We start from the raw sequence: 72,089 nt of genomic DNA, 5'->3' as shown, positions 1-72,089 counted from the left end.
GATTTTGACCGATTCCGAGTTTTTTGGCTGATTCCTAGTTAGACGTCTTGGTTCCTACTCGATTTCGTTTAATCGGCCGCCTATACTGATTTTTGCAACACTGGACCAAATGATTAGAGTACAAGTTGTAGAGCCAAATGTACACCCAAAATATTAATACTAAATAAAACCATTAATAAACCATAAATACCTTCAATATTGTAATTGTCGTTTTTTTTTATTACGGAGAAGTTTAAGGGTGAACTTTTCTTTGTTTCCAAGAAATCAATTGGTATTGGGAATGAAGTTGTCTGTTGCGTATCCGGATCGAGTAATTTTAGAAAATATTGGACCTAATAACAAATGTATGGAGCCACGAAAAAGGATGGATAAGCAAAGCGAACACCAAATTAATTCTTGAAGTTTGGATATGATCGGTACCAATATATGTTCGGTTCGGAAATCGTGTCATATTGTTTTGGGCATCCACAATGCAACGAACAATTTTGAACTTAATGAATTATCACATCATCTATCTACTATTCATACAATTCTACCAATTTTTTCATGAAAAAATTAATAAATATACAAAGAGAAACTTTGTTTTTTCACAAAACAAATAAATAAATAATCATGTCATGTAGTGGTCATATAACCACTCCACAATTGAAAAGCTTTTTTCATATGTGTTATATTAAACCTGTTTATATTATTATTTCTTTATTTTATTGGAAAAGCTCCATGAAAAAAATTGTTAGCTAACAAGTTTCTTTGAAATTTTTTTGAATGAAAAAACTCTTATTGTAAAAGTATGTTTGACATACTAGCTGAATAGTTAACTCCTAACTGAATAGTTAACTGTCAGTTGAAAAGTTAACTGTTACATAAAAAGCTAGCTAAAATTGAAAAAATAACTGATAAAAATAATTGTTCGGTAAAACTAATTGAAAGGTATAAAATAACATAAAAAAATATGTTTTTATAATTAATTAAGACTATATTTGAAAAAAAAATTTAAAAAACTACTAAAAAAAACTAGTCTAAATAGTTTTATAAAAATATAACTTATAAGTTATTTTATAATTTGCTAAACATAACAACTTAAAAAAAAAACATAAAATAGTTTATAAGATAATTATGACGCGCTAAATACAATCTAAGAAAAAAGTTTTCATAGATTTTTAAAATAAAAAATCTCTCCAAAAAGAAAATCCAAGACCATTATTTCATTGAATACCAATCATATCACCTCATTAAAATATACTATATAATCCATATATATACTCTTATCTTAATATAAGGCAACCCTAATATTCCCTAAATAACCATAAAATACATGAAATGAGAATGAATCAGTACATAAAATTTATAACAGATGTACCGTGAAATTTAACCTGAAACTGGCGTGAGAAATTCATGTTCCATTTAACGGGGATGGAGATGCTCCAAAACGTTAATTCTAAAACGTTAATGAATGATGGTACGAAAAGCAGGAGACAAGTAAATAAAATCTCATAGGTGCAGAGAGTAGGACAGAGGACGGCGGCGCGTTGTCGTGGACGGGTGGTTGGATAATTCTGTCAGGCATAATGGCATCATCAATGAGATCATTACTACGCCTTTCCACCACCCCCTTTAACCCCCACCCCCACCCCCACCCACTTACTGCCCCAATTTCACCCAAAGAAGATGAAGTTCATGAAGCTAGGTTCAAAGCCCGATACATTTCAAGCCGATCATGAATCCAACTCAATCAGGTATCAATAACACCTCATTCTCCTTCTTCTATGCCTCTTCTTAGATTAGATTGAGGACAATGCGTGAATTTATTTACGGTTTCAGGTGTGTTTCATCTGAACTGGAGACGGATTTCACTGTCACAGTTGATGAAGTAAAATTTTATCTTCACAAGGTAATAATTATGACACTATTGACTTCAGCGTTGAATATTTTCGTGTATTTTAATGGACATGTTGAGCGAGCTCTACTGTCAAGCTTTTATGCTGAAGAACATAGTTTCTGTTTCTGTTGTAGTTTCCGCTTTTGTCGAAGAGCAATCGATTGCAAAAACTGGCATTGAGCGCAAGCGAAGAGGATTCCGACGTCGTTCATCTCGTCGATTTTCCTGGTGGACCTAAAGCTTTCGAGATCTGTGCAAAGTTCTGCTATGGAACAACGGTTTCTCTCAGTCCTTACAACGTCGTCGCCGCCCGTTGCGCGGCGGAGTACCTCGAGATGACGGAGGATATAGATAAAGGAAACTTAATATTCAAAATCGAGGTGTTTCTCAAATCGAGCGTTCTTCGTAGCTGGAAAGACTCCGTCATTGTGCTGCAAACGACCACGGCTCTTCAACAATGGTCGGAAGATATAGAGATCACCACGAGGTGTATCGAGTCCATTGCATCAAAAACAGCTATTGATCCTTCGTATGTTAATTGGTCTTATACTTACAATCGTAAACTCGCTGCAACGAACAGAGTCGCCGAGGTTGGTTCCGTACCGAAGGATTGGTGGGCTGAAGATCTGTGTGAACTGGACATCAATGTCTATAAACGCGTGATGATGGCTGTTATATCAAAGGGAAAAGTGGAAGGCGACGTTATCGGAGAGGCGCTGAAGACGTATTGCCTGATGTGGTTGCCGGACTGTAATGACCCATTCGAATCTGATGACGCTCATGTTGAAAAGTACAAATCACTGGTTGAATCAATGATTTTCTTACTAACTCTGGATAAAGGAGTCGATTGTTCATGCAGTTTCTTACTGAAACTACTTAATGTCTCGATTCTCGTCGGAATTGATCCATTGATACGTGACGATTTGATCAGAAATGTTAGTTTGAAGCTCGATGAAGCATCTGTTCATGATCTGTTGATTCCGGCCGAGCATCCTCAAACCACGGTCTACAACGTTGAGCTTGTGCAGTTCCTTGTTGATCGATTTTTGAATCCGAAGAGTGTTGACGAAGAAGAGGAAACGAAGGATTTGGTTTTGGTAAACCCTCGACGCTGCACCACCGTCGGCCGTCTGATCGATGGGTACCTTGCAGAAGTCGGTCGTGATAAAAACCTGACGCTCTCTGCTTTCATGACTTTATCACGATCAATCCCTGACTCCGCAAGACCAGTTCACGACGGACTGTACGGCGCCATTGATGGTTACTTGAAGGAGCACCCGAGTTTGACCAAAGAAGAAAAGAAAAAGGTATGTGAGTTGATTGACGTCAAAAAGTTAACGTCAAAGGCATCCTCCCACGCTGCACAAAACGACCGGCTTCCGCTGCGGATGGTGGTGCAAATCCTGTTCCACGAGCAGGCTCGAGTGACTTCCGCCGTCAAACTTGCAGCTCTTACCAAACAAGAACCGGTTGAACAGAACTGGGAAATTAAAGTGCCTCTACGCTCGAAATCTCTGAAAACACCTTCACGGATGAAGATGAACGACGACGGTGATTTAGAGAAGCAGGTGATGAGCAGCGGCGGTATCCGGCAGCTGGTGCCGTCCCGTTCACGGCGGATCCTGGATAGGTTTTGGGTGGTGGGGATGGGGCAGAGGAGGAGTCACGGGGAGAGCAAGAGCACTGTGACATCTGGAAGTTCACAAACCAAGTCCTCTGGTTCATCTTCAAGAAAACAGAGGTTTTCCATTTCTTGAAATGCGAATTTGCTTTCTGAATCAGTGTAATTGTAATTGTGTTTCCGCAAAGTGCAAACAAATCGGTATCGGCGTGTTTGATATTAAATAAGATAATGTAGTAAATTTGGACGTGTTTTGGTAAAGGTGGTCAACTTATTTTTTGAACATGGAACATTCTTTTCAATTTTGTTCGAAGTTTATATTTTATTTTGAATTCATATCAGATTTTAGTTTTAATTTATAAATTTCTTAGGCAAGAGACACTTGATGAAAGTAAATTGATAAAATAAGAAAACTTTAAAAATTCAATATCTACCTAAACACATTCTTTTTTTCCTGCGCAAACTATCTTTTGCATCTGTGTAATCCTATTTTTAGACCTAAACACATTCCAAATTTAGTGACAAGGGCTTTATAACTACAAAGCGAATTATATAACGAAGATTTTAATCTTCCCCGTGATTTTGGCAACAATTATGCAATGAATTTCAAATGCTTCCCTAAATCTCGTTTACATCCCAAATATTCAATAAATTTACGTTATTTTATTATATTCTAATTCACCGATGCAACAATTTTTGAATTTGACATGATCGAATCCGATTACATATGGTTCTTCGCCCATGAGCTTCTTTCTTAATGTTGGTACGAAGTTTCAGAATGATATTAACTAGGAATCTACGATACAAATACATAAGGTTTTGACAACTCTGTAAGTTTTTCTTACTTTTCCTTAAATTCACATTTTCTCTTTTACATTTTGTCGATAATTCGATTGGAACTTGTGATTCTAATGATAAATATTGATTCTAATGATAAATATATGATTAGTTTGTTATAGCAAAATGTCGTGGATTCTTTAAACTTGCAAGCTTTGGATTGTGATGAGTGGATCTTTACGTTGCAAATAAAATTGTTTGACTCGCTTGATAGATTCAATCATGAAGTTTAAAGAGTCTGACCGATATTTGTAGGCTAAAATCAATGAATTAAAGGTAAATGTTTTAAAACATGTTTTTTTTTGTTCAACACCTTGAAAGTGTGTGATAGTCTACTTGGAAAAAAGAAGCTCATAATTTTGCTGCTATTTTTTTGGGGTCAACATCAATTTTGACTATTTGCAAATCTTCTTGATTTGAATCTAGAAAGTCTTGATCTCCTTTTGTTGGAAACTATATCTGCACCTTACCCCACATTTTTTTATTAGTAATTGTTATTTGTTGATTTATAGGGTTTGTTAGTTGAGTGATTGTTAATTGTGTTCATGCTTAGTTAGCAGATAGTTGCCTGAGATCATCTGTGGTATGTAATTTTTAATAATTTTTTTTTATTTCAATATAGTATGAAAGAGGGTATTTTGGTCCTTCATAAAGAAATGAATAACATAATTGAAATCCTTCCACCCACCCTAGGAATGGTGAAATGCCACGGAATGGAATCTTAGATTCTTATTCTGATTTACCATGGTTCATTCAATTGCAACGAAAAAAATAAGTTTATCTTCCCTCATTTAATGGAATGGGTCACTCCTGAATGAACCGATTCCTTTTATTTTTTCAATTTCCATTTCTTAGGTAAATGGTCTTTTTTTTTATCATGTTATGGAATAACAAGAGAAGCTCTAATTAAGCTTTTTTTATTTATAAAATTTTCAGTTACACAAGTGTAATGGTTGATTTTATTTTCTAAAAACTGCTAGAATGTTATTGTTAGTATCTTATTTGATGTTACTCATTTTATTATGTTAAAGTTTTTAATAGGAAATGTCTGCTGCTCACTCATTTGATCTCCAACAACATGCATATCAATTCCACATTAGAAATCAATAGGAAGAAAATAAAAGTAACCAACCAAAGGTATTTATTTATGGCTTTTGTTACTTGCAAAGTTATTTTTTTATCCTAAAAATCAATTTGTGTTTCGAGACTCGTCAACAATTCTGTGAGGTGATTTTGGAGCTAACTATGTTGTAGAAGTAATGAAGGCTTTTAATCCTGATCTTTAACTGTTTCATTCAAATTATATATTTGAATATAACTTAAGTGACATAATTGTTTTATGTACCTCTCCTTTTCTTCAACAAATGTGGTTTACTCAACATATCAGCCCTGTTATGCACCAACTTATTTCATATATGCTAGATAATGGCAATATGGAAAATTCAATAAATAAAGAGAATCTTATTAGTTCAGGGGCAATTTAGGTATTTTATATTATTTAGTTTGTTAGGTCAGATAGTATAAGAGGGTAGTGAGAATGGGGAGTCAGGTATGAATCTTTTGTGAAATCTAGAATTTATTCCTTGTGAGAGTAACTATCTCGAATCAGCTAATCTATCATTTGTTCTTGTAATCTTTTGGGTATATTTAAGGTTATCGGTCGATATTTGAAGTTATTGGTTGCTTTTTTATGTTATAGAATCTGTTCTTATATGTCCAGTTCATAACAACCTCTTCATGTAATACTTCAATTTGCAGCATATGTACAACATTTAATAGTGGTTTTCTTGGACAATGGTTGTTATAGCTCTATTTCCTTGGAAATGCAATAGGAGAATGCATTACTTCATTGGTATGACTATATATTATAAATGCCAGGAATGCACTTTATATATTTCTATGTATTGGTATGGAGTAATGTTACCAATTGTTCTATAGTTTGCAAATAATTTCAGTGTATTAACAATTTAATATGTGGTATGGTCTGAAACAAACAGTGTACTAATAAAATTATGTGATATTTAATAACTAAATGTGCAAAACAAGAAAAAAGGATAATTATTTCGCAAATAATAGTATTTAAAAGGTTTTTTATTTTATTTTATACTAAAGACAACTTTTAATAAGTTTAAAATCTTAATCATAAAAAAATGAAAGGCTATTTAGAAAAATATCACATTTTCAATATCTATGAAAAGATAACAACCTAAATATTGAAGTCTTAAACCATAGATTATACCTTAAATAAAACTATTCACTGAGCAAGAAAATATCTACACACCTTAAATGAAAACATTCACAAATATAGTTTCGGTTGTTGTTTATCTTTATTCCCTTTTTAATGTATACATGTCCTTATTTTCTTTCTTTTTTAATCATGTTTTAGAATAATGTAAAGAGAGGAGTCATATTTTGTGATTTGAATAACAATGGTTAACTATGAATTAAACCGATATGATTATATTCTCTAACTAAAGACATTAGAATAAAAGATACTTAGGTTGTTTCAATAAATACTTCTTAAAAATAATAAAAAAATAAAAAAAATAAAAAACTAATGATCAACATAAATTTTTTCTCTAATATATGTTCTTTGTAATATGACATGTTTATGAAAAACCTATTTATTGAAAGGAAACTTTAGTATAAACAAAGGTAAACTTAAAAAATGATAATAATATTTTAATATGTAAAAGTAAAATCGTATATTAAAATATGTTTTAATAATAAAATCAACAAGTGATTTTAATTTGGTTTGCAGAAAACCAAAATTTGCACCATAAGTTGCAAGCTAAGCTTTGAACTTTGGTCAAATCCATTTTCGTACAAATGATCACCACTAGATTAAAGCTTAGTGACATGAATTTCGAATTAAAATAATCGTGACACGGTTTATAAATTAACCACATAAGATATTGTAGATGAAAATTGATGAATGACAAATAATTAACAACATAACATGCGAACTGTTTATGAGTGTGGTTCTTTTCATGAGTATATCTAATTTTTATGTTAGATAGTTAAATCTCTTATTAGAATATCACTTTACAATCTGATTCGCATTTAGTTTTTGATTTCTTACTTTTAATTTATAAGCATAGATTTGATTTTGTTATAGCAAGTAACTAATCATGTACAATTTATAATATTTTAAGTTGTCATCCCGTATACTACACGGGTTATAACGTAGTTAAAATATATTAAAATTGATTGTGAATGATTTTAATAAATGAGCCTCGCATGATTTATAATTTTATTTTGGTTTTTTATTTTTTAACAGAAAATGATTAAGATTATTATAAGATAATATGATCTAGATAAAAAAAACGTTATTATCTTTAGATAAACAAAATAAATATACATCCTATAATTTAAAAAATAATTCATTACTTCAATTTGTTATATGATTTTGATAGAAATATAACAAGTTATCAATAATTTAATAATTCAAGTTGTAATTTTGGAGTTAACAATTTGAAATATATAAATGTTTTTAGTTAAATGCAGACTATATTTAAGATAAAAAGGAACCGTAATATTATAATTATTTATAAAAGATAAACTACATAAAAGATAATAATTAATGATTTCAAAATTTAAATCTTGATTTGACTTTTAAAATTCAAAATATGAATATTGATAATATATATATATATATATATATATATATATATATATATATATATATATATATATATATTTCTGGAACGATAAATTCTATTCTAATCTTGTACTACTCTTAAATCTCCACTTATGTCATTCACGAGACTTGAACCCTCGATCTTAAAGAGAAAGGGCAACACCGGATACCGCTGTGCTAGAAGCCCTTTGGTTAAGGATACTATATGGAATCATTAGAATCATACTTTAAAAAGGTGGTATTTGACATTTAATGATTTTTATTTATTAGGTAGTATACATTTTTTATAATTTTTTAAGACATTTTTTATAAATTTTTAAAAATCTTTTTCTTAATTTTTTAAAACACTCATTATGATTTTTTTTTCTTATATATATATATATATATATATATATATATATATATATATATATATATATATATATATATAAGAAAAAGAGAGAGAGAGAGAGAGAAAGAAAGAGAGAAAGTTAGGTTCATATATAAATTACAGTTATTGTGTGATTGTGAGGCTAGTTCTAAACCAATCATTTGATAGTGGTATAATAGTAACTTTAGTTATATTTAAATATGGTAACCCGATGAATATCTTTAACTATTCCCTATCATCTCGTATCACTCGTTTTTATCGGCCTTGTTTAATCACCCCTAATTATTTTTCACACAGATTTTACCTTCCTTTCACCCTTTTATCCAGGGACAAAACTCATCGATCCCTCATCTCCGGCGCCATACATCCTCCATTGGTGCCTCCCCCCAAAGGACAATAGCTCTCCACCGTCAGCTTCCCATGGAGGGAAGATTGTCTTAACCATCCAAACCCATTCCTTTTTCTTCTATCATTCTCGATTTCTACTCTTCCAGACTAATCGCCCATTTGTCGGTGTCCTTTGTATCCTCACTGCATAGCAAGGTAGTGGTGCAGAACCCTACCCCCACCATCATATGTACAAAGAAAGATGGAAACTTGACCCTCCTATGTTGCCTCGTATCTCACTTACCCATCTAGGGTTTACCAAACCTCATCTTTTCAAGATACGAATTTGTTGTTCCCTCTTTTCATCCAAACAATTCAAATTAATTTAAATGGGCATGAATTCAACAATAAATGTAAGTGTTGATGTGATTTCACTATTGCAGTTACATAAAATGTTTTGGATTTTGTATTCCTCAAAGAAATCTCCAAGAATGTTTAAATTCATTAATAATTCTTCAATTGTATAGTTTTTTGTGGTTTTACAATATTCTTCAAGGATTTTTTTCATTTGTAAAAAAAACTTTTATGGGTGCTATGGAGCTAGAACTTTTCAATTCTTCTAAAATTATTTAGTTGTATAAAGAATTATATTTTTTACAGTAAATTGATTCTTAATTGATATTCCTTAAGAATATTTTAAGTTTTAACATTGAAGAGTATATTCTTCATGAATTTCAAATTTTATTATGTATTTCAAAATTCGTGACTATTTTTCCTCGAAACATGCGATTCTCTATCATATTATATTTTAATTTATATTAAATTTTATTTTATTTGATTTTTAATAAATTATTTAACTTAGTTCTCTTAAATGTGTAGAACTTTCATTTCTATATCTTATTAAAATGTATATTTACCCTTTTAATAAATAATTTAACTTAGTTGTTTAAAATGTTTAGAATTTTCACATTTGAACCTAACCCTATATATATATATATATATATATATATATATATATATATATATATATATATATATATATATATATATATATATATATATATATATATATATATATATATACACACACACATTATTTTTACAATTCCATACAGCTATTTCTAAACATTTTATAATACTTTTAATATGTTTTATAGATTTTTATAATGTTTTTTTTAACATTTTCTGTTTGGAATGATAAATCTAACATACTCCTACAAAAACTACTCCTAATACCATCTATATCTTAGATGAGACTTGAACTCTCGACCTTAAGTAGGAACCTAGTACTGTTGGATGATACATTCTTTATAAATACTTTTAAGATAAATCTTATGAAAGTGTAAAAAGTTTTAAAAAATATATAAAACAAGTTTTAAACTAAGAAAAAAAATCTTAAAAAGATTGCACTTTTTTTAAAGATCTTATAAAGATAGTAAAGATTCCAAAAAAAACCCTTAAAAAGTTGTAGAAATATAATTTGAAACATAAAAGGTTAATGTATGAAATGATTTCAAGAACTACTTTTTGCAAAATAGTTAAATATTTTATATAAAAGTTAAAAAAAAAGTAATTGGTGTTATGGTAATTTTGTAATAAATCCAATATTTTTCACGTTTGTAAAAATATATTATTTCCTAAAAGTTGAAAAACGAAAAATATAAATAAAGAAAATGGGGTTACATCTAACACTATCTAACTTATTAAAAGAATTGTTTGTCACGTTTCTGGTTCAACGTGATCTACCTGTATTGCCCTTGTGTTTCAACTTCAACTCATCCTTGTAACCCAACGCTTCCATCTATATCTATTGATGATACCTAAAATCGAGGGGTGAGATTTTGAAATTCACAATCTGTATCTCCATGATATTGTGAAATTAATTTAGACAACATGTTATATCATTTGCTTCACTCCTCCGGAAATCGACAAAACCTCCATCTCTACCTCATTTTCTGAAATAAACCTTAACGATGAAGATTTGTCCATCGTCATCATCATCACATTGCTGGTCTTTAAGAACTTCACTCCCCTCCCTCAGAGTACACAACCACCGGTCGTCGGCATTGCACCTATTGGAAATATTTTGATGTAATTGTCACTTGAAATGAGTTGAGTATTGATTTACATTTTTTTCATACCCCCAAATTGGAACGGCAGAAACGTTCGGGGGCGGAGGACGTCATGTTTAGTATCACAACACATGTATCATAGTAAGAATAGTAATAAACAACCATTGTATTAATATTAAAGTGTTTACAAGTAGTGATTCACAAAATATTGAATCCAAAAGTAAATAACAAAACAAGACATGAAACAACTATGCTACATCTTTTGAATCCCAACGCGCGTACCTATCTACTAGTTTCCCAAGAATACAAGTTATTTTAAAAGAGTATATCAGCATTTAAGCTGGTGAGTTCGTAAGTATTTTAGTGATGTTAAGCATGTTGAAAGTTCTTTTAGAAAAGTTCGTTTGTTCCTCCAGAAGATCCTATACCTTCTGCTATATTGGGTGAATCTACCCTAAGCCCACAACCAAACAAGGAACAGGAAAGGAGGCGGAAGTTACACATCCCATCATTTGTTAGATTTTCATTGTATATAACCCTGGTGTATCCACCTGGTACTCACAGAGTTAACTGTAATAGTTCATTTATATTTAATGAAAACATTCTTTAAGAAAAACCCTTATTTCCTTTAGTAAAAATAGTAACCACAATAGTTACTCCTATAATCACTTAGTTTATACTATTTATATATAATCTAATATCAAGCAGATAGTTAATTGTGTGATTTTGCCCTAAGCCCACAACCAAACAAGGAACAGGAAGTAAGGCGGAAAGCACACATCCAATTGCCTATTAGATATTAATTTTATATATAACCCTGATGTATAAACTACAATATTATAGGATTAACCACCAGCGGTCCTTTAAGTTATACTGGTTTAATAAAATGGATTAAACCCTTTTATTGATAAGTTTCTAGTTTAGTCTATTACGTGTTCTATCTGAAAAGTATGTTCTTGTACTAGAAAACGATGTATTGAATTTGTATACTACGACCTGACCTATACCCGGTACTCCTTATGATTACTTGGTGTATACGAAATATATATATATATATATATATATATATATATATATATATATATATATATATATATATATATATATATATAAGGTCGGATAGATAGTAGACTGGGTGCATCTGCTCTAAGCCCACAACCAAACAAGGAACAAGTGAAGCGGAAAGCACACGTCCTACTATCTGCTGGACCCGATTAATATATATCCCTGATGTATACTACTGAGGAGTCATGAGGTTAGCATTATAGGCCCCCTTTAGATTGAATGTACTAACACTCGATTGTTCTGTTTGTCCTGTTTTAATGATGTAAGTTTTCCCATGTTATGACTATTTTTAATAGGTGACATTACCTTTTATGTGAGGAGTTCACAATAAGAATGTAATGGGAAAATAAAAGTATTCAGTAATGTTATATAAAGTGACTACTGAAGCACTTTCTACCTGATAACCAGTTTGTTAATTAAGGTTAAAATGTGATGTGGTTGTAACCATACTGATACGACACGTGATAAACCTGACGACCTAAAGGCGTCAACGCGAAATGTGATATTTGTCACCCTTGGACGTGAAGTCATACTATAGCTAGCAGCAAGGTGCGGGGTGTCAATCCCGTATAGATATATACACAAACTCATGCTCTCCCTCCAGGAGACTCTGATTACAAAACGCAACCTAGCAAGTAAATTGCTAATTCGTGAAGTAGTCTCACATAAATGTTATCTTGTTCTTGTTTTAGTATGATCCTTCTGTTCTAGTGTGTAGTATGTTTCTCCCTATTTCTCATTATAGTATGTATTGAACCCCTAAACTATACCTATTATAGTTTACTAGTATGCTTGTTTTGAACTGTTACTGATTTGAATAAAAGACTCATTTATCTACTTAGTTATGATTGCACTTTGAAAACAGTGTTTTATAACAATAAAGTAACATAAATTTAAAAGAGTTTTTGAAATGTTTTGATCACTTATAAATATATAAGCAATCCTTTAAAAGATGTTTATAACAAAACATTTACACAATTTTCATTGTGTCCAACTTGTATTCCCCCCCCCCCTTCTTAAAGCATTACAAACAGTTTAAAGATTGATTATAGGGGTATGAACTCACCTTATGTGGGGGATTCAACTGCAGGTTGTGTGAGGATGAGAAGTTCCACGAATGAACTCCCGAGACACAAACAAGTCCTAATGACATATAATGAAATATATTGGCATGAATTTAATGTTTAAAGCAACTATCATGCAAGGAAACACTCCAAGGGACTAAGGAACACTTGAAATGAAGTGTAGAATCAAATGTGATTGATCAAAGGGGTGTTTATGGCCAAATGAAGTGTGTATACGGCCACACCATTCATGTACTGTCGTAAACTCATGGAAAATCATGCAAAGTGGAGTGTTTGATCCATGGGGAAACTAAGGTGCCAATAGTACAACAAGAAGGTGAAAAAATCTCTCATTTCGGATGGACTTGAGGGGTTTACGACTACACCATGTGTGTACGGCTGTAAACTCTCCAAATGGTGGTATTTTGGGCCTTGATTCAAAGCGGTTAAATGGTTCCAGGGTTCTAATGAATATCTAACACCTAGCAAGTGTTTGAGGCCCACGATATGTCCAAAGTAAGGGTTTACGGCCATAACAAGAGTTTACGGCCGTAAACTCTTGGAGTTTATGTAGTTGAATATTGTTTAAAGGCTAGGAAATCAAGTGTTACATATGCTTAACTGAAAGATAGAAGAGGTACTCACACTTTGAAGGGCCTTGAGGAGTTTACGACCTAAATGGATGAGTGGTTTACGACCCCCTTGAAGAACACTTGAAGATCTTTGTGTTATGGTTAGTGTTTAAAGATCCTAAGTTGTATTCTAATGAGATACAAAGGGAAGAGGCTGAAAAGAGTGGAAATGGTGTTCTTGAATTTATGATACTTGAGATAGAATGAGAGTTTTCGACCAAGACTTGGAGAAATGAAGAGAATATGAAGTAAGCTATTATATATAGGGGTAGTTTACAACTAAGAGGGTGTTTATGGCCGTACATAGAGGTTACGACCGTAAACCCCAAGTGTTGGGTTTTCTGGATCGATTCGATTCCTCCAATATGAAGTTAACACTTTTTAACTTCCAAACCATAAGTGTACTAGGCTTAGTACTTCATTAAACAATCCTTAACAATGCTAAAAGATAGCAGAACGAGTCTGACTCTCGATTAGCTGGACATATAAAGCAAAAAAAATCCGGGTTGTCACAATTTTCTAACAAACACTATCAGAATGTTTCAGGTTGGAAAGATCCTTAAGATTCAACATGTGTTTGAAGAGTTAGATGTTGGGAGCACTTGCTATACACATGGAGCACTTGATTTTAACATAGAGCACTTGCTGAAAGCTAGTTGGATCATCATGATCTCAGATGACACATCTAGATCATATGTAGTGCATCAAGATATTGGTGGATCATCTAGAATATTGATGCTCATCAGAAACACTGTTGGCTCATCCACAAATCTATGGATCAACAAGAGTTTATGGCTTAATAGGAACACTTGGTGGCTCAAATCAAATCAATGGATCAACATGATCATATTGATGGCTCAACAGGCACATCATATACAATGAATACACGTCTAAATGCTCAAAGGAACATGAATTTCGTCCATGGTCCATCATGAACATATGGTGGTACATCTTCAAGTTCAAAGCACATTCCAACATTCAAGAAACTACTCAACATGATCATCATGAACATGTGGTGGTACATCTTCAAGTTCAAAGCACATTCCAACATTCAAGAAACTACTTAACATGATCAACAACACTTTTGGAAGTTAATGGCATCTAAGAAGACAATTGAGCAACATGATGCTCATGTTGCTCATAAATTTTTCAATGTTGATCAAGAAGGCTCAAAAATTATGAAGACTCATAACTTGGATGGAACCCTAACGTAATTGGAATATTCCATCCATTCTCCGTTAAGTAGGGTAAAGGTGTCAATGGATGACTAAGTCATGATGACGTGTCAACACCTGATTGGTCAAGCCATGTCCTGGGCTTTTTCAAAGCATATAAATAGGCCCCTTGGGATCCATTATAAAGTTGCTCTTTTCTGATCATTCCTGCTCATTATGCACAATTGATGCCTAGACTAGTCTTCAGAGAGCCATTTGAGATTTTTAGTGTGTTTACATTCAAACACTTGTAATTGAATCTTCATGAATATGAGACACATTTGAATCATGGATTTTAAGTAAAAAAAAACGTTTTTCTATTAATTTGATTGATTCACAACTCTTATTTTCCGCACTACTTGCCACTTGACGATTCTGAAACTTTGTTTTAGTATTTTCAACACTTGGACTATTCTAGTCTAGTTTTACTGGATTCTTCTCATTTCTTCAGTTGGTATCAGTGCTCGAGTGATTGACTTTGAGACTTAGAAAACATTTCAAAAAAATACTTTTTCAAGTTTCAAACAAGTATCACCTGTTATCAACAGCAAGTGTGAATCAAAACCAAAATGTTATATATTCAGTTTCTGTTGCAAACAGTCTTGTAGTAGGAAATCGTGCACCTATCCTTGTGCCTAGTGAATACACTTCATGGGAAAATCGCATCAAGTACTACCTGGAAGGTCATGACGCTGACATCTAGACCTTCATCTCCACTAGGAAACATACTCTAGAATTTTTGAAGGACATCAGAGTTCCTGAAGCTGATGTCTCTCCAGAAACCTCCAAAGTTATCACTGGATCTGTTTCCTCTGCTGCTCAACTTCGTGATAGGAATATCAAGAAGTTTGAGGCTAAGGAAATGCAAGAGTTGTTATCTGGAATTCCTCATGACATCTGTGAGCAACTTCCTGATGAAGACAAGAGTTCACCCTTTAATGTCTGGAATGCACTTAAGAAAAAATTTGAGGGAACTGATAAGATCCTTGCAAACAGGAAGAAAGCTACATTGACGGACATGGACAGCTTCAAGATGTTACCTCATGAAACTCTCTTTGATGCATATTCTAGGTACAACATTGTTGTCAACAGGGTGAAGAAACTCAAAGGAGAAAGATCGCAAGAGGATTTCAATAGTCTATCTCCAAAATGGGATACAATACATATGATCATACTGCAAACTACTACCAATCTAGACACCGTGTCTCTAGTTGATCTATATGTTGAACTGCAACCACATGAGCCAAAAGTCAACAAGATAGCTCAAGTTACTCCCTTTGATAATCAAGGACTTTTCGTGGGAAATTCAGCTCGCATGGCAAGTACATACTGGTTTCTCTCTTTCTTATTTAGTTTTTCATATCTTTAATTTTTATGTTTTTTATTAGGTTTTAATCGAACTTACAGGTATGAATGGGGGTTTTTTGCACCTCATTTATTATAAAGTAGCTTCGACACTACAATCACTCTTGACGTGGCTTTATCAGTTCTTCATGTTTGATACATTTTATTGTCCAGATTCCCATCTGCTTTATCATCTCATTAGGTTTGATACATATTATCTATGTTTTCAATTTTTGATTTTGAGATTAGTAATAATAAAAAATTACAAATCGAAACGATACATGTTTTTTAATTTTATTAAACAAAGCAACTTCATATGGTAGTTGTTTATGACAAATATGCAAAACTAGTCCATGTGGTTGGCAAAATTCTGTTTTGGTCCAAAATGTTTTAGTGGTGCAGAAATGATCCAAAATTGATTTTTTATTGGTTTTGGTCCGTATACACTTATAGAGATAATTATGTCCTTATGATTTATATTTTTCATTTTCTTTAATTATTGAAATACATAATTAATTTAATTTATATTTTTTTTTAGCTTAAAACAAAAAATTCCCACCCACCTCATTTCTCTTTCCATCTCTCTCAACAAAGCACACAAGTACACACTCACTCAAGAAACATATCACCCCTAATGGGTACCACCACCGATTGCTAGTACCATATGCCATCATCACCATTGGATGCCACCATACTCCACCACAAACATCCGATCACAGTCGATAAAATTGCCACCACCGACTTCCATCTACTAATATTCTCTAGGTATGATGCATCTAAACCCACTTCATTCCATCCTCATCTTCTCCAACTAGACTGTTGTTATCGAGTATCTGCAAAAAAATTGCATTTGATTTTTGCCTCAAGACAAATCTAATGGAAAACAGGAAGGTTCTTTAAGTCAATAATTAGTCTAGAACTCAAAATTGAGAAAAGATAAGGGAATAAAAAAGGTAGTCGGACATGTGATTACAACAATAACTTAGGAAACAACCCCATGGAAAGTAGGAAGGTAGTAATCGAGGCTCATATAATCCACCATTAAAGAGTAAAGAAGGTAGGCGGAGATGAAATATAGTTGATGGATGTTACAAAGACGATAACGATGTGAGGGGGAATGAGATGTGAGACAAGTTAGACTTCCCTTAAACCATCATCGTTACCGCCAAACTCCATATTTGGGGAAATTGATATAACTTGCATTAATATTGTCGCATTCAACCCAAGCCCTAAGTTCTAATTTTAAGGAAATCGATCTAAGCTTCATTACCAGTGCAACTAGTACTATTGAAGGTGATGATGAAGTGTGAAGATGGTAAACAATCGCATTGTTATGGATATCGACTATTGAGATGGTGCAACAAGGTTAATGATGATGGTTTTTAGGGTAAGGTTGAGATGGAGAAGACGCTGAATCAAGAAGAGAGTGAAACTGGATTTTTTTTTTTGGTTTTTTAATTAAAAACTTCAAAAATAAATAAAAGGAAAATAAAAACTATTTTAGGGGCATATTGTTCATTTTAGATTAGGTATAGACCAAAATCATATAAAAAGGTCAACCATAGGGATCAAAACTGTCACACCCCCAAACCAGAACGGCGGAAACGTTCGGGGGCAGAGGACGTCATGTCAAGTATCACAACACATGAATTATAGTAATCAAAGTACAACCATTGCATTAATAATGTATAAGTTTTTACATAAGTGTTCATACATTTGATAATCGACATCAAAAGTAGATATAGTAAGAGACAAAAGACGCATCGCGACACTAGGTTGTCTTCTCAAAAACTCTGGGTGTGTACCTGTCTACTGGATACCTGAGAATACAAGTTATTTTGAAAGAGAGGATTAGCATTTAAGGTGGTGAGTTCATAAGTATTAGTTATGGTTTCTTTAGTTTTAAGAAATTGATTGAGTACGTTCTAGAAAGTCCTATACTCTCTACTTTACAATTGAAAAAGCAATTTCCATAAAACCGTTCTATTTAAGTGTTATTATACTTATAGCATAGGTTATCATAGTTTTAACTCTCCATAAAATTATAAGAAGAATGTTTTCTGTTTTGTTTGTGAAAGTAGTTTTAATCCCATAAAACCGTTCTGTTTTGTTTGTGAAAATGATTAATGCAGTAGTATTTCTTAAAAATACACTACTGGTGTAATAACTACCCTATTATTAAACATGTTAATTAGGGTTAAAATGTGATAAAGTTGTAACCATGCTGATAGACTAGAATAAACACGGCGACATGTTGGCGTCGAAACTGAATATGTGACATTTGTCACCCCTTGGCCTTCCGATCAAACTGTAGCTAACAGTCGGGATGTGGGATTGTCGGTCCCATATAGATCTATACACATAATGCCCGCTCTCCCTCCAGGAGACTCTAGTTACAAGAATGTAACATAGCAAGTATATTGATATGTCCTGAAGACGTACCATCACATTTTAGTTTGAGTAAAGATCGAATTATTCCCTTTTCTTGACAAAGTAGTTTAGACCTCATATACTTATCTATAAAATACATTTCTTGTTTGTTTAATAAATTATACCTGTTATAATTTATACATTCTATCTGATTAGCATGATCTCTCATGAGAGTACCCCTTTGCTCAGCATGATACAAAGGTAATGATACTGATTGAAGTAACCTTTAATATTCATGTATGTAATATATATATATATATATATATATATATATATATATATATATATATATATATATATATATATATATATATATATATAATTAAGAAGGAAATGACCTTTGGACAAATAACATCACCTTAATCCCACATCCACACAAGGAAAAGGAAATAAGGCAATTCATTAGTCCTAAGTCCTTTAAGTCTTATTTATATATTTATGCATATATAAACATGATTTTGACAATTATAAGTTTAAAGAGTTATAAAAAGAGTTTAACGGTATTCTAAAAAGAGTTTATGTGACTTTTAAAAGAGTTAACATGACTTTAAGTCATTATGGAAATATTTGGTAACCCTTTGTTGTAAAAATAACAATTAAAAACATAAGGAAATCTTTTATGTGATTGATATCACATGTAATTATTAACACAATTAGCTTGTATTCAACTTGTGCCCCCCCCCCCCCCCCCTAAAAAGCATTTTAAATCATTTAAAAGGTAAATTATAGGGGTATGAACTCAGCTTATGTGAATTATTCGATTGAAGACTGGGATAAGAGTGTTACTCCTACGAGTGAAGTTCTCGAGCACAAATGAATCCTAAATAGCATATAATGATACGTATAGGCATGATTTTAGTGATTATAACCACAAAGGTGTGATGGAATCAACCTAGAATGCAAGAACAACTCTCCAAAGGAGGTTTGGAAGCAAGTTAGGAAGTTGAATGAGGGTTCACGGCCCTAAGGTGTGATCACGGCCCAAAAACACATGAAGTGTTCATGGCCCAATATGAAGGGTTCACGGCCCAATATGAATGGTTCATGGCCCTAAGCTTGAAGATCTTGAATTTCAAGGTGAAAAGATGATGAATCAAGATGGAAGGTAAATGGATTTCAAGTAACAACAAAAAAAAGGGGTGAGTTACTTACGTTTTTGAGGTGAAAGAAGGCCCTTTTATGGATGATACTTGAGAGAGAAGTCAAGTTCACGGTTGAAAGAAGTAGAAATGAATGAAAATGAAGCAAACACATACTTATAGGGGGAGATCACAACCAAGAGAGAGTTCACGACCCTAGGATGGATTCACAGCCGTGAACCACTTTTGAAGGTGTTCTTGGCTCGATTCCAACTAACCAATCTCAAGCTATCACTTCCTAACACTCAACCCTTGAGTGTACTAGGCTTAGAAACTCTCAAACAAACTCTTAACACAATAAAAAGGTAATAGAAACAAGTCTAACTTTTGATTGATTACATAGACTTACAAGATAGAGATTTCAGGTTGTTACAAAAACCACACAATATATCCAAAATTGAATCACCAATGCATCACCAAATGTTTTTGGAAAAAAACCACAAAATTTTGCCAACCATAAGGACCATTTTTGCAATCTTGTCATGTTTTATTCATAAATTGGAATCAAACTAAAGGAATTCCCTTTTTTTTTATCTTCAGTCTATCAAAAGTCTAAGTTCCCCACTAATTTTGTGTATAGTCTTATACATGTTTTTATTTTAGGGATTTATGTTGAGTTTTTATTCAGACTGTTTCATAGTTCTCAACTTGTTGTTTTATGCGCATTTTAACTTCAAGAGGAGGATGCATGTGTTTAATAAAATGTGTTGATAAATGAAACAAATGGATTTTTTTTTGAAAGGTTATTAATGTCTGAGATTGATTTTGTTGCTAAATTTGACTATTGCATAAGGTAACTCAGTATTACCCTTTTTCTATATCGTTGCTGATATGTTTAAATTCTTGACCATGTTTATGTAGCTTATTTTTAGTATAAGCTTAAAGAGAAGGCTGATTGTATTATGCTATTTTGATTACCTGATGATAGGAAAAATAACCTTTTAAACTATCACAAAAAGTATAATAATTTAAATTAGTGGCCCAAAATTTGTTTTTGTTACATTGACTAATGAGTTGACTTTTCTTGTGGCTTTTTGAGGTTTTGGTATCGGTTGCAGTTATGTAACGTCCAAATATTCTAAGTAAAAATTTTCTTTTTAGATCAATCAAAACGGTCATTCATCCGGTTTGAAAATCCATCATAGTATAAAATACGTCATACAAACATCAAGTACAAATCGATCAAATCAAGTGGAATACAAGTGGATGTAGTACAATTATGTCGAGATCTTCTCCTTGGAACCAGGAGTACCTGAAATCATAAACATAGCACCATAAACACAAAGCTTAGTGAGTTTCCCCAAAATACCACATACCATACATACATATCAACTTGAAGCTGTAATTAGTCTATTTTGAAACGTCCCAAAAATAAGACCCAAAATTTTCAATTTTATATTAATAAAACTAGTATTCAAAGGAAATCATCATAAAAATTCAGATAAAAAAAAGTATCAATCAACGTATTACATTAGAGTAAATCAAGAAAATGTGGAATGAGGTGGTGTGTGCCCTGCAATCATCCCAGACTCTTCCCTTTGAAACTGGAAGTACCTGAAACATAAACTGAAAAGCGTAAGTATAAAGCTTAGTGAGTTCTCAAAAATCCCACATACAATACATAACAAACAGATAGTGGGCCCCACCCGGCACCGGGCCCCGCTCGGCGTCGACACCCGCCCGACGTCGGGACCCGCCCGACGTCGGGACCCGCCTGACATTGGGACCCGCCTGACATCAAGCCCCGCTCGATATAGAGATCGGGCCCGCCCAACATACATATAAACATATATCATATAAACACATACACATGCAATAATCACATAGATACATAACATAGAAAATGGTCATCGGTCCCCGCCCGGTAAGCATACAAGTACATAACACATACAAGAGTCACATATACATCTAGCACCCTAATATAACATAATCATGGGTCAGAATTTGTGCCTTTGACCCGCTAAACCCAGTGAGGAAACTCACTTCTAACTGCTAAATCACATGAACAAATCTCTAGCTTCTGGTCCACCAAATCCATGGGATATCAATACCAAATAACATCCAATTAATAATTGGATTCCGATCTATAACCATCAGTCCAAAGTTAGGGTAAACAAATCATTTTACCCCTTACTTAGTTTGGTCCAAGACTAAAGCCCATACTAATCTAAAGGGCCTAAATACCAAAATAATTATCCAAGGCCCAAACATGGACCAATTTTCCAAATTGGGCCAAAACCCCATTCATAGGCCTTAAACATTTAAGGCCTATGAATTGGTCCAAGGCCCAAACATCGACCAATTTTCCAAATTGGGCCAAAACCCCATTCATAGGCCTTAATCCAAGGTCCAAAAATATTCCTAGCCAAAACACCTGCATTCATATGGCCCAACAAAGCTCTAAACATTTAAGCCTAAAATACAGCCCAAACCAAAGTCCCAAAGATCCGAGGCCCACTCTGCTAAGTATGCAGGGCGTACTCATGTTGTATGTACAACGTACTTACCTTAGAGCTTGTACACTAAGTGTACCTGCTTGTACGCCCATCGTACTCTATCATTAAAACATCAATCTACAACTTAGATCTAACTTCCTTGGTTTGGTTTATCACGTAAAGTTGCTAACTTTACGTGCATGCATGGCTTAATGAAGCTCTTAAAGCTCAAAAAGAACTTAATAGATGACTTAATGCATGCATGAAGCCATAAACACCATAAAGTTTGCACCTTTAACCTTAGGAAAGTCACAATATGCCCAGATCTAAAAAGAATAAGCCCCACAAATAACTTAACCCATCAAACTAACCCAAAAGGGACCAAAAGCATAAAAACCAAGACATTAAGAGATCTAATCAATGAGAAGACAAGGTATGAACTTGATACCTCAAAAGAATTGAAAAATAAGTGATGATTCTGGATCTCTAAGCTTCACACTAAGCAATGCACCTTCACTCTTCTTCAATCCCTTCAAAATGAGAAAAATCAGCACAAACTTCTTCTTAAGAGCTCAAAGACACAATAATGGAGGCTAAGGGTCTAGATTTAGGGTTTTAGGGCAATTAAGGCTGGTAAAGAGGCCAACCCTAGGGACTTAAGGACCTTAAATAGGGTGAAACACCCCAAAATAGGGTTTTCTTATCCTCCAAGTACGATAAGCATAACCCTCGTATGCGTAACGTACAAGGCCTCACATTCGCGACCAACATCTCCTTAGTACACTAAGCCTACCATGTGGTACGCCCCACGTACTAGCTTCTTTGCTAGTAGCTAAGTGTACCATGTGGCACGCCGCACATACTACTATGGAACATACCAAAATACTTAGTACTCTAAGGACCAATAATGCAACAATTTAAATATAAAGAGCAAATATGGAACATACCAAAATCCAAGTGTTACAATTCTCCCCCACTTGAATTAGACTTATTCCTTAAAGTTCGCTGCCTCGAATAACTCTGGATAATGCTCCTTCATCTCATCTTCCGACTCCCAAGTCCATTCCGAACCCTTACGGTTATGCCATTGCACTTTCACCAACTCTACAACCTTGTTCCTCAAGGTTTTGTCTTCCGATCCAGAATCGTCATTGGTCTCTCAATATAGTTCAGACGGTCATCCACCTGAATATCCTCCAATGCTACCATTACAAAATCATCCACTAAGAACTTCCGCAGTTGAGAGACATCGAACTTGTTTGACAACATCAGTAATGTAGACATTGATTTCAACCCAATATTAGGTTAGAAAATCAAGTAAACCAATTATAAATGACATTGAAAGATGATAACAGAATGTTGGGTAATTACTTTCAATTTTCAAAATATTTTTTATTTTATTTGTTACAAACCATAAACTAGAATTCTTAAATACTAAGTATCTTTCGTAGTTTTTATACTAAAATAAACGAAGCAAGACATATTTAGAAAAAGTACAAAGAAAAATGTCAATTGATGTTTAAATTGTTTTTTGGGATATGAAACAAACATATTGTTAATGTATCACTCTAAAAATACGTTAAAGATAAAAGAGTTGCTATCTTAAGGATGACCTAGCTAACAGTCACTAACAAGCCTAATGTCAACTTGGGCCCTTTCCATCACAGCCTCGCACTAGGACTCTGGGTTTGGTGCTCTTTCACCTAGGTCCAACTCTAGAAAACAATCTCTAACATAAAACACAATTCACCGCTCCCTAGGGTTACAAGTGTAATGCTTAGCGCATTATCCTTTACTCCCTTTGCACCAAAAGCATAGAGGACAACTAGAGGTGCACGATCCACCAATAGGACTTCCCTACATCCTATCAGTCGATAGGAGACAAAGGAAACTATTGGGATCTAGCTCAACAAATGACAGGTATAAAAGGAATCATTCTCCTTTAGAAGAGAGGATTACTTCCTTACAGCTAAAACCCTTACCTATGTATTCTCACGTACACACTCAGAATAACTAGACCGTTGGAGCTTTGTCCCAGGACCACCTCCCGGATGTCGAGTGACATTGCTTCTTCATTGATATGATTACATGGCTTAACTCAGGCGGAACCACCACAAGATGATGTTAAGCTCATAGGACATATCACAACATTTGACACCATCCGGGCATGTACTTAGTGATACATAACCTTGAGGTGGTGGCTGCCGCCATAAGTCTCCGTGTTGGGTGGCGGTGTGCATTTGTATGATTAGATTACTATTTTGGATGTTTGATCAGTTTTTAGTTTAGAATCATAACCACTACCATGAGGTGGTGGCCGCCGCCGTGAGCCGCCATTGACCACCACTACCCAAGGTGGTAGTGGGTGGTGCCCAACTTAATTAATAATTAATTAATCTAAAAACTTAAAAAATGGATTAATTAGAATACGATTGGGTTGGAAACCCTAATTAGGGTTTAGAAAACCCTAATTTGGATTGGGCCTTGAGTTGGGCCTTTCTGTTGGGCTTTGGTGATTGGGCTACTGATGGACCATCCAAGAACAAGCATATAGACTAGAATATTCGTATTGGGCTTTAGGATAAGGCCCTTTGGAATGGCTTGGGCCCAATTCGGAAAAATTGGGCCATAACTGGGCTTTGAGGATTATGAGAGGTTGGACCATTGGAATGCCAAATGTTTGGACTGGAATAAACTTTTGGGCCTTAAGGTAAGACCATGTAGAGGTTTGGGCCTAATTTGGAAAATTAGGCCATAGTTGGGCATTGGTTGATATTTGACTTTTGGGCCTTTAGAGTATGAGTTTGGGCCTTAATCTTGGACCAAGCAAGGTTAGGGGTAAAATGGTCCTTTTACCCCAAATGGGGATTTTAGAGTTATGCATAGGAAGCCCAAATGGTTAATTGGGTTTTGTTTTGATGTTGACAGCTTGGGGATCTATCAGCCAACAACCCAAGATTTATTCGTGGGAATTCAACAGTGCGATGTGAGTTTTCCTCTAGTACAACAGGTCGAAGGCACCAAGGTCGGCCTACATATGTATGATTAGTAGTTGAGTGTGAGTGAGGCTCGTATCTCCCAGTTAGCCGAGTGTGGGCGGGGCCTGTATCTCATAGCTTTAGCTGAGAATGGATATATGCCTAATTGAAATATTTAGGTATACTCTGTGTGATACATGTATGTATGTTCAGTAGCTGAGTGTGGGTAGGGTCAGTATCTCATAGTAGCTGAGTGAGGGTGGGGCCTGTATCTTATAGATAGATGATATGGTACATATGTATATGTTTAGTTATACTTGTTTTCTGTGTGGTACTTGTATGTATTTTCATGACTAGCTGAGTGTGGGTGGGGTCCATATCTCATAGTAGCTGAGTGTGGGCGGGGCCCGTATCTGTAACGCCCGCAGATTCGAACTAGTCAATTTAGAGACAATAAGCATCAAAAATGAGTTTTTGATGGAATATTATTTAGAATAAGTAATATTAACCAAGGGGTAGTATATGTTACAAGGGTTTCGTACGTATAAAGAACACTGAAATCCGAGTTATAACGAAGAAGTTATGGCCCGTCGAAGTTTTACAGCAAAACCGACACGGCACCGGGAAGCTTAAATAGTGAATTTATGATAGAAGACTTTTTGGCCTTAGTAATCTAAACTAAATTCATATAATATGTTAAACCGAGAGCGTTCATAAAAAGAACGTCTAAATCTGACATCGTATGAGTAAGTTATGATTTTTCTAAGATTTAGCATAACAGTAAACAACCTGGAAATTCGAATTTTAGATCGGTCGATTTTTAGCCAAAATAATCTAAATGATAAATGAAGATATCGTTAATAGGAGTTAAATGATAAAAAAGACAGTCGAAAACGGAGCTCATATGCGAAAGATATAGATGAAGCTTAGTCTCTACTCTTCAAGCACGACGAATTCGATGCAGATTTGTAAATCTGAGATAGAATAAGAATTGGCTGACGAGGTCTAAATGAAATATGTAGTAATCGTAAATAACAATGCGTGGATATAAAGAACATCGATAATAGAGCTCGTATGAGAAAGATATGGACCAAACTTAGTCTCTACTCTTCAAGCATGGCGAATTCGATACAATTGTGTAAATCTGAGCTACAATGAGAATTAGCCGACGGGGTCTAAATGAAAGTTGTATTACTTGTATATACCAACGCGTGGATATAAAGAACATAGAAAACGGAGCTCGTACGCGAAAGATACAGACAAAACTTAGAGACTACTCTACGATAAAACCCCTATAAATAAATGGTGAATCCTTCATATTTCTCACACATTTCACCCTCTCTTTCTCTCTCTAAGCCCCCTAACCCCCACCCCCATAAGAATAGATAAACCCCTAGCACCCGAAGGAAGCCACGAGGCTCCTGGAGTCCCAAGAAAAAAGGTCTTTCAGTTCGAGGGCTCGTGTGACTATCAATTGAATTATCATCACAGTGAATATACATGAATCATAACACGATCATTGCTAAATATTACATATTACATATTACAACCAACATTATTCACATCAAGTACATTGTATAATATTACATATTCAGATCATAAATTGTATGGGAGTTAACATTTCACAAAAATAAGATTCCCAAAATACACTTGATGATTTTCCAGCTTAACGGTTACTTGAGAATACAAGTTATTTTGAAAATGGTTAACATATATAATGTTGGTGAGTTCATAAGCAAGTTTAATTTAAATAAAACTTTGTATCGATAGTATAACCCAGAAAATCCGATATTTTCTGTAAAATTTGTTTACAACATGATGTGATGATCCAATATATGTGTGTATGTGTGACTTCAAAACATGTGTAAATGAATGAATCCCAAAAGTTTTCCTTGTCTTGTATTTGATGTATGTAAAAGAAAGTAAATGATGGTAATTCTCGAAAAATTCGATATTTCCCGATCTATAATAGTATTGTAATATTTGTATAATCATATGGATTGATTTGTATTGCCACATTATATGAATTTGATTTCCACTGAAAAGTATAGATGGTAATGGATCTCTATGTGAGTCGTTATAATCATGCATGATAAATGACTAATTCACCTGTCTTGGCATTTTTCTAAATGCCGGTTTTGATCAAGATTTTGTCACCCTAGACTGACCGAGTCTAACTGCAATGAACAACTCAGGTGTGGGGGAGTCACCCCCGTATAGATCTATACACAAACTCTCGCTCTCCCTTCTAGAGACTCTGATTATAAGTACAGGCTACAGCCAAACACTCAATGGTGTCTACCGATAATTCTCAATAGACCCAAATGATTTCCACATGAATACGTTTAATCTTAAACATAGTTTGATTTACTAACACCTGATGATACTTGAATGTGAAAGACACAGCCCAACAAACATACATAAGGATAGCTGTGGCCCATTAAACACGTAAGTTATTTCTAGGCTTGATAGCATGCAAAACGGATACATGAAGCCCATTAAGCATAAAATGAATCTCTCCGGGCAAAATTAACATGCGAATGGGCCACTAAGGCCCATTAATGTAAAACCCTGTTTAATTATTAGACAAATAAATAAATTAATGAACGAATCATAAGGCTAAGATAAATAATTGAAAGTTTAGGGGGTTAAAAATATGATTTCCGAATTATTATAAAGAATTTTTGGAGTTAGGGACTCCATGGTAATTATTTGGGATTTATTTTTAAAGAAAATATAGAAGGAGGGACTGTATGTGTAAACATGGGAGTAAGTTTGTAAGGAACTGGGTATATAAACCCGATTATACACAGAAACCCTAGAGATCATGTGCAACCGTCACCCCACCTTATACCTCCCTCCAGCCGCCACCATTCACATCTTCAATCTCCGGCGCTGTTGCTACCTCTGACCACCAAGGTCGGGAACAAGAACCGGTAGCGTGAACCACCGAGTTGCTGCTGTAGTCGTTGCTGCTGCCTTGCGCAGTCGTCGATGAAGCTGGAACCGACGCCATCAACTGTCGTTTTCATTGTTGAGCTCGACTGTGATCGTCTCCGCCGCTGCAACGCTTCTGTGAAGAAGACGAAGTGAGTGCCCTTCGCCACCTTCGTTCGCCGCCGTTAGCCATTGCTGGTGCCGCCTTCTCAAATCGGTGTTGTCGCATTTAGCCACCAGGTGGGTGGTTGGATTCTTTTTCGAGCAGGAGATATGGGTGTGTGTGGTTCGTATGCTATCATGGCGTGAGAATCACCGTTCCATCGTGTTTGTGTGTAGGTTATGTCGAATGGTTGCTGTGAAGAACCACCATGGCAGTCGGCCATGGTGGCTGCCACCTCAAGGACCGACATAGCGGTTGTGTATGCTGATGTATGGGTTAATTTCGTGTGTGTGTTTATTTCCTTAGTGTGTGTTTGGCCGGAATTCTAGGTTCAAGGCACCACCACCACCGTGAGCTGGTGGCTGCCACCGTGTACCACCACCGACCACCACAAGGGTGGTTGCGGGTGTGTGTTCATTTAGTATAGTGTGTGTGTGTGTTTTTAGTGCGTTCCTTGTAAATTGTAAAAGAAAATGGAATAATGAGAAAGAAACCATAACCACCACCGTGAGGTGGTGGTTGCCGCCTCCTGCCGCCACCGGCCATCGTGTCGGGTGGCAGTGCGCTTTGCCTCTTGTGATTGATTCGTTTGGGCTTAGTGAAACCCTAATGGGCTCAAAGGAGCTCTAATGGGCCTAATGAAGCTTAATGGACTCTATTGGATCCAATAAAACCCTAATGGGCTTAATAATATTTTAGTGGGCTTAATAGGCCCATAAAGCCCTAATTGACATAAAAGGCCAATGAATTAATAAATGGACTAGTATTTGGGTTGGAAACCTTAATGCCATCAAAACCCTAATTTTGGGGAATTAATCGAGACACACGAGAATTATGTAATAACTTGGAATATTAAATAATAAACTTTGGCAAAGATTAATCTAAGCGATAATGGACTTAATGGATTAAGTCGTTAATGTGTTAAGTAGGAAACTTAACCCTAATCATCATTTTATGTGAAACCCTAATTTCACTTGGGTTTATTGTTGGGCCTTCCTTTTGGGCTTTGATGATCGGGTTATTAATGGGCCATCTAAAGTCAAGCAATTAGACTAGAATAATTTAATGGGCCTAGGGTAAGTCCCATGTAAGGGGCTTGGGCCCAATTTGGAAAATTAGGCCATAGATAGGCCTTAGTTTGGGCCTTAATGAGTATATGATGTTGGGACTTAGAATGAGACCATGTATAGGCCCAGGCCCAATTTGGAAAATTAGGCCATGTGTTGGGCTTTGATTCCTTGTTGACTTTGGGCCTACGGATTGGGCCTTGGGCTTGAATAAGCCAAGCGTGGGGTAATATAATTATCCAAAGTAAGTGTTTATGGTTATGTATTAGGACCCAATTATTAATTGGGTGTTATTTTGGTGTTGACAGTTCGGGAATCTGTTAGCCAGCAGTTGGGGTCGGGTCTGCAGGACTTCAGCAAGTGTGGGATTGTGTCTTCGGGATTTCAGCAGTGTGAGGTGAGTTACCTTCCAGTAGCGGTGGGTCTACGGCCACAATGCCGACCCACCTAGTAGGAGTTGTATGTTAGATGATTGTCTTTGTGATATCATCTAGGTTTGCTACTACCTGATACGTTATATGTTCGCATGATATGTTATATGTGATAGTGGTAGTAGGAGGGGAATAGTCCCCAAGTTCGGTTGTTAGGACCGAAGGGTAGTTCGGACACCCCATATACGTCTGATAGTATGTTTATGTTATGATATATGTGATACTAGCAGTAGGGGGTGGAATAGTCCTCGAGGGTCGGTTGTTAGGACTGACGGGTAGGTCAGCGCCCCAGAATGGCTTGACATGGGTAGGTCGGCACCCCAGAATGGCCGTACCGGGTAGGTCGGTCACCCCAGAATTGCCCGACAATATGTATGCTATGTGATTGTATCGTATGTGGTATGGTGGGGGAACTCACTAAGCTTTGTGCTTACGGTTTTTAGTTTTGGTTTCAGGTACTTCGTGTTTAAAGGAAAGGAGCCGGATTGATCGCAACGCATCACACTATGGTTTTCCGCACAAGAGATCTTTGGGATTACACTCTGATATTGTTTTATGATAACATGTTTGATTATTTCTACTTTGGTTTTGACATGACATGATATTATAGATGTTTTATTACACTGTTGGTTTTAAGATGACGTAATTAAAAATGAAATTTTTGGCCTGTATTTTTTGGATGTAACAATTAACATGTAAAAATTAATTTAGACCCATTGAGCATATCATTGGGTCGCTAAGGCCCACTAGACATGAATTGATTATATTAGGCCCAATAAACATGCAAATTGATCACGAAGACCCAATAAGCATGTATTACAAGTATCAAGCCCAATATTTGTATCATTGTTCTATTTTTGTATCTTTGATGTGGTATAGTGTTTTTATATGAAACATTTACTTATGATATTAAGATACTCAATGTTTGATGTATAACGATATTATTGGTTTATAAACTATATCATTTTTAAATCCTTATAAAAACTTATATTTTTTGGTCCAATGGTTTAATAATTGACACATTTGACTCAAAATATTTATTTGATCATTTCAACCCTTTATTTGTAAGAATTTACATTTTCAGCCCTTATTTGTAAAAAAAAAAATCACTTTTGGCCCAATTCCCATGAATTTTACATTTTTGGACCAAAATCCCAAAACTTTGCATTTTTAGCTCCAATTTAAAAATAAATGTTATTTTCACCCCTAAATTTGGTTTATTTACGTTTATGGCTCAAAATTTGATCAAATGACATTTTTAACCCCAAAACTCTTATTTTTCGCAAATTTTGGCCCAAAACCATGAGGCCTAAATATTAAGCCCATTAGGCTAAAATTTACACTTTTTGCCCTTTGAAAAGTATGGTTATCATAAAAACCCATTTTTATACAGGTATGAACTGTTTGATCCTTATAAAACCGTAAATGTCACTATTTTCCTTATCTTTTGTTTACCTGACAAATATGATCCTTAACAAGATTTTTGCTTGATTTTTCCCATCTTAAGCATGTGAACACTTTTATCTTGGTAATATGATGTATAAGGTGCCTTAGTTCATGGATTTTTACTCATTGTTGTTTAAGATGTCGAGATGTGTTAAGATCTAACACATTTTTACAAAATAAACTAAGAAATCACACATATCAAGCATATAACACATAAATCTACACATTTTACTTGTATTATCCCCCAAAAATCATGTAAAAATAAAAAAAAAGGGGTATGAAATCACCTTGGGGTTTGTTGTTTCGGTTTTGAAAAAGAATGGAAAGAGATGAGGTGATTTTCGGTTCTAGCAAACTCCCTTGAGCGGTTTTCGAACTTAGGTGGTTCTAATGAGTTAGAACATGAAAGAAGGTTATGTAAGAAAGAAATTTTTTTAGCATTAAGATGGATAATATGTGTTTATATACAATAAACACTTGCCAAGAAGTTGAAACCTTGAAGATTACTCTTGAAACACAAGCAAAACTTTGAGATCTTTGATGAAAGAAAAGGATGATTTTAGAGATGTTTTGGAGAGAATTTTTGAGTGTGTGTTGCTAGCCTATTCTAGGCCAAATTTAAGAAGGGAGGGGGGGGGGGGGAAGATGTGATGTTCACCTAGATTCATGAGATTAAAAGTTTACTTAATGGTTACTTTGCATGGAAGTCCATCATGCAAATGTGATATGTCTCATGCTCATTAGTTCTCTTCCTTTTTTTTTACACTTGGGCTGAAATGGATCAATTATGGAAAAGTTTGGGCCTTATCTTGGTCCTTACTTGAAATTATAAAGCCCATAAGAAGGTTTTCGGCCCATTAGGCCCTTAAATGTATTCATGGCCCAATCTCGCATAAAAGAATGGATTTAGGCCCATTATGGCCCAAAATGTTAAGTTTCATGAAGGTGGGTCCAATTAGAGCCCATTTAAGTGTCCTAATCCCAAAATAGTCAAATTGGAAGCTTATTGGTCCATTAGGCCCAATAAGGAAATCCTAGTCCATAATGGACTTAAACCGAGATTCTTAGGGTCTTAAATCCCTAAGTTGACTATTGAAACATTTTGTATAGAGTTATGAATTTCAATTGTAATTCTTGATTAGGTTAGTTGTCATAGAATGAACATAGTGCATAGTATCAAGTTAGAGTTACAAGTATTAACATAGATGACGTTTACCTGATCACATAATTTCCTGGTTAAAAATGCTAGTTGTGACAGACACCAAGTTCTCGACAAGCCAGTTTGAACCCCACAATCTTGTTTATAGCGTTAGGGGTCAAATCGTCCATATAAAAGCTATACCGACGCATGATTTCATAAAAAAATCAGGCGTCAGCACCCGCAACTCCTCTTCAAAGATTGGAATGGGGACTCCGACATTTCGCGGCGGTGGCTGATAGATGGTAGCCCCTACCTTGGAAATTACATTACATGCTCCGACATGAAACCAAAGCGGAGCTGTAGAGACTCAAAGCCTCTAGAGTCGGCTCGATTATGGATCAAGCAGTCGTCATTGTTGTTTTAGTGAAAACGCGAAAAGAGGATAAGATAACTGCTCTTGATGAGATAGGTTTAAATGAAGAGTGGGAATATCGAACCATCTTCATGATGAAACCGTCTGTGCTGACGGTTCCATTACATAAGTCAAATCATGTCCTGATCTAGGCTAGAAGGACTAGGCTACGATGTGCCAACGTCTATGCCTACTAGCCCAATGTACTTATTAATGTATCTCTCTAGGAATGTGTTAAACATAACAAAGTTTTTATCTTTAGAATGACCTAGCTAACGGTCACTAACCCACCTAATGTCAGGCTCGAGCCTTCCCCCTCATAGCCTCACACTAGGACTCTGGTGCTTGGCGTTCTCGTGCCTTGTTCCAACTCCAAACGACAATCTCCGATCTATAATAAGCCAAAGCATAATTGAATGCTCCTTAGGGTGACAAGTGTAATGATCAGAGTATTATCCTGTACTCCCTTTGCACCAATAACAAAGAGGACTACTAGTGGTACATGATCCACCAATGGGCCTTCCCTACGTCTTGTTGGCCCAGATTGGAAAAAGAAAACTGTTATGATTTGGGGCAGTAGATGAAATGTATAAAAGGAATGTTTCTCCTTCATAAGATATGAATTTCTTCCTTACAAATAAAGCCCTTACCTTTGTATTCTCACGTACACACTCAAACTAACTAGACCGTCAGAGTTTCATCTCGGGACCACCTCCCCGGCGTTGACTAACGATGCTTCTTTAATTTTATGATTACAGAGATTTTAACTTAAACGGAACCACCATAAGATAACGTTAAGCTCATAGGACATATCACTACACATATTTTTAATGTTTATTTTGGTTTAATGTTTCTTTTTGTATGGTTTAATTTGGTTTGTATATTTAAATATTGCATTGCAAAATACTTAACTTTGTAATACCTTTTACCATAGTTTAACAACTAACTGTTTAGATGTTGAGTTTACATGTCCAAAATATGTATAAGTATGTCTTGTTTATTAATTAGGTTTTATGATGGTTCTAACATCCAAACTTCCAAGTGGTGAATGTTGACATGTTTTTTGCTTAGACATTTCTTTGGGCTTTAAGCCAGTTGGACTATATAAGTAATGTGGTCCATTAGATCTTCTAGAAAAAGCTAAAAACATTTAACCCAAGGCTCAAATGACATGTTCTGTTGGTTTACTATTTACCTAAATAATGTTTAGCCTAAGTAGCATATAGCTAAAATACTTCAAGTACATAAAATAAACAATTTACAAGAACACGGGTATACGAACGAAATTACATGAAAACATATAAACTCTGGTTTTAGCTTTTACTATAGGTGATTCTATTTCAAACTTTTCGTAATTGACTTCCTCAATTTTGTGATAGAAATATCTTTATAAAAAAAGTATATAAGGACACTAACTGATATTATGTATTCATATCATATGTTGAGGACGATAATTATCACAACATTAATCCAATACGAGTGTGTGACCTTGTCTTCAGAGATATTATTGAATGTTTTTATTTTCATTATATAACTCCACATGATGCACATTTATGTGAACTGGCTGGTCTTTTGGCAGAAATATTCCTCCATTTATGGTGATGTGTTTGTTGGGTTTTTGGTCATAAGACATCCTATGTGCTCATACAAACCCTAATGCTTGGATCTAGGTTTCTCTATTGTACATGCTTTGAATCCAAGACTATAAACCCTAATTCTAGCATACAAGTAATCATATTAATATGTAATTAGGTTTAAGAACATACCTTGATTGTTATGTAGCAATAACAATCCCAAATCTCCTTGTATTGACTTTGGAATGCTTAGAGTCACAAGTGTCACTCCTATAATGGCTCACAAACACCATAAGCAAAAGGATGAAGAGGAGAGAGGTTGGAGGCTGCCAAAAACGTGTGTAAACCCTTACAAGAAGCTTAGCCACGTTTTTGAGCCTTAAGGGTTCTTTATATAGTTGGGCTATTAGGGTTATCTAACAAGGAAACCCTAATTTGGATGCTTAAGCCCTAAGCAACCCATAGACTCCTTTTATTAAGCCCATGGACGATTTCCTTATGGGTTTCCCATTAGAATTCGTCCATCCCTTAATACAAGGCAATCCATGGCCCAAATTGCAATTATCCTATAATTACAATTCCAGTCCCTTAAGTTTAATTAATCTCTTTTAGTCACAAAACTAATTACCAATTAATTATTGACTAATATTAATTAAACAATATGATTTCTCCTTTAATATATTATTCTCATAATACATTAATAAATCATATTTAATCCTTACTCTCCATAAATCATCCTATCAAGTTGCTTTGGTGAAGGCAACCCAAAAGGACCATGCACCATCGGGTCAAGTACATACCAAAATAGTTATGGACTTAGACACTAATCCAACAGTCTCCCACTTGGATAAGTCTAACAACTATTCTGCGTATGACTTCAGATCCTGATCTGCAATCGTAGCTTTCCAAAGCCGCTGTCAACTCTGATCATATCAGATACGCGTGTCCTTAGATAAGGGATCATATATTCCTCCATTCTAGATATCGTATGAGATATGAGTTCAAATCATTCTCTTTGTACTATATCTCGATTTCCGATTTATGACGACAGACTAATTGAACAAATCAAATTAGTCCTAGCCCGGCCGAGCATTTACGTATGTCATCACTAAACCATCGAGGGGCCCAAAGATATCGCTTTTATCCTACTTTGGATAAAAGGAACGGATAAACTTTGATACAATGCTCGGTTGCACTCACTCACCGAATTACTCACAACAATATGTTTTATAACACCAAGTTACTGGTGCGTTTACATATTATCAATGTGCAACCGATTCGCAAGATACAACTCACACATCTCGGTTTCAAGAATGTAAGATGTTATCATCTCACTAATCACTCGTAATACAATTCATGGAGTGATCCAAGTGAGCGTGGGTTTAATCCAATGCTCAAATCATATTCATAAGCACTCATGAACGTTGCAGCAAACATTTGCTTATGTCTAATACTCTTCTAGACAATCCACACACCAATTCACGACAGTCTTCATTCATATCTACTTCCAACATATGAACGACTGTGGCCCGTTTGAATAATTCGATTATTCTTAATAAACTCAATTATTCTGGAAGTCAAAACATGCAAGGTGAAACACAAGAATAATACTAATCCCATATGGCCACAAACCTTTGAGTATAAACAAAACACGTTTTATTTATCACCATATCGATTACTCATTATTTGTTGTTTCGGGTAATCAACTTTTTACTTGAATTATTACACTTGTCCCATGCTCCTAGCATGCACACAATGTTTACCTATGGTTCTTACTTTTGTGAAATAGACAAATTGAACACATTTCCAATCATTCTCATTTTACAACTCCAAATCCATTTTCTTAAGTGTAAGAATATCAAATTCTTGTTACTTATAGAATATACTAGATTCTAACACTTTATGCAACGATCCTTTTGTAATGTCACTGCACCAAAGTCTCAAAGACTATTGCCAATGATATTACAAATTCCTCTAACGTAGATTGTTACATGACAATTCCTTAGATATGATGTCTCTCTCAAAGTACATTCCTTTGAACATCCTTTTGCATAAAAGTTTCTAATCTAGACATAGATTTTCAATATTTACCTCCCAATATGGACACGCTTCCATATTTTCCATATGACAACTCATTCTTAATAGAATCTTATCTATTCGTAATTAGGTCGATATTGTCCATTCAATATGGAAACATTTCCATAATTTCCAATACTATACTTCCAACTACTCACAAGCGACCATTCCTCGTCGAACTTTGGATTGTCCTTTGATAGTTGTTTAATTATTTTAGTCAAAACCAATTCTAGTCAAATTTCCCTCTAAATGCGCTAGACATTTGGAAAATTTTAGAATGGTCAAACATTAAAGCATTTGCAATCGATCCTATACTCAAAGCGTATGGGACACAACGCATAATGTTTTATTTGCTATGTTCTCAAAATTCGAATTGTGAAGAGGAATGCCGTAATCATAATCGAAACTTTAAGAACACACTATGTACCCTTGACTAAATTTATTAACATTCCACAACCTAATCCTTTAGATTTGAAATGAAGCATAATATTCTCTCCCTTAATTATAGCAAAACAACCTTTCAACTCTTACAACTTTGCAAAGTATGACTCTTGTTTTCTATAATTAATATTGCCAACTATGCAATACGTGCCTTAATAATCATACAATCATAACATTTATGCTCCCACTATCATGATGATTATTATAAAACATAACACTTATGCTCCCACTAGCTTCGACATGTATTTATAAACATCTTAACTTTCAGAAAAACAATACTTATTGAATTTCTTAAGTTCATGTTTCTAATACTTAGTGCTTTGATAATCTTTTATCAAGACTTCTTGAACTTATACACTTTTGCCTTGGATAGTTCATATGTGTGTCTTAACAATTAAGACAAATTGCCAAACCTCACAATTCAAATTATGGAAAGGGATGCCGTAACCATGATCGAATTCGAGAATGCAATTTTACAATCACTATCTTTTAAAATCTTTCTTAGTGAAAGCATTTTCTCACAATCATTTTCATGAAGGAGGAAATCTTATGACACTTAGATTTAAACGGTGTATGTGTTCCTATCCATGTGAATTTGTTAAGACCAAAGTTTACGACAAATTCAAACTCATATGGATCGAACTTCCTTTAATATTGATTTCTTGCCTTATGGTAGCACAGCTGCCCACCACGTCTTCCAAGTAGTTAAGCATCTTACCTTTTTCCTATCAATGCACCTTTCATTGATCAAGGTCCTTGCCTTTTACGCATTCAAATGAGAACTCATAGGACTCACATGCATAATTAACTCGATTGGATTGGCACAGAAACAAAATAATGTCTTCACGATAGGTTGTAAACCTCAACTCGTGTGCTAGTGATGATCGATAAGGTTTATTTGATTTGTTCTTGAAACTTTTCGAGACCATTAAGACTCCCACTGACTCCTTGACATATAAGATTCTTTTGTCAATAAACATTTCTTGACAAACAAATTTTCAAGAGTTAGTGTAGCTTGTATCAAAACACTTCATAAATTGGTCATAGTTGGTCTTTGTCTTATCCAAGACATCACAACTTTCCACATTTGATGAATGTTATAAACCTTTGATACTTTTCACTCATTGTCACAATCTTAACTTTAAGACTTGTTATTGGAACGAAGTATGATTGTCTTCTTGATTTGACCATTTCATCAATCTTTGATTCCTCTTCTTGGACATACAATTGTACCAAGACTCACTTAGAGGATCAATTGAGATATGGTTCTTAATCATTAAGACCTATCATAAAGCATAAAAGCTACTCTCCCTTCTTCTTAGAATGGAGAAACTCTTATCTTTCTGCCTACTTGATTCTTCTTATTCATTTTGCTATTGATCTAAACCCTTTAATCAATTCAAAATTACACTTAATCTTGTAAGTGTAATCATATTTACTAAGCCTTTAGTAAATCATGACGAATATCTTTGTTACTCTTATGGTGAACTCGATCAACACACAACTTTGTGTACTCGATCTCCTAGTCCTTCACTTGACATTTCCATAAATAACATAACTAAGAATCATATCCATTCGTTGTAGAAATATGCAAACATCAATTTTCATAATGATTTCATTGCAAGGAAGTAAACAAATAAATAAGTCAAACAAAATTTATTTTATTTATAAAAGCAGCAGAAAAACATTTGTCCTTACAATGCAAAATCTATTGAAAACTATGTAAAAAAAAATTTCTAACAACTCTATCATAACTATCTAAGCTCAAAATCCAATCTTCAAGTCCATGAGATCAAGATCCATCTCTTGTGATTAGATTCATCTTGCTCTCTTATCAAGCTTCCTTTCTTTTTACCGATCCTTCAAAACATTCAAATGCAATCTTATCACATCATGTATTAAGAATCAATGAATAGGAACTTAATGGAGTTAGATAGTGGATTCTTACCTAAAGCGTAGTCATACTTTTGACTCTCTCATCTCTTAGATCTCTTAGGTAAATAGGGCAACTTCGTCTCCAATGCCCCTTCTTTTGGCAATAAAAGCAAACTGACTCCTTTGGAACAACACATGGAACTACCTCAGACATCGCCTTTCTCTTATGATCAAACTTTTCGATCATTGAATGTCTTTCATTGCCATTGTCTATATCCATAGAGGTCTTGAAGGCAGATTCACCAATCAACTTTGCTTTTCTATTGCACCAAACCATTGCTGATTCAGCAGCAATAAGCATATAGGTGAGATCCATAAGGGTCACGTCGCGGTTCATCATATAGTACTCTCTTACGAACTCACTATATGAGTTAGGAAGTGACTGAAGAAGCCAATCAACAGCCATCGCTTTACCGACAACGGATCCCATCATTCTTAATCTATCAATGTGTGACTTCATCCCTAAGACGTGTGCACACACCGACTTGCCCTCTTTATGTTTACCTGCCAAAAGGGCTTGAGTGATATTGAACTTTTTAATTTTACAATCTTGTGGGTTAGGGAGAATAATTGGAGGAGGAGGAGGAAGTGAAGCATGATTTCTTGTTCCTCGATCGAATCGTGGAATATCATCTTCATGTGGAATGCTTGTTCCACGGGATTGAGAAGACCATAGTTGTCGAACTTTGACATCGGGAGAAAAACGAATTCAAGTTAGTTGATTGATTGAGTCCTTGGTAAATCACCCAAATGAAATTCCAAGGCTAGGACCCAACACAATATCCTACAACTCGGGAGAGGGATGCCGTAACCCAAATGCAGAACATTTGAAGGTAAGTGAATGACGATTCACTAATTTCCACCATGAAAAACGAAAAAGAAATTTAAGTTTTAAATCTATGAAAACTCCTAGATCCTTTGAGATTCATTGAACATTTCAATGGCATGTTTAAATCTCGATATGCCCCTCTTGTTTGTGACTGGGATGCCGAGGATCACAAAGCGGGTGTGAATAACCATGCAAACTACATGGTGCCCTCACATGTTACAATCACCTATTCGATGTGCCGGTAAACCACACACGCTCCACCGAACTATGACAAACATTGAGTCACCCTTTGCTACCTTTGCTTAGAACCATTTAGTGTGCCGGTAAACCACACACGCTCCACTAACGTCTTCGCAAGGGCACAAAGTGTAATTTCATGGAATTGCATCAATTCACTTTTGCCTAAGTAACTAAGATTGGGAATTTGAAAAACATTTAGTTACTTGGTATTTCATTATACTTATAATGGAAGGTTTCGTCCTATCCTACCCGTTCGGCTAACGACCCTCCACTAGTCAAGAGTGCGGTGGGTAAGAGTGGATACCCATTCAATCGCCATTTTATAGGCAATTTCCTTAAACACCCCTTATAGACCAGCTTCGTGAATGAGGCCTACTAACGGTAAGACTGACTTTTACTCATACATATATATATAAATTTAGACTTTAAATGTTATATATAGTATAGGGTGTATTTTATACTTTTAAAATACTATATGGTTAACTTTAACAATTACACTTTTAATTCAATTAAAAGGTTAACCTAAACCTTTATGGATTTATTAAACCTCTTTTAATTATACTCCTTAATTAATTAATAAAACCATAAGGGTGCGATTTGAACTTTTCAAAACATTACTAGGGTTTTAGAATTTAACATTTCTAATTAAACCTTTAATCAACTTTTAAATTCCAAAACTTGAGGGCAAGTTTTGAAACCTTTTTCAAAACATTAGGGTTTTAACTATTTAAATTTCTAAACAACAAAACTTTTGGGGTTCAAATTTAAACTATAAAACCTAAAGGGATTAATTTGAAACTATTCCAAACTTTGTCAAGAATATTCTAGATCACATAATTCAAATAAGGCAATTAACTATAATTGGTGGTTATCTAATTTGATCTAGTTCAAATTCTTGCAAGATAATGATCAAATAATTTCCATAACTTCACATATATCAAATAAGGTAACAATTATCTAATTAGATGACCAAAATCTTTTATTTTGACAAGGATAATCATAAGGGATTAATAAAATTCGAATTTTATCAAGTTTAAACAATTATGGTAATTATCCTAAGTCATAATAGGTAAAAATCCCGAAAATCCGCCTGTCAGACGAGTTGACTCGTCGAGTCTGCATGGACTCGGCGAGTTCAGCCATGGACTCGGCGAGTCCAGCCTCCAGAATCCAAAAAATCGAATTTTCCAGTTATATCAAGCATCAATACAATAGAAACCAATCTAGGCTCTGATACCACTGTTGGGGTTTTGGTCATAAGACATCCTATGTGCTCATACAAACCCTAATGCTTGGATCTAGGTTTCTCTATTGTACATGCTTTGAATCCAAGACTATAAACCCTAATTCTAGCATACAAGTAATCATATTAATATGTAATTAGGTTTAAGAACATACCTTGATTGTTATGTAGCAATAACAATCCCAAATCTCCTTGTATTGACTTTGGAATGCTTAGAGTCACAAGTGTCACTCCTCTAATGGCTCACAAACACCATAAGCAAAAGGATGAAGAGGAGAGAGGTTGGAGGCTGCCAAAAACGTGTGTAAACCCTTACAAGAAGCTTAGCCACGTTTTTGAGCCTTAAGGGTTCTTTATATAGTTGGACTATTAGGGTTATCTAACAAGGAAACCCTAATTTGGATGCTTAAGCCCTAAGCAACCCATAGACTCCTTTTATTAAGCCCATGGACGATTTCCTTATGGGTTTCCCATTAGAATTCGTCCATCCCTTAATACAAGGCAATCCATGGCCCAAATTGCAATTATCCTATAATTACAATTCCAGTCCCTTAAGTTTAATTAATCTCTTTTAGTCACAAAACTAATTACCAATTAATTATTGACTAATATTAATTAAACAATATGATTTCTCCTTTAATATATTATTCTCATAATACATTAATAAATCATATTTAATCCTTACTCTCCATAAATCATCCTATCAAGTTGCTTTGGTGAAGGCAACCCAAAAGGACCATGCACCATCGGGTCAAGTACATACCAAAATAGTTATGGACTTAGACACTAATCCAACAGTGTTTTCTTTTTGCTTTCTTTTAACATTTTCCTCTTCTGGGCAGTTTCTGGCATTTTCTCCAATTTCTTTCGACACGTGTTTGCTTCACCGCTTTGTGGCCCAATCACATTAGCATTAGTGTTATTCTTCTAATCCGATGCTACTTCTCAAACCTTTCTTTCCCACTGATATGTTCATTCTTCCTCTTTCTTTATTGGGTTGGGTTTCCAGTTTGTTCTCTTTCTACATTTTCCGGTTCCTTCCACACTACCTACGCTCCTCCAAACCACTGCCTTTATCGATTATAACATTCTTATTCGTTCTCCTTTCATCAACTCTTCTTCTAAATAAGCATTAGAACACAACAGTTCTCATCAATTTGTAGGGGTTTTCGCGATTGTGTTGAGTGTTCAACATCGATTTCTAGGGTTTTCCTCATTGTGATAAGGATGGTGAGACGTAAAACCTACTTATTCCACCTGTTGTCGCCGTTTTTCCATGGTTTGGTGGTTTGGCGCTATGAGAAACTTTTCAAGATTTGGAACTAAATCGAACCTATAGGGGTTCTCGCTGCCCCTCTCGAGGAACAATCTGTTAAATTTAGGTTGCAAGTTCCCGAAGGTGACGATTCTACTAATTCAAAGGGGAGATGCCCAAGAAGTTGATGGACAAGAAGAATTACTCTTGAATGTTACCTTCAAATTCTAATCTCTTTTATTTTTTTCTCTTCTTTATGAAAAGGTAACATCCTAATTACTCTTTACTCTACCCAGTTTGATCAGTCATATTCACCCAACGTTGTTTCCGGCCTTCGGTCCACTCAATTAAAGGAAACAGAGTTGATTTATGACAAAAATGAAGTCAACCTAGGTGAGAATTCCAAGTTTTGTGAAACATGTCAGATAAGTTACACCGTTTACAACCTGGGATCAATTTCAGAGTCGTTTTACTACTTTGTGTTGACCTTTGATTTCTCTAACTTGATTAGGGCTCAATGAAATATTATATGATGGTTAGAGAAAGCTTACTAAATATTAGGTTGTGCTTTAATATGTGGTTTGATTCACTCTAAAGTTGTACATGATGTGTTTGTATAAATCGATTTCTCATAATCTCAGCCATGATTTCTGAATGCTATGTCTTGCCACTGTGACCACCATGACGGCCGCCATCGAACCATGCTAATATTAATTATGAGTTGGCTATACCGTTCATCACCGATCATCACTCGACATTGATGTCTTCAAAAACAAGAAGGTATAAAGAAAGCTTTTGTAATTTGTGCATCTTTTTCATTCTTTGTATCAAGGTATTAGAATCACTCTGTAATTATTGATACATTAGCTATGGTATGTTGCCAACCATGATTAAGTTCAATTTTCAGTTCTATATGATTAGTTTTCGTTATTGGTTGTAATACTAAGATCAAATACAGATTCGAACACAAAAGATGTTTAGGATTTCTCTTTGAATGTGCGTTGTTGGTAGATAAACCACTGTGAATAGTGTGGAACACTTAACGACAATCAAATTCATGTATAAATTGATTTTGGGCGTGTATTGTATTTTTAGTTAGGAGGTTAGAAGCTCAAGAAGTACCTTCAAAACAGGCTGAAGCGATAACATCTGCTATCACTGAGGTTCTTAACGATAGTTTGGAAAATGTTGCTGATACGTTTGTATCAAAAGCTGATATGCAGAAAGTAAGAAACCTCATCTTTTGCAACATCTTATCTTCTTCCATATTTAGATTACGAACGATACATCTTACTATACTGTGAGAACTACAGTTTAATATTTTCAAAGGATAAATGCAATAAACAATACAAGTGAAATTAAGTTGCTATTTCTTGCATTTAGCCTATTCTCAAAAGTATTTATTTTGGATTTTTTTTTGTATGTAGACAGTGATGCTTTAGGAAGCACATATTGGGAAGTTTAAATCTGAAGTACAGAGTTCACAAGTACGTTCTTAAATGTCACCAAGTTCACAGATACTAAGAGTAAAAGCCTTTTGTTTGTGTCTTGTTCTTTTTCCCATCAAGTATGGTCTAAATAATAATATGTTTATTAATTATTAAATATTTGATAACCATGATGGCGAATTTGTGACAAGTTAAGACCTCAAAGTGAAAGTCTCATTTCCATGACTATCTTTTAAGTTCTTCTTTAAGCATTAAGTAAAAATAAGGAACACCCATGTCTCCATTAAGTAGATAAAAAATAGAAATTTTGTTATAGTAGTTGAATACAAAGGTTGGTCTACATTTTGATGTTATTTTGTCATTTAGTTGATTAAGGAACCATTTATGAATAAGTCAATATTCGATTTTAGGTAATTAGTCATTCTTTGTGTATAAACTTATAAAATTTCTTTTTTTAGGACAGAATATAGAAAAGTTAACTATTTTCTGTAGTGATTAATCCGATATATTTTTTTATAATTTTTTGCTAGGAAATATACAGAAAAGAAAAACATACTTTCACCATTTTATTTATTTACCTACTGCACTACTGTTTATACCGATTTAGTTAGTGAATTCTTATTATAACAATCAATGGCAAAATAATAGTTTAATAGCTAAATCAATAAAATGATGTTTTTAAGTTAATTAAATATTTTTAGATTCCAAAAATATTGTTAGTTTGAAATATATTAACATTATTTTTATTTTTTATCGAATTATTGCAGGAGCATCACTTTTGTATGTTGCAACGTGAGATTGAAAAGCTAAGAACTGATATAAACAAAATGTGAAGTGAAATGAGGTTATTTTCGAAAATTTTCATTTTAATTGGTTTATATATTGCCCTTTAATTGAACATATTATTATTATTATTATTATTATTATTATTATTATTATTATCACTCTACAGGTATGAGATTGACAAGCTCACTACAGGTCAACGTTTGGATTTAAATCTTGAAAGAGGGTAAAGTAAAAAACTTTATTATTTTTATCAATTATGTTAATTAAAAGTAAAAACACTCCTATTATTAAAACATTAGGCCTTTTCATATGTATGTCTATAATAGGTTGTTTTTCTAACATTAAAAATAATATAATATAGTTTTTTTGTCTACAATTAATATTTTAGTTTTTCCTAATTATATATGTTTAGATGTATCCCTGCAACGCGGGGCTCCTTATCTAATTATGATTAGAAAGATCTTTCAAAATATATTTGATGATTTTTCTTTTGTAAAAGTAACACCATATTTTATGAATTGATATCATTTTGCAACACATGATGTGATTTTTGTGAAAATTAAACAATTGCAAAATATAAAGTTATTTCGGAGTGGAACAGTTATAAAACTGCAAGTTCAAAATATTGTTTTTAAAAAAAAAAGTGATTTATTATGATCAGTTTTTTATTTATTTATTTATTTATTTATTTATTTATTTTTAAATGTCATGATATCCTTCATTTTTGGTATTTTTGTGAATATTCTTTAAATATTACCTTTTTGGTATTTTTATAAATATTCTCTAAATATTACTTTACTATGTGTAAGACCCATGTATTACAAAGGTTAGTTAACAATAAATAAATATAAATGTCTAAATATTTAACAAATTTGGATTTATAAGAAAATAAGAAAAATAATGAATTATTAAAATTGATTTTTTACTTTTTAAATTTAAATAAATAAATAAAATAAACTAATGAGTTTTAATTTGTGAATTTTGAAATAAAAATGTAAGTACATTAATGAAATTGATAATTAATTGTTGCTACATTTATTGTAATTATTACATTAAAATATTTTATCGAATTTATTAAAATAAAAAACTCATAAAATGACATGTTAGAAAAGAAATTAATTCAAAATAACCATAAAATGACATTTAACAAATTAAATAAAAGTGTAACATGTGACAAAAAAAACATTCATTTATTAGAGAAAGAAAAAAAAAATACTCTTTTTATATATTGTCTGTTTTTAATTTTTTAAGTTTCAACTTTAATATTTGTGATATACTTTCTTTTTGGTATTTTTATGAATATTCTCTAAATATTACTTGAAGAAATAGTAAATGACTAAATGTTATTGGAGAAAGAAAGAAAGTTTTTCAGGTAAAACACATATGCGAAATTTTCCAAGTATAACAAAAGGGGAGAGAGACAGATTGAAACTTTGATTTGCTCGAACCCCGATTAGCTGAAATCGGTATAATCTCAATCGTGAGAAGGTATCTGATTACCAATCTAATCTTATGATTTTGCTTGTAAATTTGTTAATCTGTGTATTTTCTCTCACACTCGTTGGGGATCTCCTACCGACTTCGATTTCTCTTTGATGATGTTGATGATTCATTATTTGATCTTTCTCTTCATTTTTACACATGGATGAATCGAATTAATCGTTGCAATAGAGGAAAGTGTAATTGACGATTCGAAATCTCCTTTTTCTTTTGTTGTGTTGCAGAACCTAAATTCGTTTCCTCGTTAATTCCGATTCCTGATAACGTCTCGTGTGAGTTACAGTTCATTTTTTGTTTTCAGAAATTCTGATGATCTGTTTAGCTGCTTTTATGTGTCGGTAATCTGATGAGTGTTTGTAGCTCACGCGTAATGAATCTTTCTTTCTTTTGTTTTTGAAGTCTCTGTCAGGAACAACCGAGTGATTATCTTAGTTAAATACAACAGACACACTAGTACATATTGTTAACAGCATCTGATTGGAAGCTTTTGTATCAGTTGTAAAATTTATTGATTATTTTTGCTGTGCAGCTTGCTGCAAAATGGCCTCGGTTGTTGCAAAACCATGTAGTAGTAGTAGCTCCAGTCATGTATCAGCTGTTACAATGGTGCAAGAAAACGGGAGTAGGAACAAGCGAAAGTTTAGAGCTGATCCACCACCTCAAACAGACCCAAGCAAAACAAGCTCTCCTTCTCACAATGAATGCCTGGGTTATGAGTTCTCTGCTGAAAGCTTCAATGGCTGTGACATGTGTAGCTTCAGTCATGAGAACACAGATCCTGTTGAACTTGATCTAGGGCTGTCTTGTTCGGTATCAGTAGGAGGAACATGTGAGGCGGGGCGTAATCATAGCAGAGCAGAAATAGAAGCAAGTGATGAGTTCCATGATGCTGATTGGAGCGATCTCACGGAATCTCAGCTGGAAGAGCTGGTTTTAGCAAACTTGGACACAATTTTCAAGAGTGCGATCAATAAAATAGTTTCTTTCGGCTACACGAAAGAAGTTGCTACTAATGCTGTTTTGAGGTCTGGTCTTTGTTATGGGTGTAAAGATGCTGTGTCGAATATCGTGAACAACACTTTGGTTTTCCTTAGAAACGGGCAAGAAGCTGATTCATCAAGAGAGCATCAGTTTGAAGATCTACAGCAGATGGAGAAGTACATATTGGCTGAACTTGTGTGTGTTGTTCGTGAAGTCAGGCCTTTCTTCAGTACAGGGGATGCAATGTGGTGCCTGTTGGTATCTGACATGAATGTCTCTCATGCTTGCACAATGGACAGCGAGTCTTTAAGTAGTAGTAGTAGTAGTAGTAGTAATATGGTTGGTGATGCGTCTGATCCCAATCCCATAGAAACACAGCCAAGAAAGGAAGCTAATAGTAGTGAAAGTCATTCTTCCCTTTGTCCCCATAAATCGGCTTCAGAGCCTCAACCACCCGTAATGACCTCTTGTGGACATAGTTCTAGCTTTAGCAGCCCACCAGTGAAACCGAAGACTCCCTTTGTTTTAAATAGATTTGCATCAGAGAAAGAGAACCATGTGAGCAAATGTAAATCCCAAAACCATGAAGAAAAGTTTGTGAGTGGTAGAAAGATTAGTGGAATCAGTAAAAGAGAATCAATACTGAGGCAAAAGTCTGTTCATTTGGAGAAAAGCTATCGTACATACGGGTCAAAAGGGTCTTCAAGAACAGGAAAACTGACGAATTTTGGTGGGTTGCTGTTGGATAAAAAACTAAAATCCGTATCAGAATCTACAGGTATCAATCTCAAAAACCTGTCTTTGAAAATAAAACCTCAACCTCAACCCTCTTGTTCATCGGATTTCAACACAGAGAGTTGTGGTAACAGCAATCCTCCATCATTAACAAAAACCCATAATAATAATAACCCTCCTGCATCTGAAACCGAATTATCTCTTTCAAACCCACCACCAAAGCAAAATGATGTTCATGTTTCTTGTAATCCTAGTTTTTCAGCCATCCCATATGACAAATGGATCTCACATGCTAAAAAAGATGAAACAATTATGAAACTGGTTCCAAGGGTACATGAGCTTCAGAACCAGTTACAGGAGTGGACAGAATGGGCGAATCAGAAGGTTATGCAAGCTGCACGCAGGCTTGGTAAAGACAAAGCCGAGCTGAAAACACTTAAACTGGAGAAAGAAGAAGTGGAAAGGTTAAAAAAGGAAAAGCAAACGTTAGAGGAAAACACAATGAAGAAGCTTTCTGAAATGGAGAATGCTTTGTGTAAGGCGAGTGGGCAGGTGGAACGCGCTAATTCTGCTGTTCGTAGGCTGAAAGTTGAGAATTCCAATTTGAGACATGAGATGGAGGCTGCGAATTTAAGGGCTGCTGAGTCAGCTGCCAGCTGTGAAGAGGTGTCAAAAAGAGAGAAAAAGACGCTTATGCAGTTCCAGTCATGGGAGAAGCTAAAAAGCTTGATTCAGGAGGAGCTTATAGCCGAGAAACGCAAGTTCACACAGTTGCAACAGGATCTTCAAGCAGCTAAACAACAGCAAGATCAGCTTGAGGTATTTCATTTTCATCATTTTTCATTTTATTTTAACCAACTATGAAGTATGAATTTGGTCTTTTTTAATTGCAGAGCCGATGGAAACAGGAAGAGAAAGCAAAAGAAGAGTTGGTGAAAGAGGCGAATTCGTATAGAATAGGAAGGCTAGAGGTGGAATCTTCAGCCAAATTAAGAAACGAGTTAACAAGATTAAAAGCAGATAAAAATCTACAAAGATACAAACAAGATATCGAAAAGCTTCAAAAGGAAATCTCCATGTTGAATCTAAAATCCGATTCTGTAAAAATAGCTGCTTTAAGGGGTGGTGTTGATGGAAGCTACGCAAGTAAATTAACCGAAATCAAAACCTCAAATTCCCAACAAGAATCCCAGACACGGACACTTTACACCTCCAAAATGATGAATAATAATAACCCCCATGGTATTGGTATTGGGTATTGTAATGGTGGTGGAGTAGGGGTAAAACGGGAAAGGGAATGTGTTATGTGTTTGTCGGAGGAAATGTCGGTTGTGTTTCTGCCATGTGCGCATCAAGTTGTGTGTACGACTTGCAATGAACTTCATGAAAAACAAGGAATGAAAGAGTGTCCTTCGTGTAGAGGAGCTATACAGAGGCGTATTTGTGTACGCTATGCTCGTTCTTGATGAACACACACTCGACCTTTTTTCTTTTTCTTTTTTTATACTTTTTTTGCGAAATAATTGAGTGCGGAATGTTTCTTTTTCATATTTGTTTCGCGTGTTGATGAAAGTTTGGACATTTGAGGTTGTTATAATGATTGCTTAAAGTTAAAACCAGTTGTCTTGTGTTGGGGTTTGATGTAATAAAGACATGTAGGTTACTAAGGTTAGGGTTTTGGGTTTTTTTGGTGGTGTCATGTTTTTTACTTGGGTTGTATCTAAAATTTCGGATGTGAGATTGATCTTCCGATCCGTATACAACTTTCCGATATGAATATGAAGATTCAATATATATGATTTTTCAGATCTTTGATTATGAACATCTTGGGTGGGTAGGTGTGTGTTTTTACTAGATAATGCATAAAATGACTTAACGGGTTAAGCCAAAAAAATGGCTATATATTAAGGTGTTAAGGTTGTGTTTCGTTTTGAAAAATTCTCAATTGAAAATTTTGAAAATGTGTTTGGTTTGATAACTTTTCAATATATATATATATATATATATATATATATATATATATATATATATATATATATATATATATATGGATACAAAACTTATGTAAATTATAAGTTTATACAGTCCATTCGTAATTTAATTCACAAAATTCACAATTTAATACAAACCATTTTATACTAATTCACAAACTTAAAGAAATCAAAATTTCAAACCCTACTACTACCACCACCATACGCTACTACCAACCACCTATATCAACATCGCAACCATTATTTTCTTCTAAATTAGATCTGTAAACAAAGTCATGCATTAATAACATAAATACTGCATTCACAGTCTAATAAAACCATTTATTTTATTCATTTTGAATTTAATGCAAAATTATTATTAAAACTAATGTATTCTTATATACTTAAACAACACAACAAATAAATATATTCAGAAAAAAAATTAACAAAAAAATTTATACATAAATCGTTCATATTTTAAATTGTGAATTTAATATATTAAGTCGTGAATAAAATTTACATTATTTCAAAAGCAAACAAAAAAATTATAAAATAATCACAGCTTTATGTCAATTCATTCACAGCTTTATACAATCAACTCATAATTTAATACACAAAATTTACAGCTTAATATAGTCAATTCATAATCTAGGTAGAAAATATACAGTTTATTGCAGTCAATTCACAGTTTAAAACACAAAAGTCATAGTTTAATACACAAAATTCAAAGTTTAATATACAAAAAGTATGCATCCATAACCATATTTTCAACTTAACACTCTTTATATAGTCAATACAAAATTCATAGCTTAATACAAGTAACTTCATAGTTTCATACACATAATTCACAACTTAATCTAGTCAATTTACAGATCAAACAGAAAATTCACAGCTTAATACACAAAAATGACAGCTTAGTAGACTAAATTCACATTTTAATACACCAAAAGTAGTATTCACATCCATATTATCAACTTAAAACACTTATTACAATTAATACACAATTTAATATACAAAATTCACAAACTAGTATAATAAATTTGAAGTTTAATTCAAAAAAAATTGTAGCACCTGATTCCTGGTACGTAAAAATTTATCTAAGTAATTGTCATTTTAGCCTTGGACTCGGCGAGTTGTAGGCCCGACTCGCCGAGTAGGGACGCGGTCCGGGGGCACGCTTAAGCTGGCGACTCGGCGAGTCCATATCCTAGACTCGGTGAGTCATCGCTGTTTGATGAAACCCTAATTCCAAGGGTTTGACCCCTATTTAAGCTAGCTTGTGCGACCCAAGCTCACCCTCATTCACACTCAGAGCCTTATATCTCGTCCAAGCTTTGTTTCCTTGTGAGTTTGAAGCATTTGGTGTGTCCTCTTGAAGTTTTGGAGTGGGAAGAAGAGTAGATCAAGAAGAAGAAGAGGAGGTCAAGCATCTTTGAGCTATCTCAGTGTGTCCCTTAAGGTATAACTCGTTTTCCCCCTTGTTTTCATGCTTATTGTCCCTTATAGCTCCATTAAAGTCCTTCTTGAACCATTTCCAAGCTTGAGTAGGTTTGAGGGTTCGTAATTAGCTGATTAACCTCTAGATCTAGGCATGGTTGAGCTCTAAGAGCCCAGATCTACTGTCTTTTTGGAACCATATTACATGAAAGCCCTAGATCTACCCTTTTGGTGCATTTTGGACCCTAAAACTCTCATGGTTGCCTATTTACACGTAAAGTTGGAAACTTTACGTGTAAATCAAGCCCCAGGATCACGGATCTATGTATGGCATGAGCTGGATTCGAGCAGAATCGACCATATAGTAATTGCATGGTAATGACTCGGCGAGTCGAGACGCGAGTCCTCGAGTTTTCCCCCTTTTCGTTATGGCGAGTAGTGTAGTGAGTTCGGGGTGGACTTGGTGAGTTAGAAGCCGAACTCATCCATGAAGGAACTCGGCGAGTCAATGCCCTGACTCGGCGAGTTCAAGACAATCTTCTTAGATCAAGAACAGACTCGACGAGTTGTTCATACAACTCGGCGAGTCACAGCGTAGAGTGTTCTTCGGATGAAGGCGAACTCGGCGAGTTGTTCATACAGCTCGGCGAGTAGGATGCAGGATTATTAAGACTTGGGTATAGAGAAAGGGACTCGGCGAGTCTGGTCAACCGGCAGTTGACTATGACTTAACTCATGACTTGTTAAGGGTAAATGGGCAATTTACCCTGAGGGCGGTTAACAGTATTTGACTAAGTGTTTGGTGGGAATTACAGCCGGAGGATTTCCGGAGCAGCAACAGCAGCAGACAGACTATTCCCACACAGATCAGCAGCTACTACGAGGTGAGTTACCTTCCAGTAGCGGTGGGTCTAAGGCCACAATGCCGACCCACCAGTAGGAGATGTATGATAGATGATTGTCTTTGTGATATCATCTAGGTTTGCTACTACCTGATATGTTATATACTAGCATGATATGTTATATGTGATAGTAGTAGAGTTCGGTTGTTAGGACCGAACGGTAGTCAGACACCCCAGATACGTCTGACCATATGTGATTATATGTTTGCATGCTGGCTTGTTATGATATATGCGATAGAGGTAGTAGGAGGGGATCAATCCCCGAGTTCAGTTGCTAGGACCGAAGGGTAGTTCAGGCACCCCAGATATGTCTGATAATATGCTATGTTATGATATATGTGATAGTAGCAGTAGGGGTGAAATAGTCCCCGAGATTCGGTCGTCATGACCGAAGGGTAGTCAGCATCCCAAAATGGCTTGACATGGGTAGTCAGCACCCCAGAATGGTTTGATACGGGTAGGTCGGCACCCCAGAATGGCCGTACTGGGAAGGTCGGGCACCCCAGAAATGCCTGGCAATATGTATGATATGTGATTGTATGGTATGCAGTATGATGGGGGAACTCACTAAGCTTCGTGCTTACAGTTTTCAGTTTTGGTTTCAGGTACCTCTTCTTCGAAGGGGAAAGAGCTGGCGTGGTAGCGGTCCCTCCCATACATGTTTCGTATTCCGCATCATGCGAACTTCCTGGGGATCTGTACTCTGACATTATTATGTTTTATGAAATGTTTTCCAGACATGTGATATCTTTATAAAATGTTATGATCAGTAAACGTTTTAATTCGAATGTTTTGCTAAGTGTATGTTTTCAAAAATGAAATTTTTGGTTCGTATTTTTGGGGCGTTACAAAAATTATACATTCACAAGTTAATAGCAGTTAAAACTAATATTAACAAAATTATATGATAAATGAGAGATTAAAATATCAAATATTCACATTAACAGAAAAGAAAAACAAATATATATATATATATATATATATATATATATATATATATATATATATATATATATATATATATAATAAAGATCTACAACAAATGCAAGTAGAAAAACATAATATCAACTTAAAACTTTTAATTCATAGGTAAATACAGAAAATTCATTGTTTAATACCGAAAAAAAAATATGCATTCAAAAGCATATTTTCAACTAAAAAAATTTAATACAATAAATTCACAATTTGATACAATTAATTCATAGTTAAATATACAAAACTCACAGCTTAATATAGTCAATTTACAGTTTTAACAACAAATTCACAGCTTAATGCATTCAATTCGCAATTTTAAACACAAATATCACAGCTAAATACACAAACTTCATAGTTTAATATACAAAACTAGACACTTATTACAGTTAATACACAATTTAATATATAAAATTCACAAACTAGTATAATAAATTTAAAGTTTAATTCAAAAAAAAAATTATACATTCACAAGTTAATAGCAGTTAAAACTAATATTAACAAAATTATATGACAAATGAGAGATTAAAATATCAAATTAACACATTAACTAGAAAAGAAAAAAAAAAAAAAAAAAAAAAAAAAAAAAAAAAAAACAAAAACAAAAACAAAATATAATAAAGATCTACGACAAATGCAAGTAGAAAAACATAATATCAACTTAAAACTTTTAATTCATAGGTAAATACAGAAAATTCACTGTTTAATACCCAAAAAAAATATGCTTTCAAAAGCATATTTTCAACTAAAAAAATTTAATACAATAAATTTACAGTTTGATACAATTAATTCATAGTTAAATATACAAAACTCACAGCTTAATATAGTCAATTTACAGTTTAAACAACAAATTCACAGCTTAATGCATTCAATTCGCAATTTTAAACACAAATATCACAACTAAATACACAAACTTCATAATTTAATATACAAAAAATATGCATTCACAACTTAATTCACAGCTTAATAACTTACCAAATTTCACTGAGGCATTCAATCAAACACCTTATGTGCATCTTTTTTTCAGAACTTCCTTTCGTAAACACCATCAATGTAAACACCATACACACACCAGATCTAACCTGAAAATGGACAAAACCATCAGATTAGATGTCGATTTGGTGGTGTTTTGACCAAAAATAAGAGAGACAAAGACGAAAATGAGTTATACATGGGAAAGAGGTGATACATAACAGATCTGATACAAATTTGACAAACATTTTCGCCGGTGATGGAACATTTCAGAGAAAAAAATAAGTCCGAGAGTTATGGAACAAAACATTTGTATAATAACACAAAATTCTCAGATCTACATCAGATCTGAATTTATCTAGAGGTGGTCGGATATCTGGAGACGACGCTCGGTGGTGATGGCAGAACTAAAGTCGGGGGTTGTAGATATGAAGGCGAATGCACCAGATCTGAAGGTAAATGCTTCTCAAGGCGGTGGCTCCGAATCTGAAGATTGTTGTATTCTGGCAACGACGACGGTGCCGAAGTTGGTGGTGGTGGTTGGCAGCGGTTGAAGGTAAGAGAGAGAAAGAGAGAGATGAGAGAGAGGTGAGAGAAAAGTTTTCTTATCAGATTATATTGATCAAATATATCATATGATTTAAATTATAAGGTAAAAATAATGGTTCTTATGATTCTTAACTTTTTATGGTTCTCATTTGAACCTTTATATATATATATATATATATATATATATATATATATATATATATATATATATATATATATATATATATATATATATTGAAAAGTTATCAAACCAAACACATTTTCAAAATTTTCAATTGAGAATTTTTCAAAACGAAACACAACCTTAACACCTTAATATATATATATACGCTGTGACTCGCCGAGTTGTATGAACAACTCGTCGAGTCTGTTCTTGATCTAAGAAGATTGTCTTGAACTCGCCGAGTCAGGGCATTGACTCGCCGAGTTCCTTCATGGATGAGTTCGGCTTCTAACTCACCAAGTCCACCCCGAACTCACTACACTACTCGCCATAACGAAAAGGGGGAAAACTCGAGGACTCGCGTCTCGACTCGCCGAGTCGTTACCATGCAATTACTATATGGTCGATTCTGCTCGAATCCAGCTCATGCCATACATAGATCCGTGATCCTGGGGCTTGATTTACACGTAAAGTTTCCAACTTTACGTGTAAATAGGCAACCATGAGAGTTTTAGGGTCCAAAATGCACCAAAAGGGTAGATCTAGGGCTTTCATGTAATATGGTTCCAAAAAGACAGTAGATCTGGGCTCTTAGAGCTCAACCATGCCTAGATCTAGAGGTTAATCAGCTAATTACGAACCCTCAAACCTACTCAAGCTTGGAAATGGTTCAAGAAGGACTTTAATGGAGCTATAAGGGACAATAAGCATGAAAACAAGGGGGAAAACGAGTTATACCTTAAGGGACACACTGAGATAGCTCAAAGATGCTTGACCTCCTCTTCTTCTTCTTGATCTACTCTTCTTCCCACTCCAAAACTTCAAGAGGACACACCAAATGCTTCAAACTCACAAGGAAACAAAGCTTGGACGAGATATAAGGCTCTGAGTGTGAATGAGGGTGAGCTTGGGTCGCACAAGCTAGCTTAAATAGGGGTCAAACCCTTGGAATTAGGGTTTCATCAAACAGCGATGACTCACCGAGTCTAGGATATGGACTCGCCGAGTCGCCAGCTTAAGCGTGCCCCCGGACCGCGTCCCTACTCGGCGAGTCGGGCCTACAACTCGCCGAGTCCAAGGCTAAAATGACAATTACTTAGATAAATTTTTACGTACCAGGAATCAGGTGCTACAATTTTTTTTGAATTAAACTTCAAATTTATTATACTAGTTTGTGAATTTTGTATATTAAATTGTGTATTAATTGTAATAAGTGTTTTAAGTTGATAATATGGATGTGAATACTACTTTTGGTGTATTAAAATGTGAATTTAGTCTACTAAGCTGTCATTTTTGTGTATTAAGCTGTGAATTTTCTGTTTGATCTGTAAATTGACTAGATTAAGTTGTGAATTATGTGTATGAAACTATGAAGTTACTTGTATTAAGCTATGAATTTTGTATTGACTATATAAAGAGTGTTAAGTTGAAAATATGGTTATGGATGCATACTTTTTGTATATTAAACTTTGAATTTTGTGTATTAAACTATGACTTTTGTGTTTTAAACTGTGAATTGACTGCAATAAACTGTATATTTTCTACCTAGATTATGAATTGACTATATTAAGCTGTAAATTTTGTGTATTAAATTATGAGTTGATTGTATAAAGCTGTGAATGAATTGACATAAAGCTGTGATTATTTTATAATTTTTTTGTTTGCTTTTGAAATAATGTAAATTTTATTCACGACTTAATATATTAAATTCACAATTTAAAATATGAACGATTTATGTATAAATTTTTTTGTTAATTTTTTTTCTGAATATATTTATTTGTTGTGTTGTTTAAGTATATAAGAATACATTAGTTTTAATAATAATTTTGCATTAAATTCAAAATGAATAAAATAAATGGTTTTATTAGACTGTGAATGCAGTATTTATGTTATTAATGCATGACTTTGTTTACAGATCTAATTTAGAAGAAAATAATGGTTGCGATGTTGATATAGGTGGTTGGTAGTAGCGTATGGTGGTGGTAGTAGTAGGGTTTGAAATTTTGATTTCTTTAAGTTTGTGAATTAGTATAAAATGGTTTGTATTAAATTGTGAATTTTGTGAATTAAATTACGAATGGACTGTATAAACTTATAATTTACATAAGTTTTGTATCCATATATATATATATATATATATATATATATATATATATATATATATATATATATATATATATATATATATATATATATTGAAAAGTTATCAAACCAAACACATTTTCAAAATTTTCAATTGAGAATTTTTCAAAACGAAACACAACCTTAACACCTTAATATATAGCCATTTTTTTGGCTTAACCCGTTAAGTCATTTTATGCATTATCTAGTAAAAACACACACCTACCCACCCAAGATGTTCATAATCAAAGATCTGAAAAATCATATATATTGAATCTTCATATTCATATCGGAAAGTTGTATACGGATCGGAAGATCAATCTCACATCCGAAATTTTAGATACAACCCAAGTAAAAAACATGACACCACCAAAAAAACCCAAAACCCTAACCTTAGTAACCTACATGTCTTTATTACATCAAACCCCAACACAAGACAACTGGTTTTAACTTTAAGCAATCATTATAACAACCTCAAATGTCCAAACTTTCATCAACACGCGAAACAAATATGAAAAAGAAACATTCCGCACTCAATTATTTCGCAAAAAAAGTATAAAAAAAGAAAAAGAAAAAAGGTCGAGTGTGTGTTCATCAAGAACGAGCATAGCGTACACAAATACGCCTCTGTATAGCTCCTCTACACGAAGGACACTCTTTCATTCCTTGTTTTTCATGAAGTTCATTGCAAGTCGTACACACAACTTGATGCGCACATGGCAGAAACACAACCGACATTTCCTCCGACAAACACATAACACATTCCCTTTCCCGTTTTACCCCTACTCCACCACCATTACAATACCCAATACCAATACCATGGGGGTTATTATTATTCATCATTTTGGAGGTGTAAAGTGTCCGTGTCTGGGATTCTTGTTGGGAATTTGAGGTTTTGATTTCGGTTAATTTACTTGCGTAGCTTCCATCAACACCACCCCTTAAAGCAGCTATTTTTACAGAATCGGATTTTAGATTCAACATGGAGATTTCCTTTTGAAGCTTTTCGATATCTTGTTTGTATCTTTGTAGATTTTTATCTGCTTTTAATCTTGTTAACTCGTTTCTTAATTTGGCTGAAGATTCCACCTCTAGCCTTCCTATTCTATACGAATTCGCCTCTTTCACCAACTCTTCTTTTGCTTTCTCTTCCTGTTTCCATCGGCTCTGCAATTAAAAAAGACCAAATTCATACTTCATAGTTGGTTAAAATAAAATGAAAAATGATGAAAATGAAATACCTCAAGCTGATCTTGCTGTTGTTTAGCTGCTTGAAGATCCTGTTGCAACTGTGTGAACTTGCGTTTCTCGGCTATAAGCTCCTCCTGAATCAAGCTTTTTAGCTTCTCCCATGACTGGAACTGCATAAGCGTCTTTTTCTCTCTTTTTGACACCTCTTCACAGCTGGCAGCTGACTCAGCAGCCCTTAAATTCGCAGCCTCCATCTCATGTCTCAAATTGGAATTCTCAACTTTCAGCCTACGAACAGCAGAATTAGCGCGTTCCACCTGCCCACTCGCCTTACACAAAGCATTCTCCATTTCAGAAAGCTTCTTCATTGTGTTTTCCTCTAACGTTTGCTTTTCCTTTTTTAACCTTTCCACTTCTTCTTTCTCCAGTTTAAGTGTTTTCAGCTCGGCTTTGTCTTTACCAAGCCTGCGTGCAGCTTGCATAACCTTCTGATTCGCCCATTCTGTCCACTCCTGTAACTGGTTCTGAAGCTCATGTACCCTTGGAACCAGTTTCATAATTGTTTCATCTTTTTTAGCATGTGAGATCCATTTGTCATATGGGATGGCTGAAAAACTAGGATTACAAGAAACATGAACATCATTTTGCTTTGGTGGTGGGTTTGAAAGAGATAATTCGGTTTCAGATGCAGGAGGGTTATTATTATTATGGGTTTTTGTTAATGATGGAGGATTGCTGTTACCACAACTCTCTGTGTTGAAATCCGATGAACAAGAGGGTTGAGGTTGAGGTTTTATTTTCAAAGACAGGTTTTTGAGATTGATACCTGTAGATTCTGATACGGATTTTAGTTTTTTATCCAACAGCAACCCACCAAAATTCGTCAGTTTTCCTGTTCTTGAAGACCCTTTTGACCCGTATGTACGATAGCTTTTCTCCAAATGAACAGACTTTTGCCTCAGTATTGATTCTCTTTTACTGATTCCACTAATCTTTCTACCACTCACAAACTTTTCTTCATGGTTTTGGGATTTACATTTGCTCACATGGTTCTCTTTCTCTGATGCAAATCTATTTAAAACAAAGGGAGTCTTCGGTTTCACTGGTGGGCTGCTAAAGCTAGAACTATGTCCACAAGAGGTCATTACGGGTGGTTGAGGCTCTGAAGCCGATTTATGGGGACAAAGGGAAGAATGACTTTCACTACTATTAGCTTCCTTTCTTGGCTGTGTTTCTATGGGATTGGGATCAGACGCATCACCAACCATATTACTACTACTACTACTACTACTACTTAAAGACTCGCTGTCCATTGTGCAAGCATGAGAGACATTCATGTCAGATACCAACAGGCACCACATTGCATCCCCTGTACTGAAGAAAGGCCTGACTTCACGAACAACACACACAAGTTCAGCCAATATGTACTTCTCCATCTGCTGTAGATCTTCAAACTGATGCTCTCTTGATGAATCAGCTTCTTGCCCGTTTCTAAGGAAAACCAAAGTGTTGTTCACGATATTCGACACAGCATCTTTACACCCATAACAAAGACCAGACCTCAAAACAGCATTAGTAGCAACTTCTTTCGTGTAGCCGAAAGAAACTATTTTATTGATCGCACTCTTGAAAATTGTGTCCAAGTTTGCTAAAACCAGCTCTTCCAGCTGAGATTCCGTGAGATCGCTCCAATCAGCATCATGGAACTCATCACTTGCTTCTATTTCTGCTCTGCTATGATTACGCCCCGCCTCACATGTTCCTCCTACTGATACCGAACAAGACAGCCCTAGATCAAGTTCAACAGGATCTGTGTTCTCATGACTGAAGCTACACATGTCACAGCCATTGAAGCTTTCAGCAGAGAACTCATAACCCAGGCATTCATTGTGAGAAGGAGAGCTTGTTTTGCTTGGGTCTGTTTGAGGTGGTGGATCAGCTCTAAACTTTCGCTTGTTCCTACTCCCGTTTTCTTGCACCATTGTAACAGCTGATACATGACTGGAGCTACTACTACTACATGGTTTTGCAACAACCGAGGCCATTTTGCAGCAAGCTGCACAACAAAAATAATCAATCAATTTTATAAATCAGATGCTGTCAATATGTACTAGTGTCTCTGTTGTATTCAACTAAGATAATCACTCGATTGTTCCTGACAAAGACTTCAAAAACAAAAGAAAGAAAGATTCATTACGCGTGAGCTATAAACACTCATCAGATTACCGACATACATAAAAGCAGCTAAACAGATCATCAAATTTTCTGAAAACAAAAAATGAGCTGTAACTCACACGAGACGTTATCAGGAATCGGAATTAACGAGGAAACGAATTTAGTTCTGCAACACAACAAAAGAAAAAGGAGATTTCGAATCGTCAATTACACTTTCCTCTATTGCAACGATTAATTCGATTCATCCATGTGTAAAAATGAAGAGAAAGATCAAATAATGAATCATCAACATCATCAAAGAGAAATCGAAGTCGGTAGGAGAATCCCAACGAGTGTGAGAGAAAATACACAGATTAACAAATTTACAAGCAAAATCATAAGATTAGATTGGTAATCAGATACCTTCTCACGATCGAGATTATACCGATTTCAACTAATTGGGGTTCGAGCAAATGAAAGCTTCAATCTGTCTCTCTCCCCTCTTGTTATACTTGGAAAATTTCGCATATGTGTTTTACCTGAAAAACTTTATTTCTTTCTCCAACAACATTTACTATTTCTTCAAGTAGTATTTACAGAATTTTCTCAAAACTAACAAAAAAAAAAAAAAAAAAAGAAATATATCAAAATAATTTATAACACAAATAAAAATATTTATGGTTAAAGTTGAAGTTCAAAAGTTAAAAAAAAAGAGATCTATATAAGACCAAAGGAGTATTTCTTAAAAGTAATATTTAGAAAATATTCCCAAAAATAAGGTAATATTTAAAGAATATTCCCAAAAAATACCAAAAAAAGGATATCATGATAAATTAAAAAAAAAAAACTTATCATAAAATATCAATTCTTTTATTAAAAATCATATTACGAACTTGCAGTTTTATAACGGCTCCACTCCGAAATAACATTATATTTTGCAATTGTTTAATATTTACAAAAGTTACACATGATTGCAAAAATAATATCAATTCATAAGATATGATGTAATTTTCATAAAAGAAAAATCGCCAAATTTATTTTTAAAGATCTTTCTAATCACAATATTGAGATGACATTGTAGAAAATTTTGAACTATAATTATTACTATATTAAAAATCAATGCATTAATTTTGTTATGTGAATATATGTTTTATTTCGAATAAATGTGCATCATGTGGAGTTACGAGTTACATAACGAAAATAAAAACATTCAATAATATCTTTGAAGACAATGTCGCACACTCATATCAGATTAATGTTAGGATAGTTATCGTCGTCAACATATGATATGAATACATAATATCAGTTAGTGTCCTTATATAGCTTTTTATTTTATAAAGATTTTTCTATCACAAAATTGAAAAGACAATTACAAAAAGTTTGAAATAGAATCACCTATGGTAAAATCTAAAACCAGAGTCCATATGTTTTCACATAATTCCGTTCGTATGTCCGTGTTCTTGCGAATAGTTTACTTTATGTTCTTGAAGTGTTTTAGTTGTATGCTACTTAGGCTAAACATTAGCTGGGTAAATAGTAAACCAAAAGAATATGTCACTTGAGTCTTGGGTTAAATGTTCTTAGCTCTTTCTGAAATGGATCATATTACTTATATCATTCAAGTTTAAAGCCCAAAGCAATAAACATGTCAACATTCAACACTTGGAAGTTAAGAACCACCATAAACCTAATTAATAAACAAGACATACTTATACACATTTTAGACATGTAAACTCGACATCCAAACGGTTATTATTTGGTTAAACCATGGTAAAAGGGATTACAAAGTTGAGTATTTTGCAATGCAAGATTCAAATACACAAACCAAATTAAACCATACCAAAAAGAAACTTTAAACCAAAATAAACATTAAAAGTATATTTGTTTCAAAACCCGAAAAACAATTTAAACATCAATTGACCTTTTTCCTTTTGCTTTTTTTTTTTTTTTTTTTTTTTTTTCATGTGTCTTGCTTCTTTTGTTTTTGTATAAAAACCAAGAAGGATACTTAGTATCCAATAATTCTAATTTATGATTTGTAACAAATAAAAAAAATATATTTTGAAAATTTAAATTAATTATCCAGCATTCTGTTTTCATTTTTCAGGATATCATCAATCGTTCTCCATTGTCAAAGTTATGGCTACCATGATATAAAGAACTTTTTACTCAGCTCGTCCTTGTGGTTTGTGATTTGTTTATTTGTTTATCAAAAACGTATTTCTTTTTATATTTATTAAGCTGCGATTTGTTTATTTGTTTATTAAGCATACTATTTTCTATAATATTAAAAAGGCACTTACTGTTTGTTTATTAAAATGATTATTTCTCAATCACATTTTGCTTACTTTACCCATTGTCAAGTTAATATATAGATGTTGTAACCGATTTAACCAAAAATACGAGTTGCATATATATAACATTCAGAACACTAACAATAAAACAGTTTCCACATTTAAATGTTAATGAGTTGGATATTTTATTTGAGTAAAAACTAGGTGCGACCAGCAGCATCAGGTTCATATGGTTCTAAATCCTCTTGAAGAAGGTTTTCCCTATTGTCATGAGCCCAAAACCCACGTACATCTATAAGCATACTAGCAATAGAACCACCTTGTTTGCATGCTATCAAATCAGAAAGTGTGATTCTTAAAGGATCAACCGGTTTCACCATATCCCATATTTCATCCCGAATATCTTCAGTGCATAATTCATAATTTCCCACCTGAATCCATTTCTCACGCACATCCCTGATTCACCCAAAAGGGTTTAATACAAAAAATAGCAAACATACAAAAAAGAAATCAAAGGAGTATGTTGCAAGAAATGTTACCGAAATAGAATATGAATATCAGCTGCTGTGAGGAATCCCCTTCCGTGAAGATCAAGACACTTGAATAAATAAGTTAAGCCCTCGGGAGTATCTTTGTTATCAAGAGCAAGAACAAAATCAAGGAAACTCTCAAAATCCATCTCCCAAGGATTCCCAATAACAGTTTTACCATGGTGGACATGCTCATCAAATGCTACAAAATAAATAAAAAGATGTAATTTCTTGCATTTAACCCTTTGAAAAATTATTCGCTTTTTTCACTACCTCTCTCGATAAAAATATCTGTCAACGTCCCATCTGCGTATCCTTGAAGTTCCTCTTTGCTTAACGTGCTATTTCCATCTTTATCAAGGTCAAGAAACGCATCTGCAAATATAAAACATTTGAGTTTTGAAATAAGATTTTAAATAAAAAAAAAAAAAGGTTGCATGTGTTGAAATCAGATATTAAATAAACTCGCCACATATTCGTTGTGCAGATGCTAGTGAAAACCAGTTCTCGGTGTTTTCGACATCACCTTCTTCACTTTCCTATTACAATAAAAAGTGGATAAAGTTATCTGTTTTGAAAATTTAAATGATATCAACCGAATTCATTTATTAAAAAGTAAAAAGATTGAATCAAAACCTGGTGCAATTCCATTAGTTCTTGAAGACAGTTACTGAGCAAAATCTTCTTTATGCAAGCCTTCCCTGTGGATAAAATAATTCTTCAAAGATGAGCACTGAAAGGCCCTAAAGTCAAAATTTAAATATACATAAAAATATAAGATTTACATAATGAAAACCAAAAGATATTTAAAGAAATAAAAGAGAAATAAGAGTGACAAACCTCGCCTACTGGGATCACAGAAGAAGAAGAACTTATGTGCAGCTATGTGGCAATACATTTGAACAAATTCTGTAGGCATGTCACAAAGCTGAGCCAAATTAGGAATAAGACCTCTAATATAAGCCTCCATTTCCTGTCATACAGATACACAATGCTCATAAAAATTAAAATAAAACTGAAGTTTTAAGAAACATGATTAATTTCTAGTAAATCAATAATGAAAAAACAAAAAAAGGGTACACACATAAGGTTGAAGGAAACCATCAGAATCCTCATCAAGCTCACTCATATCAATTCTGGCTTGAGTAAGAGAGACCTGTACATTGTAAATAATATTACTTTTTTTTTTTTTTTTTTTATTACTGGAGATTTATATAAATTTATGTGTAAAAAGTTACAGCCTACAAATTATTTTATAAAATCTCACCGTGCGCATTATGTAAAGATAAAAAGGAAGAATGGGAATCCTTCCAGATTCATCTTTTCCAAATTTCATGAAATTTGAAGGGCTGAAGAAACGATAACACTTTGACCCAATCTGTTCAGTGCATAGAGAAGCAATTTGGCAAAAGTCTTCATAATTCACCTATATATAGATTAGTTTGAGAAATAAATAGTTGAATTAATTCTCACATTATAAGCAAAATAAACGTGAACATTTTTTTTAAAACAAAGTACCTTTTCAGAACCAGTGGCTTCATCAATCACACAATTTTCTCTTAAGATAAGCCACATAGCATCCAGGTCATCAGAGTTTAACAAAATATCAGATTGCTTCTGTAATTTAGAATAAACAAAAAAAAACAAAACTAATGATAAATAAATCTACATCATGACAATATATTATTGTTTAAGGTTATATATATTTATATATATATACCTTTAAAAAACGATACTTTGCTAACCTCTGAACTGTATGGCTAATGGAGCCATCCTCAGGTTTCTGAACAGATAAGAATCAAAACGGTTAATAAAAACTGGTCAAAGATCGGAAACACAACATTCTCTTCTCATGCAAACAAAGAATGGACGAAATTTTCAATATTTTTACAAGAAAGCAAACAATTAAGATTCAAGATCAAAACCCTCTTATAGAAACATGGGATTATGCCAGCTTTTGCACTCTTTCGCTGCTTCTCCTTAAAAATATTAAGCAAGATTTTTCTTGTTTGAAGCTCTGCAAGAAAATGAAGATTAACACGTGTATCTATATCTGCAACATTGTTGAATTATGGATTCAATTCGAATCACACAAGCACCAAATTCACAGATTCGATTTGTGCATTTTATGATGAAAAGAATTGGGGTAATTTTATAAGAATTTTTACAATACGTACCCAGCATGGCTTCAGATTCAAGATCGACATCTGATCTGATATACCGGCGAAGGTTACGAACCCACAACATTGAAGACACCACCGATGATTCATCGGCGCCTTCGTACTCGTCCAAAACACTATCCATTTGAGATTAGTGTGGGAAATATGATCTTAGAGACGATTTGGGGGACGGGGCAAAATAAAAATTGGGGCCCTTCGCGAGTACCTCCTGTTCTGTAACCTGCTGGCATCTGCTGTGTAAGACATTGAAATACAGTAGAAATCGAAATACAGCAGAAATCAAATACACGGCAGAAATTTGAAATTCATAATGAGACAGTTAGAATAAGAAATCCAAATGCAACAGAAATCAAAATAAACGAAGGCAGAACATATTGAAACAAAATCGATTTTAACAACAAAATAATGCAACAGTAATCAGAATAATCGGAATATACATCGCATGCTTGACGCCTCGCTCGCTAGTCGCTCCGCTTCCTCAATTTTTTATTTTTATTTTTTATTTTTTGGCGCCGGATAACATATGCATTGTGCCTTAAATTAGTGGAACAGGCTAACTCCATATAGCAACTATTTCCTTTGACATTTGGGGGACGAGGCTCTCGTCAAACTTGCCTGGACCCATTGGCGATTGTGAGCGCGGTCCGGTTTAATGCAGTTATTGGTTAAAATATCACCACTAATCGCAAATACCGTGAATTCATTTTCAAAATCGTTTGGTGCAATTATTTTTGCGATGCAGTTAGACGGTTATTTTTGCAGTACGGTTTTGTTTTGTTTTGTTTTGTTTATTTCAGTTATTAACCGCATGGATTTTGTGCGCGATTATTTTGTATGGTTTTTAACAATGTTTAAAAATTCGGTTTGAACCGGTTGGTCGAACTGGTTGGATCAGAAACTGGGGGAGAGAACGGTTCAACTATGACTGGTTTATATCGATTTCTGAACCGGATTGAACCGGCCGGTTTTTAGAAAAACCCGGTTGAACCTATCAAAATAAATCGGTTGAACCGGTTAAACCGAATAAAAACACATAGGAAAGAACCATTTGCATAATAAATTTTCGTAATTTTTTTCAAATTTATTTAGTTTTTTCTAAATAAAAACATATAGTAAATGTTATAAATTTTTTTTGATGTTTTTATATTCATCTAAAACTATATTTTGTTTCGGTATTATATTATATTTTATTTTTGACGTATATGGATTGATATAAACACTAAAACTGATGTGTTATTTTAATATATTCGAATTGATCTATAACTTATTTTGATATATATATATATATATATATATATATATATATATATATATATATATATATATATATATATATTTAATATTTGAACTAAAAAACGTCAAATTCATGATTTATATATTTATGTATGTTTAGTAAAATATGAAAAAGATAAAAATTATAGAAACGGTTGACGCGGCAGTCGAACCGGTTGAAATGAGAACCGGTCATCATACCGATTTAACTAAAAAACCGGTTTTTAAAACATTGGTTTTTAACCGCAGTTTAGAGTTCAAATTGTTTTAATAGTTCAAACATAATACTTGTAATAATAATTTTAAAAAAATAATAATAACATATAAGACAATTAACTTAAATCACAAACAAGAAATATCTTAAAAATATGAAATCACTAATAATTAACAATAAATATCTTAAAATTGTGAAATTTCACCATTTTCCAAAGTTAAACATAACAAAAAACCAATATTTTTGTCTTCTAGAATTTTATCATTATTTCATACATGAAACTTGTTTTATTTTTACTATTTAATATATTAATAATTAATAAAAAAATTGTATATAATATATGCGGTGCGATACTTTTTTTTTTTTTTTTTTTTTTGCGATTTCTGAAAACTAATAACCACACTGCACCGCAAATGTGCGGTTTTTGAAAAACAGAAAACCTTACCATCGGTTTTTATTGTGGTTACGGTTTATACGGTTAATTTTAGTTGCAGTGTGGTTTTTGCTCACCCTTAGAAATAATAACTCAATACAGCGACTGTAAGACACTCAGAGACAAAAAGTGACCGGAAAACAAATCATTCACAATTCTTTTATTTCATGAACAACAAAACGGTAAGAAGTTAAGCGATTGATTCATAATCTTGACCGACGATTTAGTCGAAAATATACAATGAGTTAACTTTATTGATTCAAGACATATATTATTTTTTTAAGAAGAAAATCATTTTTTGCATCAATGACTTTGTTGGCTCGTCGAAGGATTTTGCGGTTGTAAAACTCGCTACTCACCGGTGATCAGGCCCCACATTTGTTCGTGGGTGATTAGATTTTTATATATTATTAAAGAGTGAATGAAATTTATAAAAACTTATTAATAATATTTAGAAAAAGTTTACAAAAATACCTAGAACCCTTAGTTACTTAGTTTTTTTTAGAAAGAAAAATGAGTTTTTAAAAATTGTCCTTCAAATCACTGGCAGCTAAAGTCGCCTGCTATTCGGCCTATGTGAGTTGTGATGTGATTTTCCCTTAGTGGGCTATAAAATCCCTCATGCCCACCCTAATATTGAGTAACTATGAAAAGCTTAATTTTCTGAATATTGCGATTTTAGTTTGTTGTTTTTTTCTACGAATGTACAAATTACTAATGAATGATGTATACATCAGTGACTTGTGCATTCCTATCTGTATAAACTTATCCTAATTATATAAAACACGTTTAAAGATGAATAAAACACAAAATATTTACTTAACTTATAAAGCTTTTAGGAGAATATTGTTCTCAAGTTATTTTGGTTGAGACATGACTAAGTTATTAAGGATTCTGACATTAATTTTATCCTATTTGTAGTAGTTTAGGATTTTAGTTTTTTATTAGATTTAAGCAAATTGATTTTGAGTTTATGAATTTGAAGAAACGAACTTTGCCTAAATTCAGATTAGTTTCAGGGTTTGCGTTTTTCCTAAGTTGTTTGTGTAGCATACCAAAATAAGACCCAAAAATTTTATTTTTAAATTAATAAAACTAGTATTCAAGAAATATCATCATAAGAATCCAGATAAAACAAATGTGTTGTGACAATTAGAAAATTTTGGAACATGCAAGTTCTAAATTGTAACAATGTATAAGTGAATTCACAACTAACTTTGTTGCAAGAAAACTTTGTAAACCAAAAGGGGCATTATTTGTATAAGTAAATATATATATATGCTTTGCAAATCATATTCATAGTAAACACCTGAAAGTCAACAAGATGGACCAAGAATACAAAAATTCCATTTTACATTTAAAAGTGTTATAGGCATATGACCCCACCACCCTAGTGATTTCGGTTTGCTCATGACCGAAATCACCCATGAATGGGTAATGCAAAACCGAAAACACCATGTGAGAATGGGTTAGGACCGAAATCACATGCTAGGAAGCCAGTAGGATCGAAAACCCCCCTTTAATGGGTGATACCAACCGAAAACACATGTAAGGAAGGCTTGGAACCGAAAACATGCTAGAACCAAAACATCCTTAGGCTGAAATCCCACCTAGACCGAAATCACATGTGATTTCGGTCATACCAAGGAGTTTTCAAGGGGTTTTCGACTGGAAATGAAGATAAGGTGTTGACTTTATGATTAGATATCTCACCCTTTTCCCATGCAAATTAATACCCAACAAATATCCATACATTAACCAACAGTTAACCAAGCAAATATCACCTCACAGTACCTCCTTATCTTAGGACGAAGTCACCATAAATCTTCCCACCATTTCCATTCTATCCTGCTACCTCATTTTTCTCTCAAGGAACCAAGTCCAAGCCTCCAAGGATTAAATCTCCAAGCTTATTCTTAGAAGTTTTGGTAAGTTTTCTTGTTAATCTAGTGTCTTTATGCACTATCATGCTAGTTTCATTATATTTACATACATTATTATGTGTTAAAACTATTAGGGTAATATCATCTTCAAAGAGTTCATCTACCCCATTCAAGAGTTTAGGCTTGGAAATCTTCACACCATCTCCTCAAACAACCCACAAATCCACTCAAGGTGAGTTCATACTCCCATATTTTCAAGTTTTTCATGTTATTAGGGGGGGGGGGGGGGATACAAGGTTTAGTTTTTACACAAATATTTGCATAATTTATCCCTATGATAAATAAGATATTATTTGCATGAGTTATGGTTATTACTAGTTTTTATACAAATATTTGTGATACTTTAGTTGTGAAATGCAAAACTAATAAAAAAATAAAACATAATCTATGTTATAAAAGCATAAGAAAAATTATGGTTTGCAAAACTACATGATTTTTGAAGCTTTTCACCAAGATATAACTTTTCTAACAAAAAGTAGTACATTCTAATTACTTCACTATTTTGTGGGTTACAACCCAAAAATATGATGTTTGGCTTTACATGTTGAAACTAAACAAGATTATTACTGTGTGTTTATATAAAAGATTATATAAATATCATCAAAAAACAAACAAAATAAACTATAATTGGTATAGTTTGGGAGTCACAAACATTTTATTATCATTTAAAAGAAACATATAATTATTTAAAGGTATAATTATTCCATCTACAAGGAGTTTTCAGTTCACGTAAATCGGTTGATACTGGTTGTGAGACATTCAGCTTCATCGTACCTACCAGAGTACACATTAAGTCCTGCATTATAACCAGAGTCTCTTGGAGGGAGAGCGTGACACTTGTGTTTAGATCTATACGGGACTGGCAATCCTACACCTCAGTTGTTAGCTACAGTTATACCGGCCAGTCTAGGGTGACAAATGTTGTAACAATTCCGATGCCTGAAGAACGTCGTTCAAGAAAACGTCGCATTGGTATGGTTATAATGAATCATATAGGTTATTAACAAAACAATTGGTTTACGATGGTGACGGTGAACGACAGGTCTGAACGGACATAGATGAAGAAGGAGTGAGTACGGCGAGGACGTTGGCTTCAAGGTCCTTGGTTTCACCGACAACAAAACAACGGCGACACTGGCGGTTAATGGCAGCTACGACCTATTTCTCTTCACTCCTGACTGAAACGACATCCCACCATCGGTCTTTGTCTTCAACGACCATGGGAATGGCGACAGCAGCACTCGAATGGTGGTTCCCGGCTTCGACAGTGGAGGCGGCGGTTGGAGGGATAGAGGTATAAGGATAGCGGCTGGTGGAACTCGTTAGGGTTAGGCTTTGGTTTAGAGGATGCGACGAAGGGGAAGAGTTGGTTGACAGGTTTAAGCCCTCATCTCCAGCTCCTAAAATTACATGCATATATGACACTTCTAGTCCCCCCTCCTCTTATTCTTTTTAAATCAACTCCATAAATTACCCTTCAACCCTCAACATTCCAAAATCCTTTCAATTTATGTCCAATATTTACCAAACACCCCCTGACTTCTGAAAAGAGAAAACCAATCCGAAAGTTACACTTTTAAACCCCAAAATCCAAATTATATCATTTAACTCCCGAAACCAACACCCCACTAAATATTAAGGATTTAGGGTTACAATAAAATAATATGATTCACATTTCAGGGTTAAGAGTTTATTAATTAGTTACTTATTTAGTTAAAATTCTAACGAAATGTTATAATGATGGCCTAACAAGGACCTAAACATCCAAGCCCAAACTATGACCCAAACCAAAGACCAAAAGATCTGAGGCCCACCCTACATGCAAGGCGTACTCAGCTCATATGTGCAGCGTACTTGCCTTAGGGCTTGTATGCTAAGCGTACCTTCTTGTATGTGCAGCATACCCTCGCACACAACCATCTTCCATATTAAGCTCTTATTCCATAAAGACTTTACTCCACAACCTAGATATGACTTCCTTGGACTAGTTTATCACGTAAAGTTGCAAACTTTACATAAATGCATGGCTAAATGAAGTTCTTAAGCTTAAAAATGGCTTAATATGTGACTTAATGCATGCATGAGACCCAATACCCTATAAAGTTGTCACCTTTATGTTTAAGGAACTCCCAACAAGCTCATATCTAAAAGAATAAGTCCTTCAAACGTCTTAACGCAACACCCAACCCAATAAGGGACCAAAAACATAACAAATCAAGCCATAAAGAGATCTAAACATCTACAAGTCAATGTGTGAACTTGATACCTCCAAAGTCTTGCAACAAGGGTGATGATTTTGGATCTAAAGGCTCCTCACCAAGCAAAGCACATGAAATATCCTTTACTTCCTTTACAATGGGCAAAATTGACACCAAAATCTTCTCAAGAGATCAAAACACCACCAAGAAGACTTAAGGGTTGATTTATGGTTTTAGGAGATTTGGGGGCTGGTAGAGAAGCCAGCTTTAAAGACTTAAGGTCCTTAAATAAGGTACAACACGCTTAAATTAGGTTTCCTTCACTCCTCATACGCCTGGTGTATGAGGCTGAGGCTTCGCGATCATTCCTTCTTGGTACGCTTAACGTACACCAATGTATGCCCTGCGTACTTCACTTTGAACTAGTACACCCCACGTAATCCCTATGTATGCCCACCGTACTAGGGTTTCCCTTAAACCCTAAAATACTCCAAAGGCCATAACTTATTCATTATAAATATGATTTCGAAGACCCTTATATCTACGAAAAGGTAACGAGAAGCTCGACACTTTTATCAACCTATGCGCGCCTTAATATTTCCCAAACAAAATCCAATTTCCATAAAAGCCCGAGCTGACACTTTACTGAATACTCCTTGGTTCCAAAAGACAAACCGAACACCTGAATCATTTAAATTACGTCACCCACACCCAAATGGGAAACGTTTTAGGATAGGACGTTACAACTCTCCCCCACTTAAATTAAATTTCATCCTCAAAATCATTCCTTACTATCCCAGGCGCTAGACGACTTGAGCAACACAACCACAATCCCAAGTATACAACACCCTTCCCTAAGGCGACGTAGCCCAACCCTAGCATGGTTCTCCAAATCCGAAAATGAACA

The 72,089-nt window shown here is 34.2% G+C and overlaps 4 protein-coding genes and 1 pseudogene across 11 annotated transcripts; 3 read left to right on the top strand and 2 right to left on the bottom strand.

The window, feature by feature from the left end:
- Nucleotides 1-1,640: 1,640 nt before the first annotated feature.
- Nucleotides 1,641-3,785, top strand: ENP (Phototropic-responsive NPH3 family protein). The gene is made up of 3 exons (XM_078983345.1): nucleotides 1,641-1,736; nucleotides 1,822-1,891; nucleotides 2,014-3,785. Exons 1-3 carry the CDS (start codon nucleotides 1,669-1,671, stop codon nucleotides 3,634-3,636), a joined length of 1,761 nt encoding a protein of 586 aa, XP_078839471.1. The 5' UTR covers nucleotides 1,641-1,668; the 3' UTR covers nucleotides 3,637-3,785.
- A 33,506-nt stretch (nucleotides 3,786-37,291) lies between these two features.
- On the top strand, nucleotides 37,292-44,698 carry LOC145035272 (uncharacterized; annotated as a pseudogene).
- Nucleotides 44,699-45,804: 1,106 nt separating this feature from the next.
- On the top strand, nucleotides 45,805-49,497 carry LOC145034818 (putative E3 ubiquitin-protein ligase RF298). Of its 2 annotated transcripts, XM_078983344.1 has the most exons (4): nucleotides 45,819-45,959; nucleotides 46,196-46,243; nucleotides 46,501-48,506; nucleotides 48,581-49,497. In XM_078983344.1, exons 3-4 carry the CDS (start codon nucleotides 46,512-46,514, stop codon nucleotides 49,151-49,153), a joined length of 2,568 nt encoding a protein of 855 aa, XP_078839470.1. In that variant the 5' UTR covers nucleotides 45,819-45,959; nucleotides 46,196-46,243; nucleotides 46,501-46,511; the 3' UTR covers nucleotides 49,154-49,497. The 2 variants fall into 2 exon arrangements, with proteins under 2 accessions (XP_078839469.1, XP_078839470.1); XM_078983343.1 differs by lacking the exon at nucleotides 46,196-46,243 and having other exon boundaries at nucleotides 45,805-45,959.
- Nucleotides 49,498-57,023: 7,526 nt separating this feature from the next.
- On the bottom strand, nucleotides 57,024-60,694 carry LOC145034817 (putative E3 ubiquitin-protein ligase RF298). 2 transcript variants are annotated; one of them, XM_078983342.1, is made up of 4 exons: nucleotides 60,542-60,661; nucleotides 60,259-60,305; nucleotides 58,015-60,020; nucleotides 57,024-57,940 (listed from the first exon to the last, which is right to left on the bottom strand). In XM_078983342.1, exons 3-4 carry the CDS (start codon nucleotides 60,007-60,009, stop codon nucleotides 57,368-57,370), a joined length of 2,568 nt encoding a protein of 855 aa, XP_078839468.1. In that variant the 5' UTR covers nucleotides 60,010-60,020; nucleotides 60,259-60,305; nucleotides 60,542-60,661; the 3' UTR covers nucleotides 57,024-57,367. The 2 variants fall into 2 exon arrangements, with proteins under 2 accessions (XP_078839468.1, XP_078839467.1); XM_078983341.1 differs by lacking the exon at nucleotides 60,259-60,305 and having other exon boundaries at nucleotides 60,542-60,694.
- Nucleotides 60,695-62,572: 1,878 nt separating this feature from the next.
- On the bottom strand, nucleotides 62,573-65,684 carry LOC145034816 (putative serine/threonine-protein phosphatase 2A regulatory subunit B'' subunit TON2). 6 transcript variants are annotated; one of them, XM_078983335.1, is made up of 13 exons: nucleotides 65,560-65,684; nucleotides 65,120-65,342; nucleotides 64,868-64,959; nucleotides 64,663-64,725; nucleotides 64,461-64,559; nucleotides 64,210-64,368; nucleotides 64,027-64,098; nucleotides 63,783-63,915; nucleotides 63,579-63,643; nucleotides 63,412-63,481; nucleotides 63,216-63,317; nucleotides 62,952-63,144; nucleotides 62,573-62,868 (listed from the first exon to the last, which is right to left on the bottom strand). In XM_078983335.1, the coding sequence occupies exons 2-13, from the start codon at nucleotides 65,244-65,246 to the stop codon at nucleotides 62,613-62,615; spliced, it is 1,431 nt and encodes a 476-aa protein (XP_078839461.1). In that variant the 5' UTR covers nucleotides 65,247-65,342; nucleotides 65,560-65,684; the 3' UTR covers nucleotides 62,573-62,612. The 6 variants fall into 6 exon arrangements, with proteins under 6 accessions (XP_078839461.1, XP_078839463.1, XP_078839462.1 ...); XM_078983337.1 differs by having other exon boundaries at nucleotides 65,120-65,345; nucleotides 65,560-65,681; XM_078983336.1 differs by having other exon boundaries at nucleotides 65,120-65,355; nucleotides 65,560-65,666.
- Nucleotides 65,685-72,089: the final 6,405 nt, after the last annotated feature.

Source organism: Lactuca saligna, chromosome 3, assembly GCF_052625555.1.
Source record: "Lactuca saligna cultivar CGN05327 chromosome 3, ASM5262555v1, whole genome shotgun sequence".
NCBI classification, from domain to species: domain Eukaryota; kingdom Viridiplantae; phylum Streptophyta; class Magnoliopsida; order Asterales; family Asteraceae; genus Lactuca; species Lactuca saligna.
The sequence above is the reverse complement of the archived record's forward strand: the minus strand, read 5'-3'. Positions and strand labels throughout refer to the sequence as shown.

Bases quoted from the DNA above. Each gene is read 5' to 3' on its own strand.
- LOC145034816 (XM_078983335.1), bottom strand. From the start codon at position 65,246: ATGGATAGTGTTTTGGACGAGTACGAAGGCGCCGATGAATCATCGGTG. The intron at 63,916-64,026 runs GTGTGTACCCTT...TCTGTATGACAG, and splicing joins ATGGTTTCCTTCAACCTTAT to GAAATGGAGGCTTATATTAG. The intron at 63,318-63,411 runs GCGAGTTTATTT...TTATATTTGCAG, and splicing joins ATCTGCACAACGAATATGTG to ATGCGTTTCTTGACCTTGAT.
- ENP (XM_078983345.1), top strand. From the start codon at position 1,669: ATGAAGTTCATGAAGCTAGGTTCAAAGCCCGATACATTTCAAGCCGAT. The intron at 1,737-1,821 runs GTATCAATAACA...TTACGGTTTCAG, and splicing joins CATGAATCCAACTCAATCAG to GTGTGTTTCATCTGAACTGG. The intron at 1,892-2,013 runs GTAATAATTATG...TTTCTGTTGTAG, and splicing joins TAAAATTTTATCTTCACAAG to TTTCCGCTTTTGTCGAAGAG.
- LOC145034817 (XM_078983341.1), bottom strand. From the start codon at position 60,009: ATGGCCTCGGTTGTTGCAAAACCATGTAGTAGTAGTAGCTCCAGTCAT. The intron at 57,941-58,014 runs GTATTTCATTTT...TTTTAATTGCAG, and splicing joins AACAGCAAGATCAGCTTGAG to AGCCGATGGAAACAGGAAGA.
- LOC145034818 (XM_078983343.1), top strand. From the start codon at position 46,512: ATGGCCTCGGTTGTTGCAAAACCATGTAGTAGTAGTAGCTCCAGTCAT. The intron at 48,507-48,580 runs GTATTTCATTTT...TTTTAATTGCAG, and splicing joins AACAGCAAGATCAGCTTGAG to AGCCGATGGAAACAGGAAGA.